The sequence below is a fragment of the Arachis stenosperma genome, chromosome 5 (assembly GCF_014773155.1).
Source record: "Arachis stenosperma cultivar V10309 chromosome 5, arast.V10309.gnm1.PFL2, whole genome shotgun sequence".
In the NCBI taxonomy this organism is placed as follows: domain Eukaryota; kingdom Viridiplantae; phylum Streptophyta; class Magnoliopsida; order Fabales; family Fabaceae; genus Arachis; species Arachis stenosperma.
In genome coordinates, this window is record NC_080381.1 from 128974732 (window position 1) to 129046820 (window position 72089).

The following is a 72089-nucleotide window of genomic DNA, read 5'->3' on the forward strand; positions in this document are numbered from 1 at the left end:
TTATTTTTTATTACAACTCTGCTAAGTAATTAACTAAAGGTGTAATTAACTACAGTCAATAATTAGGGAAAAAAATACTACTACAAGAAAATGGTGAATACTATTAGATTTATTGGAGAAATAACAAAAATAATCTGCCGATAAATATATTACTGTCAGATTTTATATCAAATTTTTGACAGTATAATTCTCGCAAATCCAACGATAATTATCAGCAGATTCTGCAATTTATTCTTTGCCCCAAAAACTATTTGGTTATTGTCGAAAAATTTTTGCCAGTAATTTTGGTGCCATACTATATTGTTTTGTATCTATTTACTGTCAGATTTTTTTTGATAAATTTGGCGATAAATTCAATTCTTTAAAAAAAACACAATTAGTAATCAAATTCAATTTAATTTTTTTAATTTTTTACATAATTAGTAATTAAATTCTAAATAATAGAAACAAAATAATAATTTTATTAAATATCAAGTGTACGTATAAAATAAAAAATCAAATAAATAAAATACAATCAAATAGTCTAAAGCAAAACTCTAATAACTATTATTGAGTTTAAGGAACTAACAAAAAATTAATTGATGATGATTTAATATTATTAGTGGGTTAAAAACTAAATTGTATGTGTGATTAGTTTACTTAATGGTATAGGAAATTAATGCAAAGCATTAGGCCCAATTGGATTCAAAACCGACTTCACTCATTCAAAGGAGTAATGGCTAATCTCCAAAGAAGAGGGAAAGAAAGAATCTTGGCTGGCCTAAGAACAAATATATAGCCAACCGGTGATCCAAGTTCATTCACTCACTAATACCCTAAATAATGGTTGGTAGTCACTAACCTAATTGAAGAAAAACAATTCACTTTAGTTTGAACTAAACACAAGCCACCAAACCAAATTCTCTCTTCTTTCTTTTTTTTATCATTCACGTGAAGAAGTTCAGAAGGAAAACATGAAAAAAGGGGAAGTTCTGACTAGGACTCAGATCAAAAAAAAAAAAAAAGAGAGTTACCAAAATTAAACAAATCAATTAAATAGGATTTCAAGTGAAGATCATATCTTAAGGATGCATCAGAGATAGATTTTTTTATTTGTGCTTTATTGAAGATTGTTGAAGACATCTCCTCTCTGCATTCATTGAACTGAAAAGATAAAAAAGTTGAAAATTATGGAGATCTACTACAAATTAACGGACAAAAAAAAAATTTGGAGGCAAAGCACAAATAAAGGGCTCATATTCTTAAAGGAACATGAAAAATGATGAAAGAGAAGATAGAAGGTATGGATGCATGTATGGTTTCATCATTGCTACTACTCTTCTACACCGCTGCTGCTGCTGATTTTTTTGGGAGAAGAAGTCAAATGTGTTGAAGCAAATTTTCAACCTGAAAGCTTTACTCCTCTATTAAAGGGGTAAACGGTCAAGGATTGGAACAAGGAGTGAGAGTACAAAGTTTGGGTTTCCATAGCTTACAGAGCTATACCTTCTTCTCCTTCATGGTTCTCAATTGAATATTCTATTTTCTCAGTTTAATATTTTTTATTTCAATGAAAAAAGTCATTACAGTGAGAAATGTAAGAAAAAGTCATTGAGTAGAAAATGACAGAGAGAGTTAGACTTAGAGAAAAACTAAATGTTTATTTCAGAAATCCATTGTATGTATTTCTGTTTTTTATCATGATCTTGAGGAGATTCCCTTGCTAAGTTGGGTGAGCACTTAGTGGTTGTAAATCAAGGATGAGGTCCTAGTCAAATCTGGCTTAAGTAGAAGCTGGATTTGTCCCAGATACGATTGGATTGAATCCTAGAAAAATTGGTGAATGTAATCTTGGTTAAAGATAGTGAAATTCCATCATAGTTATGATGGAGACTGGATGTAGGGTACATTACACAAGGTAGTTAAATCAGGATATGTCGTTGTATTACTTCTCTCTCTCTCTGTTCTGATTTTGGTTTCCTTCTCTAAGAGACAAAATAAAATTATCTCCTACTTTTTATAATCAGAAATACTTCACAGCATCTATCCCTTCTCATAATTCTGTTTTGCCTCCTCCATTGACAAGAGACAAATTAAAAGTATCTCTTGCCTTTTAACTCGAGGTGGCTCAACAGATACTACATGATCCATCTAGTTTTAAAAAAAAAAAGCAAGCAAAGTTAAAAGATGCTTAAATTCAACTCCCCTTCTCTAAGTCACTGATATCTATCAATTGGTATCAGAACTTGGTCTCAAAGAGATTAAGCTTCACAGCTTGGAGGAAAGATCCAGATGGCCAACAATATGGGTTCCAATACAGTGGCTTACACTCTGACAGAAGGGCAATCAAACAACAGACCTCCATTTTTCAATGAAAAATTACAACTACTGAAAAGAAACAATGAAGATCTTTTTACAGTCTATAGATTACAACCTCTGAAAGATGATCATAAATGGTCCTCAAATTTCAACCAAAACAAACATTGATGGAGTTGTAACTCCTAAAGAAGAAGCAGAATGGGATGAAGATGATAAGAAAAAGGTAGAATTTAATGCCAACGCTGTCAACATGCTAAATTGTGCCATTAGCTTTGAAAAATACCGTAAGGTATCTAGATACAAAACAGTAAAGAAAATCTGGGATAAGCTCCAAGTTACACATAAGGGCACTGAGCAAGTAAAAGAAAATTGATATGCTGAGCAAGGAATATAAAATATTTGCTATAAAGGAATGAGAATCAATGGATGAAATATTCGAGAGATTCTATATCATCATAAATAGCTTAGATACTATAAAAATTACTCATTTCGAACAAGTACTAGTGAAAAAAGTTCTAAGAAGCCTAACAAAAGAGTGAAAAATCAAGGTTACTGTTATCTCCGAACGTAATAAGCTGAACAAAATGCCCAATAATGAGCTTAGAAGAAAGTTACTTGCTTACGAAACCACTTATATGAAAAATGACAGAAAAAGAAAAAGAGTAGCTCTTAAGTCTTGTGCTGAATCATTTGAAGATGATTCCAGCGACTATTTATCAGATGACGAGATTGTATTTTTTGCTAGAAAACTTAGAAGGCTAATAAGACAAAAAGAAAGAAGCAAATGAAGCAGCTCGAGAGGGAAGACAAGACTAGAAAAGACAAGAAAAAGGTGCTCATAGCTTCATGGAAAGATCTCGAAAATGACTCTGAAGAGAATGAAGAATCTGATCATAACTCTCAAGCGTACTTAATAGCCGATCACCATTAAGATGATGAGGTAACATATTTTGTACCCACTAATGATGAACTCCATCAAATAATTGATGATCTCACTAAGAAAATTAGAAAATTTTTAAATCAATGCTATGAACTTGAATTCGAAATTGATATTTTGAAGGCTGAAAATGCTTACCTCAAATAACAATTAAAAGAAGATGAAAATATTGTTGATCTTGTTGAAAAAACTAAATGACTTAAATCTAAAATTAAAAATCTTAATGGAAAATATTCTATCACTGCCTTCTTGAACTGCATTGAAGAAAATGAAAGGTTGCATAATGGGATAAGTCTTTAAATCAAGACATAGCTAAGTTTGTCCAAAGTTTTGAAAACTTAGATAACTTATTAGCTAGTCAAAGACCTCTCTTTGAAAAAGCTGGCTTGGGTATTATGACAAATCTAAAATTGTTTTTGAAAAACCTTGTTTTGAAATGAAGTCTCAACGTTCAAAAACAAAAACTTTTAAACGTCAAATCATTTTGAAAAACCAGAAAGCAAATTTTTTTGTCATACATACAAGTGGTTTGGTCATTTACCTATTCAATGTTTCATCTTTAAAAAAAAAATTGGTAATAAAATCTACAAGGTGATTAAAAAATTCAATATTCTTGGACAACCAAAAAGGTTTAACATTAAAGGATCCAAAATGATTTAGATACATAAGGTCACTTAAAAGTATTATGCAGATTTGCTTAGCATCCAAGAAGAAAAAAGACATGTAGTACTTGGATAGTGGATACTCTAGACCCATAACCAGAAAGTCCATGTTCTTCATCAAGCTCAACAAGTACGATGGATGCTTTGTTACTTTTGATGATAATGGAAAGGGAAAGATAGTGGCCGTAGGTAAGGTTGGTAGGAGCTTTTCTACCTTCATTAATGATGTATTCTTGATTGATGGCTTGAAACATAAACTTCAAAACATTAATCAACTATGTGATTTAGGTTATTGGGTTATTTTCAAAAAGTTGAAATGCTTAGTTATTTGTGAAAATTTGAATGAAATTTTATTTGTAGTTAAAAGATGTAATAATATGTATGACCTCACTTTGGAGGAACTTAAAAAACAAAATATAACTTGTTTCATATCTTTTGAGTTCGAAAAATGATTATAGCATAAAAAATTGGAACATATTAGCATGTTTTATGTAAGACTTTAATGTTTTGAAAATTAAATAATTAGCTATGAGAACTATTTTTAAAAAAATAATTAAATAGAATTTTATTATTATTAAAGTTTAATTTAATTATTATTTATTTTATTAAATTTAAATTATTTATAAAAAATAATTTAATAAAACAAAAATTAAATTTATTCTTCTCCTTTGGTCGAAGGCCATTAAGAAAGTAGTAATGAAAGCAAGCCAACGTGGCTTGAATTTAGGTAAGTATATATATATATACATATATCACCAGTTCACTTCCTATATTAATCATCATTATCAACATCTTATCTTCCTTCATGAACCACTGAAACCATAAGCAAAATGAGAGAGAAATCCCATGAGTGAGAAAAGAAATGTCTTCATGGAACTGTGATCTTCAAACTTTGGTTTCTTGTGATCCATAACTTCAATAAAAAATTTAATTCGGTAAAAATATTTGTATCTTCCTTCTTTACACGTTGGTATTACTTTTGTCCGGTAGAAGTTCACGGTGACATAACTTTTCTTCCCCTTGAGTTCGACCCATTAGAATTCTAAGAGGCACATACAATTTTTGACGCTTTTCTCTTCAACAGTTCGATCAGAAAATTTTTCTGAAACTTTCGTTGATTTTGATTTCATACGGAGGTAAGAAATTTTATTTTAAAATTAACAGTTTTCCATTTAAAGATGTCCGAAAGTATAGTAAATAATTGCAAATATGTTAATAATTATAATATTATTGAATTTAGATTTTTGGTTGTGAATGATTGGTTGTGTTTGTGACTGAGTTTTTTGCTATGAGAGTGAATGAAAATTGATTTCTTAATTAGAAATAGTAATTTTGAGAGTTTATAAATAATTTTACAAGGATTGGAATCATATGTTGATTATTGAAAACCTTATGTTTGAAAAGTGCTGAAAGCTGGTAAACTGTCGAGAAATTATGATAGTGAGCGAGTCCGTAAGCGTGGTAAAGTCGAATTTTAAGGGGAGGTTCTATCTGAGTTCTTGTAAAAATAAACGTAGTATATAAATAAAGGAATAGAGGTAAGTAGCGCTCGGATTTTTAGTGCAATCACGAGGTTCTAAAAGTTAGGATGTTATATTTTAAATTTAAACTTGTGAAAAAGAATTTGCTTAAAGGTCTTCTTAAAATCAAATTTAACAAAGATATCACTTGTGATGCTTGTCAATTGGGCAAACAAATCAAAAGCTCTTTTAAAATCAAGGATGATATCTTAAACAAAAGACCGTTGAAAATGCTATATATTGATCTTTTTAATCCTACTAAGAAGGAATGCCTAGGTGGTAAACACTATGGCTTAGTAGTGGTAGATGACTATACAAGATTTGGATGGGTTCTTTTCTTAGCTCATAAAAATGATGTTTTTTCAGCTTTTTTTTATTATGCAAAAAGATTCAAAATAAAAAATAAAAAATATTTTCGTAAGAAGTGATTATGGAAAAGAATTTGAAAACCAAAATTTTGAATCATCTTGTGATGAATTTAGTATTTCTCACAATTTTTTATGTCCTAGAATACCTCAAGAAAATGGGGTTATTGAGAGAAAAAAATAGAAACCTTCAAAAAATAGTTAGGGTAATGCTTTGTGAAAATGAAGTTTCAAAAGTTCTATGGATTGAGGCTGTGAACACTAGTTATATTTTGAACCAAACCATCATTTGAAAATTTTTAAAGAAAATCCCATATGAGCTTTGGAAAGAAATTCAACTTTAAGTATTTTTATGTTTTTAGACGCAAATATTTTATTTTAAATGCTAAAAATAATCTTAAAAATTTTTATTCAAAATTTTATAAGAGTACTTTTGTTGGATATTCAACCACTGGTAAAGCCTATAGGATTTACCTCAAGGAACAAAGAATCATTGAAGAGTCCGTACATCATAGTTATTAGAATTGGACCAGATCGGCTGGTAAACCGATGGTCTGGCCGGTTCGATTTAAGAATCATAGCGCTTCTGCAATTAACCTAATCAACAGTGGTCAAACCCGTTAAAAACCGAATGGTTTAACGCAAACCAGTGCGTTTCGGACGCATGACCTGTAACACCCTAATATTCAAATCCTTATGCTCGAGTCATAAGTCAATGATATTACGGTGGTACGACTCTCAGGTGGATTTTTAATATATAAATGTAGTTAATTTCGAAAGGAGTATTAATCGAGAAGCCTGAAAAGAGTAGAAATAAAATCGCGAAGACGTATCACTCACGTTTCGACAATGAAAAGTTAAACTGTGAAGCCGTAAGCGATAAACGGACAAGGCATAAAGGAGATTAAGAGATAGATAACGGATAGATATATATAACATAAGTAATAGCCACTAGTCGCGACCCGCGAAGTTTAGGCCGGCTAGGGTACAGTATGAAAGTAGTTGACAACAGTACATCCTAATCTCTCCCAAAGGAAACATAAGAGCCTCTATAGGCAAGTTCCAAAAGAGTTCAACACATAATATAATCCTTTCAAAACAAAGGTGGAGAGATTCTAAGCAAAACACAAAGTAGAGAAAATAATATCTTCGCCGTCTCTCAGACGAACCGCAGCTCACTTCTGAGCACCTGAACCTGTATCTGAAAAACAAGAGATATATACGGAATGAGAACCCCGGGCCCATGGGTTCCCAGTACGGTAAAAGTGCCAAATAAATACTATGCACTGCAATAAAAACTCACTAAGCGTCCTAAACTCCTTTTCACCAAGTATCCAGCCTAGATTCTCACTAATCCATAAATAGGCATCTGTCGTAAGGGGATACTAAATCTAGTTCATGTTACACATGTTTCCCAATTCGCTGATTCTTTCACGAATCAGACTCAGAATCATAAGCAAAACCATCATCAGTTGTTCTGCCTCATCAACTCTATATCAATACATCATACCTTCGCCTGGAGCTAGTGAAATCACATCACTGCGTCTACCCAGGGAGCTCAAATGATCTCATTCGAAAATCATCATCATTATGCAATCGCATTATCAATTCATCTCCTCAAGAACAGCCCCCATCATCCACCAACACCATCATGAGGGATCTCTCAGTTGTACAAACACAAGCAATACAGACAAGTAATACACAAATAAGGTACAAGTAGAACAAGTAGCATGTAATCAGGTAACATAGCATATATGATATAGAAATCCAAAACAAATAGGCAAACCCAAACAATTCAAACATATGCAAATGATGAATGCCTGCCATATGGCTGATGATATCATCTGTCGGTTATCAAGCCAACCCGACGTGTCCGGTAGCTAACCCGGGCACAGTCTCTCTGTTGCGTATTAATATCATTAGAGGGAATATGTGCCCTGTCGCCATTAGAGGGTATCTGCGCCCTGTCGCCATTAGAGGGTATCTGCGCCCTGTCGCCATTAGAGGGTATCGGTGCCCTGTCACCCTTACAACCAGAGAGAAAACACAAGCATGCTTACATTCAACATTTTTCACCATTACCCGGAGCAAGTGGGACGAGCCACAACCCTTGCTACTGCCCAGGTATCTTAAACATTAACCCGGAGCAAGTGGGACGAGCCACAACCCTTGCTACTGCCCAGGTATCTCAAACATATATTCATTCAATCTCAATTCATATTATCAATCCTCATTGTTATCAAATCTCAAACATTAACCTGGAGCAAGTGGGACGAACCACCACCCTTACTACTACCCAGGTATCACAAATACATTCATTCATTAATCATATATGTAATTATTCTCAGCCATAATCAATAATGGCTTTGCCGTGACCCGGCAATAACTCAGCCATCCGGCTCATGGTCCAATCAAGAACCAGCCATTTATCAATAAATATAGCCCTTCGGCTCATGGCATACACGGTACTCCCACCGTCATCCTCCATATCTCATATACTCATCGTTGATCATCATTGATCATAACTTTTCCCCTTGCTTCACTCGCAAGTTACCACATCCCCTAACTCTTTTCTCATTGATAGGCATATCATAATGATTTAATACATAAGGGGTGAGATCGGAGGCTTAAAAGTATGAGATTTGGCTCTTAGAACTCAAAAATCAACTTTGGCATGAAAGCAGAGCCACGCGTACGCGCACTCCACGCGCACGCGCGGATGGCCTTAAAAACTCATCGACGCGCAAGCGTCATGCACGCTAACGCGTGGATTACAAACTTGCCAATCGACGCGCACGCGTCAACCACGCGTACGCGCTGGTGTTCTCGTGCCCCAGGCACAACACTGGCACAGTCCTGGCATAACTCTCTGGAAAATGGCTGGGCATTGGGTGCTGCACAATCGGCGCGCCCGCGCACATCACGCGCACGCGTGGATGGCACTTTTCGGAAGAACGGCGCGTACGCGCCAAGTGCGCCCACGCGCAAGGAGTCATTCTGCTAAAAATTTTCTAAGTTAAAAACTGCAGAATTCACAGATTTAAACCCCAATCTTCCAACGGACATAACTTCCTCATTTTAAATCGTTTTTCACCCGTTCTTCGAACGGCATGGACATCCCGGATCCAATTTCATTTCTAAACAGATTTGGTACAAAACAGAGATCCGTAGTCCAAGTTATGTCCCATCAAAGTATGCCCAAACACCATATTTTCATACAAAACTACAATATGCCATTTTCAAAACAAGCCATTTTCAACTCTTTTCAAAATCAACCAAAACATGCCAATTTCAACCCTTTTTGAAACCAATCAAAATATACCTAAAATCAACATCAAGCCTCCTCAACTCATACATTAACACTTTACCACGAATCGCAAAACCATCATATAACCATCTTTACCCATTTCAAGCAAATGGCTAAATTACAAACATAATAACATGTCATACATCCTTCCTCATCTCAATTTCCAACAATACTATTTCCAATCAACCATCATTATACATAATCAATATCATAATCACTATCACGTGGTTTCACCCACAAATCAACCTTAATCATCCCTCAAGCATATATCACAACATATATACCTCTCATGCATCACCATACCATCAAGACATCAATAATCATAATCACATATATGACCACATAATATTTCTCAACCCAAAACCAAACATACTTCATCTACATAATTTCACCCTTCAACTCCTCAAACCTCATTATTCAACAATCAACCCAATCATTCGCATATTCATTATATGAAATTCATCCAATCACTTGTGTCATCATACAATGCACACATCAACTTACCTCCCTTACCTCTTTCCGGCCTCCGGCCCAAAATTTACAGCCTCCGGCCCAATTTCACAATTTAAATGCATAAACCACAAATTAATACTCATTATCCAATACTTCAAATTTTCAATACACCAAGCATACAAGGCCACACAATTCTCAACCCAATCATCAATTCACATTACATACCAACTATGCATATTAGCATCAACCATTTACACAATCCAAACTTAATCCTAGGGGCATCTAGCCTAGGAATTCTCATCACACACACGGTACTTAAATGAAACTTAAACCGTACCTCTTGTAGCCAAATCAATTGAGCCTCTTCTATGGAAGTCTCCACCACCCTTAGCTCCAAGCCTCACCAAAGGTCCACAAGCAATACCAACCTCCCAATTGTGCATCAAAATCACCAAATACACTAACATAACCAATATCACATACATACATCAACCTAGGGCTCATAAAGATGATAAATCACAAGGGTTTGAGCACTTCTTACCTCAGCCCATATGAATTAGGGATAGAACCCACTTAGAATCTATGTTGGAGTATCCCTAAACACCCAAAATCACAAGATTTCAACACTAACTTCCCAAAAACGTGTAACAGTGGGGAATTTCGAAAACTGGGCAGAGATGAATGGAATACTCACCACAAAACTTAGATAGAATTGTAGAGGATGAGAAGAGCGACGCGTGGCCGCAAACGGCTCGTCAATCGGAGCTCCGTAGCTCAAGTTATGGTGATTTGAAGATCAAAGAGAGTTAGGTTTTCTCTCTTCTCTTCTCTCTTCTTAATTCAGCGCCCCAACCCTTCTCTTTAGGGTAAAATGAGCTGAAATGCTCATAACTAATGTTTATATATGTTGGGTCTTGGGCCCACTTAGGCCCAGTTCACTTATTTTTGTCCGTTGGTCCAATTTTGGGCTAAAATCTTTAAGATTAGCGCTCCAAATCGCACTTTAAATATTTCTACCTCCCCTAATAATAATTCCTCATTTCTTAATCTTATTTACTCATAATCAATTTTCTCAGCTGCAGTACCAGACAGGTCTCAGCCGGTACTGCCGATCAAAATTCCACTGCGCGCTTTTACGCAGAAAACTATGTCTTCCGACTCGGAAAAATTCACTGAATCCAAATATCATATTGAAATCATCAAATTCCAATTGCCAAATCTTCCAACCATATTCGCTCCTACTTAACTCATTATTTAATTAATTTCGGTTAGACCGGGTATTACATTCTACCCCCCTAACAGAAATTTTCGTCCTCGAAAATTCCATCCATCCCTACGAGTACGCGAGCATAGTATGCCTTTATATCAAACACATAACAGTTCCAAGGTCCCTTTACTCTACGCGCTTCCGTTGCCGCGCTCTGATTTCTCTATCTCCAAGGGTCTCGGTCATTTGTTCAACGCCGACCAACAGCCTCGTTCCTTACTTTTACCGTCTTATCAACTCACACCTTATTAAATCTCGAATCATGTCATCAATAATATTGCCATATTCGTTAATCATAGCCATCATCCCACATCACTATAATCAATCAAAGCTTTCTTCGTTTTTAGAATTCAACGAGTTTGTGCTAACAAGCTGACAAACTCTTAAGAATCCGCTTTCCTTTACTAATCTATAAAAGCTTTCGAGACACATCTCTTTTGTTGAAGTTACTCAGATCAAAAATCATTTTCAAAACATAACCAAATACTCCTTCAAATTCTTGGGAAAATTTTCAACAGCACCTCTCCAAAAATTGGAGTTTACCACCCGTCACGGGTTCCCTCAAACCAATCCCAATACCGCATCGGCATTTCGATTTAATGGTTTTCACATTCGTCTTTCAAAATCAATCATTATAAATCTCAAACTAAAACCAAGGTCACTATGACCAAACATCACAGTACTCATCTCTCAACACCACAACTTGCACTCTCTCATCATCTAAATCCAATTGTGCATTAATGATAATTTCCTCATCCGCTTTAGAACCATCAAAGCTCGCAGCCGCAATCATTTCAAACTACTTGGGGATCATTACTTGCAGTAACCCGCTTAACCCTTCTAGTATTCAAACATAAGATACTATAGTAAACTTTTACAGCTCTCATTCGTAGCTATCCTGTGTTACTGCTTCCACAAGTTTCCGTTGCTTTATTCTGATCTCTCGTCTAGTACGAGCTCTATCACTTACTTCCTCAAGTGCTCAACCACAACTTAGCTTGACTGGCATTCACTAAATTTCTACCTATGATAGCCAAAACCACATACCAACTTAATCGTACTTTTAGCACGTTGTTACCAATCTTTCGCTTACCAATTCCCAAACTGTCGGATCTAACGGTATCCCTGTTGTTGTAGTAAACACACGACCTTGTTGTTGGCTCTTGGTAGTATTCCGGTTGACCTTCTTAGGACGTTTCTAGGACACATGTCCAACTCCTCTACAACCATGGCAAAGTCCCAATCTACCTCGACACGGAGTTCTCGAATGATGGCTTTGACATCGCCCACCAGTCATTCCATTCTGAGGTTGCTTTCCGTTAAAGGCCTACCTAATCATTTATGCTCACCAAACCTTCTATTAAGATAACTTAGGGTTATCTAGAACAGATCATAATTTTTCATTCAACCATGTATTATGAGTGAATACCCGCCTTCAGCATTATCTAAAGTGGTAAAGAATTAAGTTATCAGTTTTCTTATTACCTCAGGTATGAAAATCGGACCTGGCAGTCTCCCGATCCTTCCGGTGTGGGCAATCTCTGACCCAATGTCCTAGCTTTCCGCAATTGTAACATAAACCCGAACCATAACGACACGGTCTATTTGGGTGATGACCTCCACATCTCTGACAGCTCAAAACATCTGAAGCAGCCACTATTTGTTTTTCCCTACCTTTTTCTTGGGAATTTTTATTCGTCGCAAGGTCATTTCGCCTTTGGGGAGAACGTTGTGGGTATCCTCTTCTCTTAAACTCCTGACCCCTTGTTGGGTACTCTTGATTGTGCTCCCTGCGGTGGGACTCTTGATGGTCATTCTTCGCCTCAACAGCCTTCCTCACACATTCTTCAGCAATACGGCTCTTGTTTACAAGTTCGGAGAAGACCCTAATCTCCATCGGTCCAACGGAGCTCAGGATTTCACTTCGAAGTCCCCCCTCATACTTAATACACTTCCATTCCTCGAAGCCTCCCGGGGTTCCTTGACACATACGAGAAAACCTGAATAACTCCTCAAATTTATCCGTATACTCAGATATGGACATTGTACCCTGCTTCAGTTGCAGTAATTCAAGTTCCTTGGCCGTTCTAGCAGAATTCGGGAAGTACTTCTTATAAAATTCCACTTGGAAGGCACCCCAGGTGATAGGATCATTCCCCTGCTGCAGGAGACGTCGAGCCCCTTGCCACCAATGCGATGCTTCCCCCGTGAGCAAATAGGTAGCAAATTCAACACACTGTCCTTCAGGCACCAACTGCGCTTGCAGTGCTCGCTCCATGGCCTGAAACCAGGTGTCAGCTTCAGTCGGATTAGTGGTTCCCTTGAACTTAGGTGGATTAACCTTTAAGAAAGTTGCCAGTGTCATCGGGCCCTGAGCTCCACTTCCACCTTTGCCATTATTGTTTATCTGTTGCCCAAGAGCCTTCGCAGTGGCCTGCATAGCAGCAGCCATATTCTCCAACGCCGCCATAAGGTTTACCGGGTTATTCGGGTTGATTTCCGGTTCCTGAGTACTAGTACGATCTCTCTCACGTCCCCGACCGGGTCCACGAGGCGCCATCTGGTTCCTATACACACCAAACAATCGATATCAAGTTGATCAGTCTCAATATCGGAAGTATAGTGCTTCAAAGTACCAAAGGTACACTCATGGACTTCATGCTAGATGTATCAGTTAGATACCCTAACTAGCACAGGCACAGACTCAGAGTATGCATTGAAGCATAAGCAGTTCCATCCCTCAGGCTCACGAGGACGAACCGCTCTGATACCATAATGTAACACCCTAATATTCAAATCCTTATGCTCGAGTCATAAGTCAATGATATTACGGTGGTACGACTCTCAGGTGGATTTTTAATATATAAATGTAGTTAATTTCGAAAGGAGTATTAATCGAGAAGCCTGAAAAGAGTAGAAATAAAATCGCGAAGACGTATCACTCACGTTTCGACAATGAAAAGTTAAACTGTGAAGCCGTAAGCGATAAACGGACAAGGCATAAAGGAGATTAAGAGATAGATAACGGATAGATATATATAACATAAGTAATAGCCACTAGTCGCGACCCGCGAAGTTTAGGCCGGCTAGGGTACAGTATGAAAGTAGTTGACAACAGTACATCCTAATCTCTCCCAAAGGAAACATAAGAGCCTCTATAGGCAAGTTCCAAAAGAGTTCAACACATAATATAATCCTTTCAAAACAAAGGTGGAGAGATTCTAAGCAAAACACAAAGTAGAGAAAATAAATATCTTCGCCGTCTCTCAGACGAACCGCAGCTCACTTCTGAGCACCTGAACCTGTATCTGAAAAACAAGAGATATATACGGAATGAGAACCCCGGGCCCATGGGTTCCCAGTACGGTAAAAGTGCCAAATAAATACTATGCACTGCAATAAAACTCACTAAGCGTCCTAAACTCCTTTTCACCAAGTATCCAGCCTAGATTCTCACTAATCCATAAATAGGCATCTGTCGTAAGGGGATACTAAATCTAGTTCATGTTACACATGTTTCCCAATTCGCTGATTCTTTCACGAATCAGACTCAGAATCATAAGCAAAACCATCATCAGTTGTTCTGCCTCATCAACTCTATATCAATACATCATACCTTCGCCTGGAGCTAGTGAAATCACATCACTGCGTCTACCCAGGGAGCTCAAATGATCTCATTCGAAAATCATCATCATTATGCAATCGCATTATCAATTCATCTCCTCAAGAACAGCCCCCATCATCCACCAACACCATCATGAGGGATCTCTCAGTTGTACAAACACAAGCAATACAGACAAGTAATACACAAATAAGGTACAAGTAGAACAAGTAGCATGTAATCAGGTAACATAGCATATATGATATAGAAATCCAAAACAAATAGGCAAACCCAAACAATTCAAACATATGCAAATGATGAATGCCTGCCATATGGCTGATGATATCATCTGTCGGTTATCAAGCCAACCCGACGTGTCCGGTAGCTAACCCGGGCACAGTCTCTCTGTTGCGTATTAATATCATTAGAGGGAATATGTGCCCTGTCGCCATTAGAGGGTATCTGCGCCCTGTCGCCATTAGAGGGTATCTGCGCCCTGTCGCCATTAGAGGGTATCGGTGCCCTGTCACCCTTACAACCAGAGAGAAAACACAAGCATGCTTACATTCAACATTTTTCACCATTACCCGGAGCAAGTGGGACGAGCCACAACCCTTGCTACTGCCCAGGTATCTTAAACATTAACCCGGAGCAAGTGGGACGAGCCACAACCCTTGCTACTGCCCAGGTATCTCAAACATATATTCATTCAATCTCAATTCATATTATCAATCCTCATTGTTATCAAATCTCAAACATTAACCTGGAGCAAGTGGGACGAACCACCACCCTTACTACTACCCAGGTATCACAAATACATTCATTCATTAATCATATATGTAATTATTCTCAGCCATAATCAATAATGGCTTTGCCGTGACCCGGCAATAACTCAGCCATCCGGCTCATGGTCCAATCAAGAACCAGCCATTTATCAATAAATATAGCCCTTCGGCTCATGGCATACACGGTACTCCCACCGTCATCCTCCATATCTCATATACTCATCGTTGATCATCATTGATCATAACTTTTCCCCTTGCTTCACTCGCAAGTTACCACATCCCCTAACTCTTTTCTCATTGATAGGCATATCATAATGATTTAATACATAAGGGGTGAGATCGGAGGCTTAAAAGTATGAGATTTGGCTCTTAGAACTCAAAAATCAACTTTGGCATGAAAGCAGGGCCACGCGTACGCGCACTCCACGCGCACGCGCGGATGGCCTTAAAAACTCATCGACGCGCAAGCGTCATGCACGCTAACGCGTGGATTACAAACTTGCCAATCGACGCGCACGCGTCAACCACGCGTACGCGCTGGTGTTCTCGTGCCCCAGGCACAACACTGGCACAGTCCTGGCATAACTCTCTGGAAAATGGCTGGGCATTGGGTGCTGCACAATCGGCGCGCCCGCGCACATCACGCGCCCGCGCACATCACGCGCACGCGTGGATGGCACTTTTCGGAAGAACGGCGCGTACGCGCCAAGTGCGCCCACGCGCAAGGGGTCATTCTGCTAAAAATTTTCTAAGTTAAAAACTGCAGAATTCACAGATTTAAACCCCAATCTTCCAACGGACATAACTTCCTCATTTTAAATCGTTTTTCACCCGTTCTTCGAACGGCATGGACATCCCGGATCCAATTTCATTTCTAAACAGATTTGGTACAAAACAGAGATCCGTAGTTCAAGTTATGTCCCATCAAAGTATGCCCAAACACCATATTTTCATACAAAACTACAATATGCCATTTTCAAAACAAGCCATTTTCAACTCTTTTCAAAATCAACCAAAACATGCCAATTTCAACCCTTTTTGAAACCAATCAAAATATACTCAAAATCAACATCAAGCCTCCTCAACTCATACATTAACACTTTACCACGAATCGCAAAACCATCATATAACCATCTTTACCCATTTCAAGCAAATGGCTAAATTACAAACATAATAACATGTCATACATCCTTCCTCATCTCAATTTCCAACAATACTATTTCCAATCAACCATCATTATACATAATCAATATCATAATCACTATCACGTGGTTTCACCCACAAATCAACCTTAATCATCCCTCAAGCATATATCACAACATATATACCTCTCATGCATCACCATACCATCAAGACATCAATAATCATAATCACATATATGACCACATAATATTTCTCAACCCAAAACCAAACATACTTCATCTACATAATTTCACCCTTCAACTCCTCAAACCTCATTATTCAACAATCAACCCAATCATTCGCATATTCATTATATGAAATTCATCCAATCACTTGTGTCATCATACAATGCACACATCAACTTACGTCCCTTACCTCTTTCCGGCCTCCGGCCCAATTTCACAATTTAAATGCATAAACCACAAATTAATACTCATTATCCAATACTTCAAATTTTCAATACACCAAGCATACAAGGCCACACAATTCTCAACCCAATCATCAATTCACATTACATACCAACTATGCATATTAGCATCAACCATTTACACAATCCAAACTTAATCCTAGGGGCATCTAGCCTAGGAATTCTCATCACACACACGGTACTTAAATGAAACTTAAACCGTACCTCTTGTAGCCAAATCAATTGAGCCTCTTCTATGGAAGTCTCCACCACCCTTAGCTCCAAGCCTCACCAAAGGTCCACAAGCAATACCAACCTCCCAATTGTGCATCAAAATCACCAAATACACTAACATAACCAATATCACATACATACATCAACCTAGGGCTCATAAAGATGATAAATCACAAGGGTTTGAGCACTTCTTACCTCAGCCCATATGAATTAGGGATAGAACCCACTTAGAATCCATGTTGGAGTATCCCTAAACACCCAAAATCACAAGATTTCAACACTAACTTCCCAAAAACGTGTAACAGTGGGGAATTTCGAAAACTAGGCAGAGATGAATAGAATACTCACCACAAAACTTAGATAGAATTGTAGAGGATGAGAAGAGCGACGCGTGGCCGCAAACGGCTCGTCAATCGGAGCTCCGTAGCTCAAGTTATGGTGATTTGAAGATCAAAGAGAGTTAGGTTTTCTCTCTTCTCTTCTCTCTTCTTAATTCAGCGCCCCAACCCTTCTCTTTAGGGTAAAATGAGCTGAAATGCTCATAACTAATGTTTATATATGTTGGGTCTTGGGCCCACTTAGACCCAGTTCACTTATTTTTGTCCGTTGGTCCAATTTTGGGCTAAAACCTTTAAGATTAGCGCTCCAAATCGCACTATAAATATTTCTACCTCCCCTAATCATAATTCCTCATTTCTTAATCTTATTTACTCATAATCAATTTTCTCAGCTGCAGTACCAGACAGGTCTCAGCCGGTACTGCCGATCAAAATTTCACTGCGCGCTTTTACGCAGAAAACTATGTCTTCCGACTCGGAAAAATTCACTGAATCCAAATATCATATTGAAATCATCAAATTCCAATTGCCAAATCTTCCAACCATATTCGCTCCTACTTAACTCATTATTTAATTAATTTCAGTTAGACCGGGTATTACATGACCCGCGCATCTCCACAGTGCACCAGCGAAAATGCTAAATCGCAATAGAAGACATCTTGTGACATAGGTGACTCACACCGGGAACCTTGTGTAAAGCTTCCACTCTCTTGCCACTAAGCTAGACATACTCCTTACTCTATTGTAGACTAATAATAAAATATATAATAAATAACTTCACATGAATAATGCTCCAAACCTCCAACCTTACACTAGTTCACATGTTTATTTATGTCATTCAACTTATATATATTTATTTCTCTTTTAAAATTTTGATTTTTTTATTTTTATCAACAAATTATTTTTATTTTTAATTTTATTTATATGTAAATTTCTTTTAATTTTTTTAGATTAGACCTATTAAATGAAAGGCTAATAATTTATATAAATTATATATATCACATTAAAGCAACGAGCTAATAAAATTTATATATAATTTATTTAAATTTAAATAATATAAAATATTAAACACTAATTTTTATTTTTCAATAAATATTGTATTATAGTTTTATATATTTATTTAATTATTACTGGGTCAAACGGTTCGATCACTGACCCATCGGTTGATCCACTAACCTAGTAACTCAGTAACTTCATCGGGTTAATTGCCGGTTCGATTTTGATAACTATATCATATATGTTACCTTTTGTGAATCTAACACAATTTCAAGTGTTATTGAGAAAAATGATGCAGAAAAAGAAACTAAACAAAACTCAAAAAAAAAATCCAAGAAGACAAATCAGAACCTACATTGGAATGGGTTGTTCCTGATTTTGCAGATCAAATTGCAGGAGACAAATCTATTTTGTCTCCTACCAAAGTAGAGAATTCTGGGGATCTCAATAGCACAGAACCCAATCATATCAAACCTGAGATTACCTCACCAAAACTCATAGAAAAGAAGTTCTTGAAGAACCATCTACAAGAATTTATTATTGGAGATCCATCTCAAGGAATTACCACAAAATCCTCTAATAAAAGGAGGATAGAACTAAATGATCATACTCTCATATCTCAAGTGAAACTTCAAAATGTGAAGGAAGTCCTTGATGAACCTTCATGGATCAAGGCAATGGAGGAGGAACTGGTTTAATTTGAGAAGAATGAGGTTTGGACATTGGTGCCAAATCTGAATATTAAGAAGGTACCAGGTACCAAATGAATCTTTTGAAATAAATTGGGTGAGGATGGTAATATTGTTAGAAACAAAGCTAGACTAGTAGCTCAAGGGTATGACCAAGAGGAAGGCATTGACTTTGATGAGTCATTTGCTCCAATTGCAAGGATGGAAGCAATAAGATTATTGCTTGCATATGCAACCCACAAAGGGTTCAAACTTTTTCAAATAGATGTTAAATGTGCCTTTTTAAATAAATTTATTGATAGAAAAGTATACGTAGCACAACCTCCCAGTTTTCAAAATAAAGATTTTTTAAACCATATTTTAAAACTCTCCAAGGCTCTTTATGGTTTGAGACAAACTCTAAGAGTTTAGTATGAAAAACTTAGCTCTTTGTTTTTGAAAAATAGTTTTCAAAGAGGTAATACAGAATAACTCTTTTTATTAAAGAATCTAATAATAATTTCATTCTTGTTCAAGTTTATGTGGATGACATTGTGTTTGGATTGAATAATGAAGCCTTGTGTGCTGATTTTGAAAACTTAGGAACTAGTGAGTTTGGTATGAGTATGATGGGAGAACTCACATTCTTCCTAGGACTCCAAATCAAACAAACTACTAGTAGAATTTTTGCATACCAAGATAAATATGTCGAAGAATTGGTAAAAAATTTTGGCTTAGAGAATTCAAAACCAAATGAGTACTCTAATGCATCCAAACTCTAAAGTTGAGAAGGATAAAAAAGGAAAAAATGTGGATGAAATAAGGTATAGAGGAATGATCGGATCTCTTATGTATCTAACCTCTACTAGACTGGATATTGTTCAAAGTGTCGGATTTTGTTCTAGATTCCAATCACAACCTAAAGAATTACATCTTTCAGTTGTAAAAAGAATCGTTAGATACATTAATGGCACTGCTGATTTTGGTCTTTGGTATCCCAAGTCTAATGAGTTTTGTTCAAAGTGTAGTAGGGTATTATGATGCAGATTTTGCCGGTGACCAAGTTGATAGAAGAAGCACGTCTGGGATCTGTTGCTTCCTTGGATAGTCCCTAAATATGTGGTCAAGCAAGAAATAAGCTACAGTTGCATTATCCACACTCAAAGCTGAATATGTAACACCCTACCATATAGATCTTTACGCCTAGGTCGTAAATCAAAGGTGGTGAGGCGCTACGACCTCTAGAAATAAAATATATAACATATAAATATAGCAAGGATAATATATCTAGGAGCCTTGAAGAAAAATGTTAAGCAAAAACCAAGACCAGATAATTGCGTCATACTCAAAAAGTGATCAGATCGAAAGCTTATACGGAAAAACCAAGAGATATGTTATATAAGTAGAGTTCTAAAAGATAGTTACATAATCAAGCTCTAGACTCGACCTACAAAACAAAGGCCGGCTAGAACTATATATATATCCAAAAGACAAAAAATCCTAATTCTCCAAAGTCAACCTTTAGGAGGGACAAAACATATTTTTATACAACAATATATCGTTGTTTTACTTCTCTCTCTGTTCTGATTCTGGTTTTTTCTTCTAAGAGACAAAATGAAATTGTCTCTAGCCTTTCATAATCAGAAATACTTCACAACATCTATTCTTTCTCATAATTATGTTTTGGCTCCTCCATCAACAAGAGACAAATTAAAAGTATCTCTTGCTTTTCAACTCGAGGTTACTTAACAAATACTACAAGATCCATCCAGTTTAAAGAAAAAGCAAGCAAAGTTAAAAGAGGCTGAAACTTAACCCCCTTCTTTAAGCCACTGATATCCATTAACTATGGATCCTGATAATTGTCGTTGTCGTAAAAAAGTCAAATAAATAAAATACTAATGATGCCAATGCCCCTCCAGTAGTACGCTGCCACCAGTAGCAACGCTACGACCAAGGCACATCTGCTCGTGGTACACCACTATCTGTTGCTGTATCTATTGAATCTGCTCCAGCTCCAATTTGAGGGAATTTGTGTCTAACATGTGTGTGAGGATCTCGTTATACCTTTTCTCAAACTGCTGTAGTTGCTGAGTGCTAAGCCTGTTGGTGAAGATTCTTGGTGAGATTTTGGACCTGCTCCTTCAAATTGATGTTGTCCATGGTTTCAACAAGACTGGTAGCAAAGACAGATGGAGCCCTCAATGTGGAGGTGCAAAGATTGTTGGCAAAGAATGATCCCAACCAATAGACATAATGTTCACTCACATAATTATTCACAGACCATTAATCAACATATCTCTCCTTGTTCTCCTTCAAGGTGTGAGTATACTTGAAGGTCTTCACCATCATCGCATCACGATCCAACTACTTAGACTACACATATTTAAACAATATGTTAAATCAAGTAATAATGGCATTAAATGTCAAAGACAAAATTAACCTATTAGGAAAATGAAACAAGTTACACACCAGCTTGGTCTTTGTCTTCATAAAATTCGCTAACCCGCTGTTATACTTCGACGACCTGGTTGAGCCATATTAGCTCTTTTTGCATTGTGAGATGGCGATGCCTGAATCCCTCATTAGTCTCCAAATGGATATACAATGCCTTCTTAATATCTGGGCAGAGCCAAATAAGGAGATAGGCATGCCTCTCGTGTGCGTCCTGCGTTATCTGCTAAAGCCTCCTAGCCATCTGATAGTCGAAGATCATCTTGCATTTCCTGCATAAAGAAACGTTTAGCATTAGTTAATTGAAATTAAATATATAATTAAACAAAATATAAGATATAAACTAGATAAGGTTTGAATATGTTGAGTTTTTACCATCCACTTTTGAAATCATCGCTCTCTGGTCTCAGTAGGGATCTTCTTGTAACTCGGCCGTGGTGGTCGTACATCAGCTTAACGACATTGGTACACTCCTGTGTACATGCATTTTTATTTGATGCAAACCTATCAATGAAAAACTTAAGATTAGCAAACACATACGTTGAATAAGAATTTCAAAATAGATTGCATTTAAAAGACATAAAAATAGTACTTATACCGTCAAATTATCAGGCCAAATCGTCATTCGTACGATGACGGTAGTGGAGGGACATCTGGCTAGGATCCGTGAGAGGATTCTGACACTGCAATGTCTATTGCTGGAGATAGCGTCATCGTCGAAGTAATGGGCTGCTAATCGGATGGAAGTGGTGAAGGAGTTCACTCTAGTAAAGCAGTTAAACGACTTCCTGGTGGTGGGGGTGGCACAACAGAAGGAGCCACATAGTTAGAGTTAAAGACCATGATGAACGGATGATCTTGGGCACCCATTGCATATGACATCCAAAGGGTAGTTGGAGTAGAGAACCATGACTGAGAAGTTCTACGGGTACCAGTAGACACCCTCCTTCTACCCCGATCACGAGGTCGATTCATGACACCTCTGCATGTCGTCATGTCTGCAAAGAGCATACCAATTAACACCAGTCACAAAAGAAATATAATAGCAAAAATACGTGCACAAAGTCATAAACACAAGAATTTGTACATAGAAAGTCTGTTAGGATTAGCTCCAAATAAACCGCCTCTAACAAAGTTAGTTGGAATTAGTTCAAATTCGAAAATTACTTAAGATTCAAGAAGTCAAGAAGAAAGAGCTACATTGTGGACCATATCAAAATTAAATTCAAATTTGATTTCATTAGACTTCTTATCTTTAGTAGTTGAAATCAAATTTGAATTAATCTATGAACTTCAAATTCGATTTAAATTTTATTGTGTCTTTTGTTTTTGCTGTTATATGTCTGCAAAGAGGGAGATTTTAACAATTTTTAGATAAAACAAATTATATTTAGATTTTTTTCATGTCTTTCATCTTTGCATTTTATGACTATTATTCATTCGATGCCAAAAAGACTTGTTTTTAATTTCATCATTTAATTATATTTAGATTGTTTAGAAATTTTGGTAGAATTTTATCTATAATTATAAGTATTCTATAAATTTAATTTTTATTTTTTTTACAAAATAAACAAGGATTAAAAAAAATTTCGACAAAATTTTTTCTTTATTCAGAGACCTCAATTAAAAAAATTTATCAAATTTTCACATAGAAAACAATTACAAGCATTAATTAAAACAAGCATGCATTCAAGCAAACATCAGTTCCTATGAATTTTAGTGTGCAATCCTTTATTATTCCACAATTTTTCAACAAACAAAGATTTCGAGAAGGCGCCAGGCCATTAGGCAACCTTCTCCTGCTTCCATCCTAAAACTCTATCCTAAGAGAAGTAAGTCCAGCATAAAACTTAAACAATTCATTATATTCAGAAATAGAGAACCAACCTAAGTATTGCACGAACAACAAAAAAAATATAACTACATAAATTACGAATGAAGCGAATTCCAATGGATCTCAAAAAAATAATAGTCTTAATAAAAAAATGACTTATTAACTTCACTAGATAAAACTAATTTAAAAAGTCATTTAACTTAAGTAATCTAACGAACCTAATTGATAAAAATATATTAATTTAAACTACAAAACCTAATTCACCTAAAATAATCTAATTGTTAAACAAAGTTAACCCTAACAATCTAAATTGATTGACTTAACCTTAATAAATATAAATAAAAACACAAATTTTAAACACAAATTCCCAAAAAATTACAAATTTTAAATTTTAAACTTCAATTCTAAAATTGAAATATTCTAACCAATAAATTAAAAAAATAAAATAGAATTTAAGCACAAAATTTAAAATAAAAATTTTCAAAAAAATTATAAGATTTCAAATAAATTTACATTTTGAAACAAAAAATCAAATACAAAATTAATAAAATACATATAAAATTCAAAAAAAAAACTAAACCTAAAAATTGACAAATTGAAAACTGGAAAAGATTCACACTAACCTGAAGGAGGAATCCAAGGCAACGATGATAACCCACGAGGTAGCAACAATGGCGACGTCTAGATCTCTGGTGAGAAAGCGAGAACTAAGGTGAGAGAGAAGGAAAGAAGAGAGAGTGACGTTGCAAAAATGAGGGGAAAAGGTTTTTGAATTCGAATTTTATTCAATGTTACTGTCAGATTTATCAGCGGATAAATCCGACAGTAATGTGTTGGTAGTTGTCCAAAACGCCGCATTTTCTTAATTCACGTTTGGTAAAAAAACCACAAAAAAAAAGAAACATTCAGAACGTAACAAAAAGAAACATCTAAAATCATTGTAAAAAATTACCCAAAATTATTTTGATTATGAAGAACACAACACTTTCGGATATAGAAATATCCAAAACCCAACAAAAGAGAGATATCTAAAATTATTTTAAAAAATTCAAAATTTAACAAAATGAAACACCCAAAATTATTAGAAAAAGAACATCCAAAAATTAAGAAAAGAAACATTTAAAACTATTAAAAAATTATTTAAAATCTAAAAAAAAATCCAAAACATAAGAAAAAGAAATGTCTAAAACATATAACAAAAATATATCCAAAACCTAGAAAAAAAACATCCAAAATTAATAAAAAAACATCTAAAAAAAAGAAGAGATTCAGACGAATAGGGTGTGGTGTCACTAGATGACGAGTTGCAGGAGGGAGACATTGCAACACGAGGAATTTCAAAGGAAGGAGCGCGCGTCGTGGCGGGAAAGTTTGGAAGGGGAAGGCGCGGCGTCACCGGACGACAAGTTGCAAATGGAAGGCACGACATCACGCTTTAGATGGGCAGGCACAATAGGAGTTCCAGATGACTCGCTTTTGAATTGTTTCAAATTTTATAATGAGAAATTCTCCACATACAAGCGTTTTTCCATACAAGTCATACAAGTCATTTATTTCTTTTTCTTTTTCTTTCTCCATGCCTCCTCTTTTTCTTCTCCTTCTTCTTTTTCCGTGCCTCTTCTTCTTCTTCTTCGTTTTTGAAGTGTTTCATCTTCATTGTCGTGTTTCTCCTCATTCTTCTTTTGATTTTGCAACATTATGTATTTTTTCTTCTTTGTTTGATTTTTTCCTCCCAAAAAGAATTATGAGAATATGAAATAAGAAATGAAGAAGAAGAAAAAGCAGCAGAAGATGAGGAGGAGAAAGAGAAAGAGTTCTGAATTATGCATAAGGTGTACTTCAACGAATTTTGGGTGTATTTTTTAAATCCTTTGGGTGTATTTTTGTAATCCTTTGGGTATATTTCTGTAATCGTTTGGGTGAATTCCTGTAACCGTTTGGGTGTAATTCTGTAACCGTTTGGGTGTATTTCTGTAATTGTTTGGGTGTATTTTTGAAGTTCCATTATCTTCAAAATGATTTCAAAGCTTGATTTCAGAAACTATGAAAATTGAAAAAAAAAAAAACAAAGCAAGAATACTAATGATAAACGCAGATAAAACAACGAATGAAAAGGCAAAGAGAGAACGCACGAATGAGATCGAACAAATTTGACAAGAAATTCGTTTTTATGGAGGAAGAAGAAGAAGAGTAGGAGAAGAAGAAGGAAGAAGAGGAGAAGGAGGAACGTGAAGCACGCCATGAAAATCGTATATGGGCTAGCGTGCTTTTTATTAAATTTCTCCCAACTTGTATGACTTGTAAACTAAATGACTTGTATGTGTAGTACTCTTCTTTTATAATTAGGTTCTCATTTTTTTGAAAAGTGAATTGTTAAGTAATTAAGTTGGTTGTATATTAAGTTGGTAAACATAATTATTTTTTATTTATTTTTTTATTTTTTCTCATAATACATCTTGGTGTTGCAAACATAATTGGTTTACAAGAGAAAAGGGGGAAGTGAAAAGTCTTATGAAGATATCAGAGCGAGTTTGACCACGTTCATGTTTTATTATTTGGAAGGGAAGAATTTTAGTATTTATAATAGTATAGACGTCAAATTCTGACTACACCATTTATTTTATTTATAATAAACAAAATGAATGATTAACATTTGGTATTATATAGTATTGATCTAAATTTATATATATGTTAGCCAAATACTTTTTTACATTTTTATTCATATATTAAAAAGTTTTTTTTTTCTTTTAATGGTATCTCTCAAATTAATATACGCAATGACTAATTCGTCGTAGATTTGAGTTTTATTTTATCTTAAAAAAAAGTATAAGTAGATAGTGAGAATATTAAACAATGCGAATAATAAATATATCAGATGTTCAATTTAATAAGTATACAGATGATTATGTTCATTATTTTTAATTAGATGATTATTTCTTTTTATTCGATTTACTCATGTACAATGTGTTCAATTCACTAAGTATGTAGATAGTTATTCTAATATTAAGATTTAAAAGATAATTTGGGAATGAAATATTTTTTATTTTATTGGATCAATTTTAAAATCCATTATTTATATTACTTACAAAAATCATTATCTACCTAATAAAATCCTATCTAAAAATCTATTACTAATCAACGAATTAATATATATATATATATATATATATATATATATATATATATATATATATATATATATGTTAAAATTTAAACTCTTAATAATTTTTTAAAGAATCCGTTTAGGTAATGGATGTCAAATAATGTATGATGACTCTTAGCTTGATTTTTTATTTCTACGAATTACCAATCTGTTTTTCAACTTTTCTATATTCCTTACCTTAAGGATTCATAGCTGATAAAGGGAGGGGATACAAACCACGTGAATCTTTTAGCCTAATCATTAAATAAAAAATATAAAATAGAGTTGTTTATTGGATTATGTTAATTATATCTACAGATAAATGATCATGCTCTGATTGCTCTCTCATTTATTAAAAGAATTTATTATGGTATCTCATTTTTGACGTGGCACGTCTCACTTTGCCAAGTAAATTTCGTCATAATAAATTAAACATTTGACTACTTTTTCTTTATCAACAAATAATATTTTAGTCGTACATTAAAATTAATTATTAAAATAAATTATTAAAAATAAATTAAATTATATATATTTATATATAAATATATAATAATTAATTTTAATGATTAATTTTAGTATATAAATAATATTTTTATTTTTTTAATATATCAAATTTGATTTCTTTTGTATTTCCAATTTGATTACTGTGTTATACAGAAGTCAGAGGTTTGATGGGTTCAATGGATGTTTCTGCTGATTTAGGAATGCAAACGAAATAATGCATCTAGTGGTTGTTAATTATGTGTGTTGCCACTATGGTCCCCCAGCATGTTTATGTGACTGCATCATATTTGGAGAACAACAGTAAAGAACTGTATCTGTTTATGGCAAATAGACAAATAATATTTACTATATATGGTTGGAAATATTTGAAAAAAAAAAGATAATAATAAATAGTGAAATAGAGGGAAGAAAAATAAAAAACACAATTAAATTTGAGTTAAGAAATGCAATATATGAAGCTGTGTTTTTTTACAAGTACCAAACAGTAAAATAAAATTACAGAAATATAGAATTATGTTTGATCGATAAAATATGAGTATAAATATTGTATTATGGGATAATGTGTCTTTCTTAACAAAAAAAAATATAAATATACTAGTAAAAAGCTAAAGTTTTTTTTTATCAATTTTTTATAATTATAATTTTTAAATTTTTTGTATGTAAAAAATAGAATAAATTAAATTTTTTATAATTTATCTTTTATATTTAATTTATCATCGAACAAAATACAAAAATACTAATTTTTTATGTTTTTGCCCTTTATATTATGCTTTTCAGTTTCCTATTTTATTTTATTTTCACAACTAATTAAACGTAGTCTAATAAATCGAAAGGGTTCTATAAAAAAAATAAGTAATCTTAAAAATTTATTAGAATAATGTTCAATACATATAAATTCACTTTCTCGATAAAACTCTTCCAGTTTTGTATTCTATCTTAACAATTGTTATTAATAATTCAATACCTTTAAAAAATAATTTTGTAAACCATCCTTTATTTATGATTTGTGATGTTAATTCATGTGAATATTTAAAGCTAAACAACTAGAAGATGAAGTTTTATGGCCCACAACATGTGGATTGGATGCAAGCCACTCGTCTTTTCATCCCTCAAACTTGGATCTTCCATGAACATACATAGTTTATTATGGACACTGTTTATCATGTGTTGGAGCTGTTGGCTCTGCTGAGAGCAGCAAAGAATTTTTTGAATTTTAATAACAAACACAGGCATGTGGCCACCTATTTTGATTCCATTTCTTATCTATATATCTGTATATTTATTTTAAATTACTATCAGGGACACCTATTGCAATTGGATTAGAAATTTATAATAATTAATATAGATAGAAGCTGCATGGGGTTTTATTTTAATTTTTTAATGTGATTGATACATTTTACGGTAATGAACAAAATTGAAACAAAAGAATAATAAGAGTTTTTTTAATGTTTTCTTTCTTTTGTCTCCATTGCAAGTTTAACAAATGAGAAGTAGAATAACAAAACAATAATATAGGACACAAGAGTTTTCAAGTTTAATAATGTGTGGGTAGCCTGACTAGCCTCACTTACCACAAATAAACTAAAAAGAGATAAGAAATTAAAAACAAAACTTTATTTAAACAAATAAAAGAAAAAAAAAGTTATTTAAGCATTTGAATCAAGACCGCGGATAGCATATCACATCACAATAAAAGGTCAAATAAAGACAATTTTTGAAGAGAAAGTTTTAGGAGAATATTTTTATTAAAATTTAGTCCGTATTTAATCATAAAAAATAGTGTATAATTTTATATTATTAAATATAATTTTATACTATTAAAAATATTAATAATAATTAAGAAATGATTATAAATCACAAAATATGCTGACTTCTTAGCATTACTGATTTTTTAATTATTTAAAACCACAACACATATGAACAATTCAATTGCTTCTTACAATGTAATACAGATTTTGAACCAACTTGCTTAGGTTTCAGTTTGCGTATATTTGATAGTTGCAAGTCAAAATTAAGTTTCACTGTATTTGATAATAAGATTATGCTAAGTTACATTTTCAGCATAATCATATTTTAAATTAAAATAAACCAGCCGTAAACCATTAAGTATAAATATCATGACATACACAACTTGATTATGTCACTAAGCTAAATCAACCAAACTATCAAAATTGTATCCTTTATAGTTTTGCTATTTTAATTTCCAGTTGACATTAATTTTTTTATGGACACAACTACTTTATTCATTAGGATTTTCGGGTAAGATGTATATAATATATACTCCAATATTTATTTCATGTCAATCTGTTTAAGTCTCAATATATATTATATTAAATCATTTCTAATCTCTCCCTATATAGTCTAGTATAAATTGGCTTGATATGTTATGGGAATAAAACTATTCTAATCCTATGATTATTTACACAAAGATTTGAACTTAATAATTTCTTTAAAAAAAAGGAAGAATTGGCAAACCTGATGATGTGCTAAGCGATCATTGGTCACTCATTAATATATAATGTTTTATACAGTATTTGTAGGAGATTAATTTTCATATTTAACAATGTAAAAAGTTTCTTCGGGTTCTAGATATGTTGATTTGTGATTTTGGATACGTAAGTTTAGATTTTGGATGTGCTAAAATTTGACCTTTTTTATTGTGCTAATTTGAACATTTGTTCACGTGTAGTTTTAGTATCTTCAATTTATATCTTTTAATTTTACATTAACGTGAAGTATTTGTACATCGGACTATTTTTTATTGATTAAGAATATATAGGTAGTGGTGTGAAAAAAAAAAGTGAAAAGAATAAATAAATACAGTAGATAAAGAAATAAAAATATCCAAGGATGCAGATCGGATTCATGAATTTGCTTTTCAAATTCATTATCTGATCCTATTTTTTACCCAATTTTTTAGATAATTTTTAATATCTAATTCACAAGATTCTGATAAATGAGAATCGAATTTGCAGATTTAATGAACCAAATTCATTTTGTATACTCCTAATTATAAGTAAAATATCTATTTAGAAAATAATGACACAAATCAATTTTTGGAATATTAATAACTCAAATTAGTTACTAAAACTTGTGTTACCAATTTAGCCTTGAAAACTAAAATAATCTATGACCAACATTAGTACTTCATCGAACTCCTGTGTTGACTTCATCAATCCTATGATGATGTGGAGTGCCAAGTGACACCCTAACACTTTCAAGTTTCAACAAATAAATAACTCGGTAATGAGTTTCTATTCACTCAAATAAGTACTTGAAGAAGTAAGTCCCATGATTTCTTCTACTAAAAACCTACTTCAACTCTCTACCATTAACAACACCTTCATCCTCCTTTTCTTTCTCACTCAATTCTCATAGTTTCCCTTTAACAACACCAACAAAGAATAGAGTCGATACCCAACAATGGTGCTGCAACACCACCAAAGATGGTCTAAAAGGGTATATTGTTTTAGATAGCCACCTTCAAAAACCAATTTGAATCAATATTACTTAGTTTCAAATAGAAAAATACTTTTAATTTAATAATACAACTAATCTATTAATTCATATATGTTTTAAACTTCAAATTTTCGAATAAACTTGTTTTTATTTTTAATATTACTCATTCAGTTCCAAGGAAATAAAGAACACAGCACTCTTTAAATAATGATTTGTTATTAGAGATAATAAAAAATTAGATTAAATTTTTCTAAAATAAAAAAAATAAAAAAATTAAGAATTTAATCTCTCTTGAATCAAGATAGTAATGCTTTCACATGATAAAAATTTAAAATTCAACAATAATTAACACATTATCTTATCATTTTACAATTCTCTTCACTTTAGAGATTTTTTTTTTCAAAAAATTTAGCAAGGTTTTAGACCTTTTTTTATTTTGTACAAAAAAAAAGGTTAATTTGACTAGTATTTTAAATCTAACCTATTGATGTAAATATAATGTCTTAATTATCAATGTGTTATAACTCAAATGATATAATCTTTTCATATTCACCTAAAAGATCGTGGGTTCGAGTCTTTTTATTTTTAATAAAAAAATATAATGTCTCTATTTAAGGATTAGCTATCAAATTGAACATTTTTAAAATTCCATGTAAATGGAAGTAATATTTTTTTATGTTCTATTTTATATACTTGTCTTCTATAATAATGTCCCTTTTTATATTTTTTTCTATTAAAATCATCTTTGACTTCATATTTAGAATTTTTCAGCGAACCATAAAAATTAAAAAAATATTAAATATATAATATTTCAACCCGTAAACTACTAAAAATAGTGTGACAAAAAAAATAATAAACAAAGAACGGTGTTAAAGTAATCGTTCTCAATTTTGGAAAATTTATGAATAAAGTGACAATTTATATATAGTTATTTTCATATAAATTAAAAAAATGATTTAATTAATAAACGAAAAGAATTGCATATTTTAAGCATATGAAGACGTTGAAAATGAAAGGAAATGTAGAGCGAAAGAGGGGCAATTGAGTAATTTGACATGTAGAATAAGCAGTATAAGAGGCGGGGTGGCTCAGTCGAACAACTTTAGCCGCAAAAGACAGTTTACTATAACACACAGAGTGACACACACAAACACTAACAGTCGCCGGAAAATTCCAACTCCGGCCACCCCAACAAGCCCATCATCTCGGAGCAAAAAGCCTCCTTCTTCCGCGGCTACGTTGCCGAGAGTGAAACTGAATAACAGAAAAGAGAGTGAGTTGGGTGGGTGGGAAAGATTGGGAGGAAGCAGTGCATGATGGGATTTTGCATATGCCCGTTAGAGACTCCTGCAAGGTTGCTTTGGACAACCAGCTTCTTCCGCCATAAGCTCATGATCTTTTAATCCCAACCCATAATCATAATATTCACAACCACCTTCTAATTCAAACTACTACTACTACTATTACTACCTTGAATTCTTAGTTACTTGCTACTACTAAGTTGCTAAGATAATAAGCAAACTCTTAAACACACACATCTTCTTTGTGATCTCTATTTGCTTCTCTTGTCTCTGTCTCTCTCTGAGTCATGGAATCTGGTGGGAGGCTTTTCTTTGATCCATCTGCTTGTAGGGGGAACAACAACATGCTCTTCCTTGGCACTACTGCTGATCTCGCTTTTCGAGGTGACTTTGACTTTCATCTCTCTCTTTCTGTTTTTTTGTAGATCAACTGTGTTGTTGGTTTTTGAATTTTGATGCTTATGATGGAAATTGGAAGTGTTCTCAACTTTGAAATGGAAAAAGTTTAAATTTTTGCTTTGGATTTAGGCGGTCAAAGGGCAGATTAACATGAAATTCTGTTTTGGGTTTCGTTAAAAGTAAGCAACTTGATTGTGCATCCAACATGGGTCATGAATTGAAATTTTTCATTATTTTTTCTTTTCTTTGCTATTATGTTACTGTGTTCTTTAGAGTTCAGAACTTTAGCTGGTGTTTGAAACTCATAGTAATGCACAAAAGTGAGTTAATTGTTTAGTTTGCGTGTGATTTTGAATTGAAATCATATCAGGAAGGTCGATCCTGAGCATGGATGAAAGCTCAAAGAGGCGACCTTTCTTCAGCTCACCGGATGATCTGTTTGATGATGATTACTATGAGGAGCAGCTGCCAGAGAAGAAGCGCCGCCTCACTTCCGAACAGGTTCGTTGTTTGATGATTGATTGAACTATGTTTTGGCTGTTTCAGTATGTTGATGCTCTTAGTATAATATGCATCTGATCTTATGTTTCTTTATGATAAGCAGCATATTTTTGTCAACACCATAACCATATATATAGAGTCTTGGTTTGACATTTGCTTTGAGTTTGGTTTTAAAGAGAAATTCGAAACCATTTCCTTCTTATTGCTACTTAAACCACAACGAAAGAATGAGTTGAATTGCTTGTTCCTGTTATCAATTTACTGATTAACAAGATTGATGGGAAGGATTTTCAGCAAAGCTATTTTGACTTATTCCCTTCAGTTTCATTGATTTATATTGCTGTGAAAAAAATTATGATATAAGGCAGTGTCATATCATAGCTTGGAAATATTCCTATTGTGACACCACTCTGTGGTTGATTTTTCAGGTCAATCTGTTGGAGAAAAGCTTCGAGGAAGAGAACAAGCTGGAGCCAGAGAGGAAAACCCAGCTGGCAAAGAAGCTGGGGTTGCAGCCGAGGCAGGTGGCAGTGTGGTTCCAGAACCGCAGGGCTCGGTGGAAGACCAAGCAACTTGAAAGGGATTATGATGTTCTCAAGGCTTCCTATGATTCCCTACTTTCAACATATGATTCCATTGTGAAGGAGAATGAAAAGCTCAAATCTGAGGTAACATCTATCATCTATGTTGTTTAAAATTTCATTTAGACCATGTTTGATTAGTGTTTTAGAATAATTAAAATACAAAAAACCTAAAATAATAATAATAAAAAAGAGACATTTCACATTTCTATTGAGACAGATACTACACAAGGCCTTAATCTAAAAAGAAGATAGATTTTGCTATTGAGATTTGATGGGGATTTATGCAATTGGGGGAATGGGTGAAGTGAACACTATAAAGATAACACCTTGCATAAGGGCAATGGAATTTTGGGTGAATAGAAGAATATAGACTATCTGTCAACAGTGAGGTTCCTGTATAGGATAGAATTTAGTGCATTTCCAATCAGAAGTCCATCATCACAGGGAAGCAAATCGACACTTCCACCAATAAGATGATTGGGAGCTTTCTAGAGAGGGCCCTACACATGAGATTCGACACTTACAATAATCACATACTAGCAAAGAAGTAGCATCTGTTCTGAACCCCACCTCATTTGAAAAAGAAGGCCCTTTCAAAGTAGCTATGGCGAATATACCTTTGTAGCCTTCTCACACTATGCTTAAGACTTCCTTTAGTGAAAAGGACCAATGAATTTTGTAAAAGGATTATGTGAGCCAGCCAGATAAACTAGTTAACAAGTGGACACTAAACTATGATTCTTAACTGACATATTGACTCTCCTACAGGTGGTATCCTTGAATGAAAAGCTTCAATTGCAAGCTAAAGATATGCCAGGGGAGCCGATATCGGACAACAAAGCCGAACCGCTTCCAGTTGAGATAGCTCAAATCATCAGCATGAAGGTTGAGGATCGGCTGAGCACTGGGAGTGTTGGAAGCGCCGTGGTTGATGAGGGTAGTAGTCCACAGCTTGTTGTTGAGAGTGTTGATTCATACTTTCCTGCTGAGAACTATGGCGGCAATAGCGGCAATAGCATGGCCCCAATTGAGAGGGTTCAGTCAGAGGAGGAGGATGGGAGTGATGATGGGAGGAGTATCTTCTCAGATGTTTTTGTTGCTGCTGAAGCTGAGCAACAGAACCAAGAAGAAGGGGAGGTATTGCGTTGGTGGGGTAATATTATGTTGAATAATGCAGCAGTGCTTTTCTAAGTAGTTGCTTAATGGAAAAGTTTTAAAAAGTATTGTATAATTAAAGTAGATGATGATGGATCATGTGGTCGACAAAGAAAAAGTAAACGTTTGGGTTGGGTGGCTTATATATATTACCCTTTGAAGGTGCGTTTATAATAAATAAATAAATAGAGTCCAGGTAATATGGTCAGTGGAGTCTTATGTTGTAATTCCATGCTCAAGTATGTTTTGAAGTGAAAACGTATAGCTAATAAACCATAGTTATATGTATTTCCCGTGTAGTATTAATTGTTTACCATTACATTGCTTCGTATTTGTAGTAATTAAAGAGGCGTTTTACTAGGATGTCATGTCAGATGCTCAAATGAACAAATCCAAGCAAATTCGCATACTGTCCAAGGATACGATTACTTTTGCCTGGTTTTGATTTGAGAAATATGGATAATTATGTCATTAACAATAGTGAGAAAGGATACCACTAAATAACAATTAAATACTGTACTTACATAAATCCTTAGTGGATGCATTAACCAACTGTAAGCATTGGATGATAGGCACTTCATGATTCCATGTAAACTTGCGACAGCAAATCAGCACATCACAGTGCTAGAGAACTTGAATAATTTAGTAGCCCTCATACAGATCCTAACATGTCAGAGATTCATGCTACATAACAGATCTATTTTTGTCCCAAAGCTTAGAGATTCGCATCCATGGAAGACACCCAAACCAGGACAATCTGCGCATGGCAGATAACAGATCCAAATGATTGGCAGAGAAGACGCAGAAGCAGCCACTGCTTCGGACCTGCCAGCTGCACATCTACATGTGCAATGCATCTGAATTATTAGCACAGATTAATGCATACAAAGAGACAAATAAGTTGGATCTCATGGCAACATGCATGAATGAATGGGGTTTCACTTTCATACCATTAAGAATTGAGAGCTCAAACCGACTTAGGGCCAGGGGTGTTGGACACTGACATCTCTACATGATGTGCCCCATAACGATGAAGATAGAACTACAGCAAGTAAAACAAAACAAAAGAACTCGCACTAGGCATGCACAATAAGCAGACGGAAAAATGCATTGATTCCAATAATTACCCTGCATTCTAACACATCTGCAGATGCCCAGGAACAAAATCACGGGCATGCGTGTGCAGGACTTTAGTGAGGGGTGAGAGAAAAATATGAAAGAATGAATATTTGCCTACAACTGCTCAAATTAACATATTCTGACTTCTTTCCCATCCTTTTTTTTGTCAACTTCTCATCTATTCCTTCTTTACAATAATTCCATGTATACATATATGGATCAGACTCTGCTAGAAAAATGAAAAAGGTAAATGCCACTTCTCGCTATGAAGCAACAAATTGGGCCAGCAGCAGCAGCAGCAGAAAACATTTCAAAATTGGACGCGTCCTCAATTACCTCCTGCTGGTGCCCTCACCACAAGCAGGTAGATCTACAAATTCTGCTTGGCCAAAAACCGGCATCTGGGTTAGCAGGTCAGCTTTACCTATATGTACAAGGATACAAGTGACACCAGCAGCTGTGGCTGCCGTTTCAATAACCTGAAGTCAGCCCCATGCCATGAGCTCTCTCATCCAAACTCGATATCAGTGGATGATCAATAACACGGCATATAAAAATGACCAGCTTTCTGCTTTTCTCAGCCAAGAAATACAGTAATGATCAACCATCCGGTTCCTTCCTTTTCCGACTTGACTTCCGGCTTGCTTTCAGTTTATCTGCATCAGCATTGGCCGGTGGCTTCTGTTCTGCCGTCGCAGAAGGTTCCGAGCTGTCACCACTTGAATTGGGCATTTTCTCATATATAATAGCTGAATCAAGAGAATATATCCGAAGGGCAAGGGAAGGCAAAGTAGACGATTTGACAGCAGCAGAGAATGATGACCAATACCACCAGTCATTTCTTAAGTACTCTGTCTTAATCATATCCTCCAGTGAAATTGTCGCCTGAACCATCTGGAAAAATGAAAGGAACATCACTTACAAAACAAATAAGTAGTTTGTCTCTAATATACTTGAACTAGAAATTTAGCACTACGTTTCCTAAGGCTAAAACTGTATCTCTGTAAACTAAGCTGCAAAGCTGAAAATGAGAAATGAGATGTGTTTCGACAATGACTGTTGATATATATATTCTAGAGCCAGAGAAGAAAGACAAACCTGATATATTGTCTCTGCAGATTTAACAAATGCCCGCCATGCCTGCCTTCTGTCTGACTGTGCCTTTGATGGTCTCAAAGCAACCTTTGGGAGAGCAGCATCCATATCCAGTAAACTGATCTTCAGTTGCCTCAAAATATGTGAAGATCTGCCAACTAATGGTCTCAAAGAAGACAATGGGACCACACAGCAGCTATCTACCCCTATATCCGAAGCAGGATTTCGTTCAGAGAGATTTCCATCTCTTTGTTCCAAAGATATTTTATTGGAAATCCCGGCTTTACTAATTTCATTTGAAGCTAAAGACATTCCAGACTTTTTATCACGGCATTTGCCAGCTCCATCAGTGCTTCCCTGAGAAACCTGACATTCTGATTTTAGTGATTCTCCACCACCAGTACGATCATTGTTTTGAGCTGAGAATAGCATGAGTGTAGAATCACTAACAAAGGGAGATATGGAAGGAAGAAAGGATGGAATCCCATTTGAACCAATAAGACCTATTTCTCTGACAACTTCCTTGCATGAATCATTTGTCACAAACTTAGAACATATATCTTCGAAGTTAAATGGGCAAGAGGATTCTTCATTTGAAAATTTAATCAATCTTGAGCTAAGCTTAGAAGAAACATTGGTTGCAGCCGCAGTTCCAGCTGTATCTGCATCACCTCTGAATATTTCCCGAGAGGAATCACATTTTGTGTTCCCTCTTCCTTTAGAAGATAAATTATCATCCCTATTCTTCTCCAAGGCTGGAAGACCTGCATTGCATTTCCCATCAATGTGTTCAACCAGCTCACCATCACTTGAAACAGTTTTGTGGCAAGACATGCAGTGCTTCCTAGATGGCCATATTGGTTCTAGGCATTCACACCTATACAACTTTTCATCATTATTTACTCTGGCATTTTTACTTCGCTTCTTCAACACTTCAGTGCCATCCCACTCAAAGAATGGACCATAATTCTTTTCCAGCAAAGATGTCGCCTTTGTAACCAGAGAATTGGATGCTGTTTTCTCCTTATTTCTTAGTATAGGAAAATTTCCTTGTTCCTCAGCCTGACCTTCATTCGGTGAATTATGAAACTCTTGAGCTCTTGATTTTGGCCACATCATAATAGAATCTTTCAGTTCTTTTTCTTTAGGGTCATTGTCCTTCAGCCAACTTAAAAGCTCTTCTATTTCTGCATCAGTTTCATAAGCAACCCATGAAGAACTAATGCCTGAACCATCACTTGGTGGAGACATTAAACCAGAGGAGTCCTTCTGCAACCCTATGATCTTATAGTTATCCTTGTCGGATAATACATTATGCTGCAGGGAAGAAAACTTGTCAACAGAATCTCTGCCAACTGCCATTTGTCTTCCATACAGAACTGCAGCACTTGCATCAACGACTAAACGACCTCTGCCTACAGCTGACGCATAATACAGGCGACCAATGGAGTCAATTCCCAAAAATTCCCGACGAATGGAAAGTTTCAGAAGCTTTGATCCGACATCAGCTATGGAGTCTTCTAATCGTGAAATATCACTCTTGATGGCATTGATCTCAAGGCGATACGGTTCTGACTCATCAACAGTAGATATGTCATTCACGTCACATTTCTGGTGATTACCCTGGATATGAGCTGCTCCACTAGTACCATTTTGTTCATGAGGCATATGACTTGGTGATGGAAAAGATTTTGTGGATTTATCCATACACTGGGATGCCACAGCCGCAGAGACATTCCTAAGTTGTCCTTCTACATCTATGGAGTTCAAGTGTTTGTTTTCGGAATCTGAATTTATCACAGATACACTTTTATCAACACCATTGAGCCTATGCTTCTCGTTAGTAACCTCTTCTGACTGCAAACTATCAACAGATACCCCAAAATTATTAGGATTGTCAATTACATTATGTGGCTGCACCAGACATTTACCCGTACTTGAGAGTGCAGCTGTGACCCCTTCCTTGAAACCAACTTCTCCAGTGGTATTTGGCATGCATGTAACAACTTTTGCAGCCTTTGAGGATAAGATATCTTCTTTAGTTTTCAGGTTTTTCCATTCTGTGGAGAGAGAACGCAATTTCTGATGTAACTCAGCAGATAAATCTGCACATTGCTCGAGGTGCTGCCGTATCAGGGAAGAGTTAAGCAACTCATCGCACAAAAACTTAAGAAGGGAAGTTCTCTGCAAACATTAAAATATAAGTTAAGGGAAACAATAGCATAGTCATAGAAATATGCCATCACAAAACAGCTTGCAAAGAACATCAGTTTAAACCAAGAAATAACAGTAGTCAACTTTAACAAGCATAAAACGTAATATTTCAAAATCAGAATGCATCTTTAAAAGGCAGAAATCATTTTCTGATACAAGAGAATGAGCTCTATCAAGGAAATCAAGCAAGAAATGTAAATCAGCAATCACAAGAATCAAGGCAGCATATCATCAATGCAAAAAGAATCAAATTAATATCATTCCTTTGATAAATGGGCAATGGCAGCATATACCACAACTCTTCAATAACTATGAAAGAAATCCTTTTCACCGCAAAGGATGACATATCAAATATCAAGTAATATAATCCAGGAAAAAAATTAAAAATAAAAGAAAAGTAGAAACATGAAACAAAAGGCAAAATAAATGTACAAATCAACAAACCTCGCCCACACTGTACTCCCAGTATTCTTTTTCTTCCATTACAGCAGATAAATGAGTTAGCACATCCAAGTAAAGAGAATGAACTTCTCCCTGGAACTTCTTACTTTGACGCTTGCCAATAATCTGCGCATGATTTGTAACATCTTGAGTGGCATGCTTACCATTGACACAAGAAGGGCAGTACCAGTTTCCTTCAGGGATCCTTGCAAGTGGAGGATTCAGACAATATGTATGATACTCAGCATCACAAGTATCACATAGTAAGACACTATCATCATCCCTATCAATCCCACATACTTTACAGACTCCCTCATCCCAAGGAGCTTTAGGAATCTCACTTGTTGATGCAATAAAATCTTCAACTTCTTTTCTCATTTCTGCATTCAAGCATCCCACCTTCGAATACTCCACAAATTTTTCAAAATAGGTGACAACCTGTACCCAGAAATGATTCAAATGCTTTAGTAGAGAAAGCACAATTACATATATATTAATGTATCCACATACACAAAGGCTACCAACCTCCTCATCATACAATGATTTGAAATTCTGGGATAATTTTTCAGCCAGTTCAACTAAATCAGGTTGATCCCCAAAAGCAACACGAACATTGTTCCAAAGCTGCACAGCAAATCCAGAACTTACAGTTTAATGCCCACAAAAAAACAGCCTTCTCTCATTAAGTGAGGTCGGCTACGTCAATCACAAGGTCATACTATCTATTCTAATGTAATTCATAATCACTTCAGAATCATTAATTCTTAAATCTTCTAATGTAATTCATAATCACTTCAGAATCATTAATTCTTAAATCCTTTTTAATAGTTTCACCTATTGATCTACTCTCCTTACTAAGGTCTCCAGTATGGAGAGTACATCCAGATTTCTATAGCTAGAAGCACAGGAAAACCTGAGAAAACCATAGGTAAAAATGTATGTAAGAAAGTTGTCAACATCTTGAGTGACTTGAGAATCTTTTAGACAGCACATGAAGATAATAGTTGGAAGATTTGAGGAAATATATGATGATCCCTGATGAGCCATGGAATCAAACAGTGAAAAAGTTCCCAAAAATAGGTAGAACAAGAATAATTTGCAGGGCATGCTATTTAATAGTATTCAGATTAACAAAAATGCATGTCAGTGAAGTGTGAAAATGCAGATGCCAAACCATTTTAAGAAGAAAAATCTTACTCAATCTGCTATCAACAGAATCTTTTCATTTGTATTATGAGCTGCAAATTATCACTTCCCCTAAAAATCCTATGTCATATAATGGCCAGAGTTTTGGTGTACTAAGGACATTAAATGCTTCTGTAATATTATATTATAATAAGAAACAGGGAGGAAATAGTATGACAAATAACAAAACTAAAATACATATCAAAGAACATTGGAAAGCCTATGAGAATGAAAGACATTCGGAAGACAGTTGGTTAAAGCAATCTAGGTTTGACACAACACAGACCTCATGAACATCCTCAAGAAAAGCTTCATGAGATCCCCCATAGGCTCCAGCAGCCAACCTTAGGTCGATAGTGCGGAAGTCAAGAGGACGGGCCACCATAGCTGGAGATCCAAGAAGCCCCTCATCATCATTATCAGAAGAATTGATTAACTTTCTACCCAGCAAATTGCAGAAAACCTTTGAATCATCAGCAGCCGCAGCACGGCGTAATACAATGCGGCATTGTTTCATGATAATGTCAGAAATCGACAAAACAATCTTTTTCTTCCTTCCTTTATTAGGGTTCTGCTGCACTCCTCCACGAAACAGATCACTTAACAGTTGAAGAACTGCTTTCTGTTTTTGAACAGTAAGAATACTCAATTCAGGATTAAGCTCCATAAATCACACCGAAATAAAAACAAAATGAAAATAACAGAGCTATCAGTGTCATCTATAAAGATTAGAGAACAAGAAGCCATTTATTTTTGCCATATACAGCCATATAAGAAATGTGAGAATACGGTTGCTCTAAGCAGAATTTCAGAGAACATAATTTTCAAAAACATGTATTGTATATTGGCATAGGTGACAATAAAAGAGTCAAGGTACATAACATCGTTTTTCATGTACATCTGGAATAAAAGCTACAGAAATGATAAATGATCATATCCGAAGTTGCCACCTGCAGTGGAAAAAGCCAAATGTATATACTACTCTCTACCTTGTTGCCACTATGGACACTATAGGTGGATTTGTTTGATATGTTCAAATAACATCTCTCTAAAAAACATAAACTTTAGATGGATTGGATATTGCTATAGATATCAATGAACTGAATGTTAGAACATTGAATACAGGAAAATCTGTGGTCCAACCATCGCACGAGTGCTACTAGTAGTTGACAGTTTTCTGGACCATTGGAATATTGGATTCAATTTAAAAAATTTTGGGAAGATATCTGATCCATAGTGGAAAGGAAAACACAAAAGAAGGGAAGAAAAAAAAAAAGACATTGCAAAGCTACCAGTTATATTGTGAAACAAAACAAGTGGTTGTACCATGAGTATTGCCATTTCCACTGTGTCAAGAAATTAAATATAGCAAAGGATAAAACAGAATAATACCTTCGTTGGTCCAGATGCATTGCCCTTGTATACTTCCTTGCTAATGGAACGCTCAAGTATTTCTCTCGCCCACTCCGGAGGATTCATTTCCAGAGCATCATAGACGCACTTTCTGATTCGGGTTCCGACATTTGTTGGCAACTTTCTGACAGGTTCTAGCTTCTGTGCCCATTCGGGAAGAATACCATCACTCCCCAATTTTTTTTCAGAAGGATCATTTGCATCGGACTCATCATCTTCCATGGTTAGCACATCATTCTCTTTGCTCAAAGAACCAAATATTTTCTTTGTAGCCTCAGCAAGCAACTGCAACCCCCCAAAACAAAAACAAATAAACAAAAAAAAACTTTTAAGAACTCCTTTCAGTTTGACTATGTATTTTAAAACCAGAAACATTTGATCTTCTATTTGATAAAGGCTAACCATATTGTAGACAGGTTTAACACTTTAACTAGCAGCAAATCTTGCATGACAAAAAGACCATAATCCTAAAAGTAACTCAGCTCTGAGATGGAAAGAGCTCTCAAGCCACAATAAAGCTAAAACAAAGGAATAAAGCTATCAAAATGACCATCCTAAATGCTTCCAGATCAACAATGCAATATGCATTTTCTAGCTTAGTTTAACTGCAAACTAAAAAGGCCTCTCCATGGCCCCTAAAATAAATAATCTTTGACTTCCTTTTGTGTTCTAAGCCATGTCCTTCTGCCAACACCAAAATAAATGAAAGTACTTGTGTACAGTGTACACAACTCAGAAGTGACAAGATAAATCCATATAGAAACCCCCCATAAAGAAAATGAATATCTTATCACAAAAGCCAAAATGAAATGCAAATCATCAAGCATTGCCTAAGACACAAGCCATGCTCACCAGTGCATCTGCTTCCATCCCAGCCACACCAGAAAGGGAACCACAAAGCAAGCCACCATCACCTCGTAAACAACGAAACACTTTACCACTTTCACGAGCAGTAATTTCTGCTGAGTCAAGGTTCCCATCCATTGATAAGACAGCCAAGATATATCGACGAGCTAATTCTGGCCATGTTAATTCATTAATAGGAAGCATATTGAGCTTTGTACGTTTGGCAGGAATAGCACTGTCTATATCTTTCCTTCTTCCACGTCTTGTTTTAGGCTCTCCAGGTTCGAAATTTGGATCCACCAGGGCAGCCACCTTTGATTGCAGTTCACCAACTAGCACTCTTAGCAATGAATTATGGGCCTTTGTCAAGGCTACACCAAAGCATCGAGTGTAAGTTAAAGATGCAAGCTTAACTTGGGCTGCCTCTTTCATTGCTTCTGTTTCCATTTGAATAAAGGCATGAGAACTTTCTTTGTATCTTGATGGGCCAGCGTCACAACTTGGGGACAGAGTTGGTCTACAATCATCATCAGTGCCTTGCGAACTCAAAACCTGACCGGCATCAATGTCCCTCTCAGATTTCTCATTCAAATCCAATTCATCAAACCATGGGTTGATAAGTTCCTTCTCTAGCTCATCTAGCAACAACGGCTCTTTCAAGTCCAGAATTTCATCAAATCGGTCTAAAAGCTCCCAAACCTGAAAGTCAAAAGAAAAAAGTTGAGCCCGTGTCAAAACATGTATCTTATAGACAAATAATAAAAATGGTAGTAAAATAAAGATATATTCAGTTGCACTATGAATACCTGAAGAATGTCACCAATAAGTTCACTAGGAACTCTAGAACATAACGACTTCCCAGGAGGTGGATAACGATCTTCCCTGACACTTCTTTCAGTCAGTCCCACTTTTCTGGGCTTCTTGTACGAACCTTGAACTGCTTCATTTTCATCCTGATATTGTGATCCACCTCTCCATTCAACCACTAGGAAACCATTCTCAACTGTTGGCAATGATGAGCTATTACTCCGACTGCTTAGAAGTTCATACTTCAGAGACTCTTTAACACCCGGAAGCTGTTCCAATACTTCTTGCACAAATTCTACATCTAATCCAAATCTATCTTGCTCCAGCCATTTTCCTAAAACCTCAGAGAAACCTTTTAGATCATTGTCTGCATAAGTTACATCCGGAACGCTAACTGAACATAGTGAACCACAAAATTTATCCAACAAAGAAAAGTGTGCATCACTTTTTTTACTAGTTGTGTCCCATTTGTGTAAGCACGGTTCATCTTCAATATGTTTACAATAGAACTTAAGGCTTCCTTTCTGCTTGCAGATATCATTGCAAGCATTTACTACCTTCTGAGAAATAACTCTCCAAGCCGCAGATGATGACCTCTCTTCCACCAAAATTTCACCAATTCCATCAATCAATCCTGAGTCTTGGGATATTGAATCTCCAGCACATGTTTCATTTGAGAAACTTGCAATACAATTAATGACATCATTTTCCGTTGGCACACAAGGATCTGAAAGAATCATCTGGATACTTTCATGAACATCGTAATCCATGCTATCATCAGTCTTTCTCTCACCATTATTTTTATTCAAAAATTGACAGAGATTTGACATTGATAGGACAGTTGACCCAACTGGAACAGGAAACTCAGAACAAGAGCACCTTTTTATCCTAAATATAGGTCCAGAATCACCACCCTCTAAAACTTCACATGTAAAAAGCGAACCAGTAATCTTATCATGCCAACAAGATTTATAACCTATGGGACAGATAAGGTGAACATCATAATATGTAGGTCTATCATCAACTTTTCCCAAAGAAAGAACAAAAAAATCGCCGAACCGTAGAGGAAGTCTATCCTGAAATATAAAACACCATATAGTCAGGCTTGAAAACTTACTTTCAACTTCACTATAACAATTCCCAAAATTATGTACTAGCATGGGGAAATATAAGAAACCAGATCTACTAAGAAATAAGAGGAGATTACTTACGGCAGATTGCAGACAACCTGAATGACAATCCTCTTTTCTTGCAATTTCTGAGGCTTTGTGGACATGCCCATGATCACCAGTACATTCCACAGTTAAAGCATCAGATGGAGAATCCCTACAGTAACTATTGATCAAGGTTCCTAATTTTTCTGCAAAACCATTGGATAGATTCTTTGTTGACTTTCTTTTTCTGGATAGATGAGTTCCACCTGATGAAGCAAGAGACCTATCATTTCTAACTTCGGATTCCATAGAGTTGTAGCCAGATGTTAGCCCCAAATAACAAGCTACTTCATACACAGAATCAAAAATTTTCCCATCAGGAGCACAGTAAACTGCATACAGTTCAGAACTGTTCATGGATTGCCTAAATTCCACTCGCCAACCTTCCTCTAGCACACCACGCCTTTCAGATATGAAGTCTCTAAGAGCCTGCAAAAATATCTCATTTGGACTCCGAGATGGGATTCTAATAGCTATATTACTATTACAATTACTATGAATTCCAATAGGAAAATCTGTATATACCTCCTCAAAGCATCTAGTCATTGATTGGGTATGATTCAGTATATCCTCAAAACCCACTCTAACAGCATGTGTTACAACTCCCGATGCCTTTTGGAAGCCAAAAGTGTTCCCATTGTAGTAGTTTGAACATGTCACTGGGGCACCAAATGGATTGGCACCAAAAGAATTATCACCCAGAGTGTGCTTTCTAAAATCAAAAATAAATGTAAACAGTAACCAATTGCAACTGGGATTCCGGAAAATTCATTTTGCTAAATTAAAATACACAAATTCAATAAGTAAGAAGGTTCAGCAATAAAAAGAGATGTACCATACAAATTCAACACCTACCAACCAAGTTTGAACAAAAGCTTTCAGTGTTCAAACTTCAAATAAACATTATGACATTAACATGTCAATTGATGAATCTCAAAACTCAAATAATATGCTGCTTAGGCTAAATTTTAATTCATCAGAATATGCTGAAATTAATTGAGATTTGACATTTATAATCTACTATTCGGAAACCAGAAACTTGAAGAACAGTGATACATAGCTCATATTTAATGCCTACCTTACGCAATTTTAACAGGCGAATGCGCTAAGCGTGCTCATAATCAAAAAATCTTTTGTTAGTTTGACAAAGAAAGACGGATTGGATATGCTGATGCTGTGATGCATGCATCATCAAGTGCCAGGGAATTACATGAAATTCCATGCATAATGATTATGGTTCACATGGATAGATTCCTACAGAGCTTAAATCTCTTTTCATTAACACATGAACAAAAATACTTTGTAAAACTCATTGTACCGACAAACAATACACCAAAGAGTGGAGAAGAGAAACATAAGAGCATTTCATTTGTGCATTTCCTAACCTAATTTACAATAAAATGATACTAGTAATAATAGCAAGCTTCAAATCTTGTTTTTCTAATATCATGTCCTTATACTAAGGTTGCAAAAAATGCCACCAAATGATTCTTGGTAAACAAATGCTGAAAAAGCTATGGCAGCAATATAATTGTAACAGGAATCATATTAGCAAACTGTGTCCCAGTTTCAACACTATATGCATTTAAAATCTAAGTTCAATTATCCGGTGAGCCACCTAACTCCCCCCCCCCCCCAAAAAAACGGAAAAAAAACAGTTGCCAATAAAAAACTAAGGTATCCTATACGCATACAACGAACTTACTAAATTTGAAGATCAAAACGACTTTCCTCAGTGCAACAACGCGCCATTAAAGCACCTAACTACATTAGCTCTAACACCCTAAAATTTCTTAATCTCAGAATAAACGATAAACTATCCTACTTGTTTCCAAGCGTACTGAAATTAAGTAAAAGGATTAAAACTTGCCGCATAAACTGCATTGGAAGAACAACGCCTAACTAAAACTAGGGTTATAACAGCTCACGCATATATAACAAGAAAAAAGCTAGAGTTTTTTTTTTTAACACATACCTCGAATCCTGTAACTCCTCGCCAGCACCTTCTCCGTCAGCATCACTGGGCGGCGAGGCATTGATATCCAGGAGCTGCTTGGACTTGACGCCGAGCGGCCACCTCTTGCTCCTCACTCCGCCGACGACACACTCGCTGCAGAGCCACTCATCAAGGATCGCCGCCTGGCGGGTCCCGCGAAACCCAGCACATGCGATGTGGAACACGCGCTCACAGCCGTCGCAGACGACAACACCGGCGGCACCAGGCGGCTTAGAGCATGTGGCACAGGGAGCAGAGCCGCGGGGTAGCGAGGCGGGAGCTCCTGGTAGCGGCGCGGGGTTCTCGTGATAGGCGCGGACGATGTCGACGGCGGAGTCCGGTGGCGGCGGTAGGGTTTCGGCGTGGTTGGAAGAAGGTGAAGCTGCGGCGTAAGGGATCTCGTTGAGGTCGATTTCAAGGCCGGAGGAGCGGGAGTCTTGAGGCTGCGGGGCGGTGGTGCGGTCGCCGGCGGAACCGGAATCTGTGAGTTCCATGATCATCGGAGAGCGGGTAGCAGTGAGTCAGAAGGCGGCGAGTTAGGGTTTTTCAGTTGTACCATTGTGCGATTCGACAGGTTGAAAAGATTGTGAAGCGAAGCTAAGCGAGTTCGCGGATCGAAGAGGAACTGAAAGAGATTGAAGAGAGAGAGAAAGAGAGAGAGAGAGAGAGAGAGAGAGAGAGAATGAGGAAAAGAGAAAGACAGGGATGGGACCGTATCCGTATCAGAGCGTAAACTCGTAAATCTCTTTCTCTGTTTCCTTCTTCTCTTTTGCTTTTTTTTTTCTTTTTTTAATTTTTTCCTTCTTTTTAAATTTTAGCAACTCTTTTTCCTTATTTCTTTTGTTTTGTTTGTTGAAGTGCCAAGTCGCGAAGTGAAGTGAGCAAATATTAGTTAGTAGTACTCGAACTCAGTAGTCAGTAGGAGGGATGGCAATTGGTTGCGCGCCGATTAGTATATTATATTTATATTTAATATTTTTATTATTTATTTTACCAGCTGATTCAAGTTTCTGTCCTTATCAATTATTTTAAAAAAATTTATCTAAATAATTCTAAGTTTGGCATTAATAACAATAAAATTAATTTAATCTCAATTTATAATTAATTCATCGAAATTATAGAATATGTCTATTTATTAGATGTGTCATATTTATATAGATTATTAGATTTTATTAGATAAAAAATAAAGACTAATATAAAAAAATATTGAGTAATTCTAATAAATACAGAATATTTTAATATATAAATAAATATTTTAAATGATAATACTTTAATACAGAATAATTTAAATAACAACATAAATTTTATTCGTAAATAATTAAATATAAAATATATAAATATAAAAAATATGAGTATTTTTTATTTACTAAAATTAATCATTATGCAAGAAATTTTTATAATATTAAAAAATTATATTAAAATAATATTTTAAACTGTAACATAAAAATATGAAATAATTAAAATTTTATTTTATATTACTTGATAAATAATTAAATTATTGTATTCAAAATTTTAATTACATAAATTTGATTATTTTAAGTCTTACTAATATAAATAAATATATAATGTGATAGGCATATATTTAGTATTATACTATTTATTCTATTTTTAAAAAAATTAAAAAAATGAAAACGTTAATGTTTTTATGTATTATATATAATATTTTAAATAAATTATATTTTTAAAATATTTTGAATGAAAAAATATATTATATAATAATATTTATAACAACAGTTAGTTAATAAATTTTGAATATAATAATTTAATTATTTATTAAATAATATAAAATAAAATTTTAATTATATTATATTTTTATGTTATAGTTTAAAATATTATTTTAATATAATTTTTAATATTATAAAAATTTCTTGTATAATAATTAACTTAATGAATAAAAAATATTCATAAATTTTGTATTTATATATTTTATATTTAATTATTTAAGAATAAAAGATTTTATTGCCATTTAAAGTATTATGTATTAAAGTATTGTCATTTAAAATATTTATTTATGTATTAAAATATTCTGTATTTATTAGAGTCTATCGATACTCTTCTTTTATAGTAGCCTTTAATTTTCATATAATAAAATCTAATACTCTATATAAATGTGACACATCCAATAAACACATAATTATTATACTTATTTTAGACATATCCGAAATTATACCCCTAATTAAATTCTCATAATTAGATTTACTTTAGTTTTATCTCCATAACTATTTTTTTTATTCTTTTCAGTTAAGTAAAGAAAAAATAAATTCTCCAAAATCAAATGTTATATACAAAATAAACAAAACAAAACAAAATCCTTATATTGAATATGTATACACCTAGAAAAAAAATTTTCAAATTAAACATTATATTACAAAATGAAAAAGAAACAAATTTTTTAGTACTATCATTAATGTCATAACTTAAAAAAAATACAAAATGAAAACAAAAATCAAAATTTTTAATACTATCATTAATGTCATAACTTAAGATGGCAAATGGATTAACTATGGAGGTAGATGACGGAATAAGAACTCGATTTTAGAAGGATGTTTGGCTACAGGATGGTTTATTGAAAGATTTTTTTTTAAGATTTTCTCCGTTTCAAACCAAAGAGGATCTATCATAAAAAATTTGTGGGTTTTGCAGGAGCGCAGGTACGTATAAGAAAAGGGGGGCAATGGCCCCCCCAAAATTTTAATTTTTATTTAAAAAAAAAAATAGAAGTCTATTCCCTTTTTTTTTATTTCTCAGCCCCCTCTTTTTTTATTCTATAACTTTTTCAACTCCTTCTAGTTTTTAAAAAATCCAGCCCAATAACCCATTCCCTATCCCTTTATTTTTATTTCCCAATTCCCAGCGCTACAAGCCTCCAACCAGTTTCCCATCCCTTTTTTTATTTATCAGCGTCTCCTCCTCTCTCCATTCCCATCTTCACTTTCTAAAATTTCAGGTAACAACTTTTTCTATTCTTCTTTTTCTTTATTTTTTTAATCTTTTTATCTTTTACCTCTTTGACTCTTTTTTTTTTTTTGCAGATTAAAAATAAAAGATAATAGTTCAACAAGTGATTTTTAACTTCTTTTTCTCAAAAAAGGTTCTATTTTTATTCTTTTTTATATATTTAATTATTTACTTAATTAGTTAATTTATTATTATTTGTTAATTAATTTTATGTTATTATATGTTAGCTTGTATATTTAGTTTTTTTTATTAGTTAACTATTTAATTACAATTTTATATTATTTATACTAGGATGTTAGTATTATTGTTCTGAATTTTAATATTTTATTTTAAATTAAAATATAATTTTTATATTTTATAAAGATTTAGACTGTAATTTACACTTTTTGCTAAATATATTTTTAATTATAGGAACTTATTTGGCTATTTGAATCATGAGTAAGTTCAAAACCATTGATACATTTTTTAAAAGAAAAGATCAAGAGAATGAAGATGCTTCTACTATTACTACTCCAATACTTGAGGGGTCATCAAATTTCATTACTTCAAGTTCTCCATTGAATAGCTCAAAGCGTCCACGACTTCTTCCAAATCAACTAGATGTTTTTCGTTTGGAAAGAGATCCTGGAATGCGACCAATGATTTGGAAGTTTCCTCCAAATAAAAGAGATGAAATCCGTCGGGCTTATATTAAAGTTGGGCCAAATCAACCAATTCTTGATAATTATCCATTTTCTGGTGATAAAAGTCATCGTCGCTTTCAAGCTTCATGGTTTAAATTGTTCCCATCTTGGTTAGAATATTCTATAGAAGATGATGCTATATTGTTTTCCGTGCTTTCTTTTTGCTAAGGAACCTTCAATCAATACGGGTTCAAATGCTTTTATTGAGAATGGTTTCAGGAATTGGAAGAAAGTAAATAGTGGAAAAGAATGTGCTCTTTTGAATCACATTAGCAAAGGTCCTAACTCATTCCATCATAAGGCGCTGAAATCATGTGATGATTTGATGAAACAATCACAACATATCGACAGACTTCTTCATAAGCAAACATCAGAAGAGATTGAAAAGAATCGAATTCGACTAGGAGCATCTATAGATTGCATTAGATGGTTGATATTTCAAGGTTGTGCATACAGAGGACATGATGAAAGCCAAAGTTCAAGCAACAGAGGTAACTTTTTGGAAATGTTGAAATTTTTGGGATCTTACAATGAAAGAGTGAAAAAGAATGTTTTGGAAAATGCTCCAAAAAATGCTAAATATACTTCAAATGATGTTCAAAAAGAAATTCTACATATTCTTGCTACTAAGGTGAGAAATTCAATTAGAGAAGAGATTGGAGATGCCAAATTTTGTATTATTGTTGATGAAGCTATATATGAATCTAAAAAGGAGCAAATGGCCATTGTTTTGAGATTTGTTGCTCTAGATGGTTTTGTTAAAGAGAAATTCTTTGATCTTGTGCATGTCACTGATACTTGTGCAACAACTTTAAAGAAAGAATTGATTTCTGTCATTTCTCATTATAATCTCCAAGTTGAAAATATTAGGGGTCAAGGGTATGATGGTGCTAGCAACATGCGGGGTGAGTGGAATGGTTTGCAAGCTTTGTTTCTTAAAGATTCTCCACAAGCATACTATGTACATTGTTTTGCTCATAGGTTACAATTAGCATTGGTGGCAGCTTCAAGAGAGGTACTTCAAATTCATGAATTTTTTACTCAATTAAACTCTATTGTCACTATTGTTAGTGCTTCTTCAAAAAGACATGATAAATTACAAGAAGCTCAAGCAATTGAAAATGCAAACTTGGTTGCTCAAAATGAATTAGAAACAGGCAAAGGTGCGAATCAAATAAGCACTTTACAAAGAACTGGGGATACTCGATGGAGCTCTCACTTTAATTCTATTTGCAGTTTGGTAAAAATGTTTACTGCTACCAACATTGTTCTCAATAATATCATTGAAGACGGGACAACTTATGCACAAAGAGGTGAGGCTTATGGTGTTAGTAAAATATTATTGTCATTTGAATTTGTTTTCACTTTGCACTTGATGAAAGAGATTATGGGAATCACTAATGTTCTTTGCCAAGCACTGCAACAACAATCTCAAGATATTCTTAATGCAATGCATATTGTTTCTACATCAAAGTTACTTCTTCAACAATTAAGGGATGGTGGATGGTGCAATTTTCTTGCAAATGTTAAAGATTTTTGTGAAAAGCATGAAATTGAAGTCCCTAATATGAGTGCACAATATGTTTTTGGAAGAGGTCGATCTCGTCAACCAAGTGTGACAGTTGAGCATCATTATCGAATAGATATATTCTTGGCAACAATTGACTCTCAAATACAAGAGTTGAATAGTAGATTTAATGAGCAAACAATAGAGCTTTTGACTTTGAGTTGTGCTTTGGATCCTAAGGACAATTTCAAATCATTTAATATTAAAGAAATTAGCAAGTCAGCAGAGAAGTTTATCCCCTTGACTTTCCTTCTAATGAGCTAAATATTTTGAAATCTCAGTTGCAACATTATCAGCATGATATACCAAATCATTTGAAAGGCATTGGTACACTTTCTGAATTGTGCAACAAGTTGCAAGAAACGGGAAAATCAAGAATTTATCACATGATTGATAGATTAATACGTCTTATTTTGACTCTACCAGTGTCTACAGCAACAACAGAAAGAACTTTTTCAGCAATGAAAATTGTTAAGACAAGACTCCGAAGTAAGATGGCTGATGAATTTCTTGCAGATAATTTGGTCATCTATATAGAGAAAGAATTAGCAGCTATTTTCGACACAAATTCAATTATAGATGATTTTGAAAATAGAAAAAAACGTCGAATAGCCTTTTCATGATATAAAACTGTAAGTGGTAATTTTTATATATTATTGTCTTACTTTGATTGAGATTATATATTTATTTTTTTTAATTTTATCAATAGAAATAGTAATATAAAATATTTCTAATAAATTATTAAATACCGCCCCCCTAAATAGTTAGCCTAGCTTCGCCCCTGTGGTTTTGGGATGAATTAGAGTGTATATGAAACTTTCAATGGATGCAAAAATTATACCAGTGAGAGTTAAAATTATTAAATCAGCTATATGATACACTAAGACCTGTTCAGATATCTAATGACAGAGAGGATAAGGTCGTCTGGAAATTTGATAGACAAGGAATATTTTCTACTAACTCATTTGTGTAGGTATTGCAGATAGAAACGCTTTTGGAGAACGTAACAAGTTATAGCTTCACCAAAATAATTTGGAGAGGATTAGTTCTGCCAAAAGTAGAGTTGTTTGCTTGGTTTGTTTTTATTGGCAGAGTGAATATAAAGGAAAGACTGAGTAGACTTGAAATTGTTACTCAAGGTTATAATGTCTGTGTTTTATGTAAAAAGGATGTTGAATATATTCATCATTTATTTTTTGATTGTGAGTTTACTTGACAGATGTGGTGCACATGGCTATCTGAATTTGGACGGTTGTGGTCCTTTCCAAGAACATTAAAGGATCATTTTAAAAATTGGAAATGAGTTTCTACTAAAAAAGAGGAGCGTAAGAAGTGGTTGATGAGAATCTTTGCAATTATTTAGAATGTGTGGGTAGAAAGAAATGAGAGGATATTTCGGAATAAGGAGACATGTGTGGGAGTAATTATCAACAAATCATTTTTGAGCTACAAGGATTGGAGCGGTGCTGATTCCTTTTGTTATTGATGACAATGTCAAATATGACAAAGGAATTAGTTATTATAGTTTATGTTTAGTTATTTGCTTTGTTGTTTTTCTACTTCACTCTACTGTATTAAGCGCTCTTGTTTCAAAAAAAAAAAAAAGAAAATACAAATAAAAAGTCAACTCAAACAAATCAATACCATCAGAGTATGTTTTATAAATCTGTTCCATACTTCCCGACGTGCCCTTGAGTTTGCATCATTGGTGGTAATGCTTTCCTTGTCTACCGGGTGATGCAGTTTTTGTAGCAGTCAATTCGACATCGTTGTGTTATGAACTTATGATTCAATTATGTTTTAGTAAGTGATATCAGGGGTACTTTTTCTATCTATATCAACATTAATGATCTAAAAATAATACATGAATGTTATCATAGGCTTAGAATTTTGCAAACTGATTTTTTTTTTTTTAAAGAAGATCCTTGGAGTATTATCGATGTCTTCCTCAATTTCTTTGATTTTAAGACTAATAAAAAACTTCAACTCTCTCGTCACCCTCATCTCAAATTCACTTTTCATTAAATCAGCGAAGTGTTTGCATAATAAATTTTGAGTTGTTCCGAAAATGATGTTATCTGCATATATCTAAACAACTAAAAGGTCTTAATCTTGATGAAGAATGAACAAAGTCGAATTATAAATGCCTTTCTTGAAGCCGTTCTGAGTTAAAAAAGAACCCGAACGATTATACAAAGCTTTTGGAGCTTACTTGAGACCTTATAATGCTTTAAATCCAACAGCCTATCTCATATATACTTTCTCATATATAAATTCATTTACAACTTATTTTAAAATTTTTATTGATATAGAATTAAATTAAATTGAATTCTATTAGGAATTGAATTCATCAGAATTGAATTGAATTTAAGCATTTGGGATGAATTAATAAAATTACAGAATTGAATTGAATTTCAATATTTGAAATATTTATCAAATGAATTAAAATTTTATAGTGGACATATTTATCTTTTATTAATATAATATTATATTTAAATAATAAATATATTTATTTATTAAATTATATAAAATAATTAAAAATATTTTTCAATTAAATTTTTTTCAATTAAAATTTGTTTACCTCTTTTAAAAGAATAAAAAAAAATTTGTCATCCTTATAAAATACGTAGAAGATCGAAACCATAGTCTGCAATTAATAAAGTCATCGACACAAATAAATTAAGTTATCTACTAACAACTCATAAATATTTTAATTCAAAATTTAACAAAAGTAAATTCATGCAACATTATTTACTTGTCAAAATAAAGAACACAAAGTATCACCCAAAATCTACTTTAAAAAAACACATGAACTTTGTGAAATTATTAGACATGAAACCAACTTAACTTGTTGCACAATCATCTTAAGAGCAACTTTTTTGGACATCCAAAGAAGACATCAATAAAAGTACGATGCTCAACAAGTCACTCAACAGTTTCAAAAAGTTTATGATCTTGTACACTCAAGTTACGAATTGCTTCAAATAGCTTAGAAGTCTTCCAAATGTGAGGCTTTGTAGTGATAACAGCTTGTGCAATTTCTTTCATTGATGCAAAAACTTCTTTAAATTCTAATAAATTTTCATCACTTACTTTTCTTTTTTCACCTTTGGAAGATAAAGTATCAATAACAGATGGAGTGGCACATGGAGCTTGTGTAGTTGAAATTGTTGGAACACTCTCATTTTCATATTTAAAAGTATTGAAATTTTTTAAATGAATCTCATTATTCACTTGCATCTTATCAATATCATTAATATTGATGTCCTTCTCATTTGCCCATCTTCATAATCTTTCTTTAACATTTTCACTTTGTTGTCTAATTGCTATATCTTTTTTATATATCTCTCTAAAAATGTCTAAGTAATAAAGAAGTTTTTCTTTAATCTGTCTTAACTCCGCCTATGTTACACTTGCGGTACATAGCCGGTCCCAAGCCCGGATAAAGGAGGAAGGTTGTGTTAGGTCTTCGGCAACCAACATAAAAATATAGCCGAACCCCCATGACATGAATCAAAGACATTATTGCGTTAAAGCTAGGTCGTTGCCCGGAAGCAACGCGTCGTATGGCTCGAGTACGGTATCAAAGCAAGAGCCGCTGCATCGGTGCCCGGATGTAGTGTTAAATGAGCAAGGATTCTCGCGTTTTCGTGAACGGACGAGGGTAAATAAGCTAGTTCACAAAGTAAAAGGTAAAGGTCGAAGCGACAGAAGGTTGAGATTTGGGACATGGAACATAGGCACTCTAACAGGAAAGTCCATAGAGGTGGTGGACACCATGACAAGGAGGAAGATTAACATTATGTGCCTACAAAAAACGAAATGGGTTGGTGCAAAGGCTAGGGAGTTGGATACTTCTGGCTTCAAACTTTGGTATACAGGAAAGGTGAAGAATAGGAATGAGGTTGGAATAATTGTGGATAAGCAGTGGAAGAGGGACGTAGTGGATGTCAAGAGGGTGGGAGATCGGATCATTTCTATCAAACTTGTGGTGGAGGGAGGTACTTTCCATGTGATTAGCGCCTATGCACCACAAGTGGGTTCGGACGAACAACACAAGATAAGGTTTTGGGAGGATCTAGAGAGTTTGGTTCAAGACATACCTTTGGGAGATAAGATTTTCTTAGGAGGAGATTTAAATGGCCATGTTGGGAGAGAAGTGACTGGATATGGGAGTATTCACGGAGGCCATGGTTTCGGGGTGATCAATGCCGAGGGTAAAACTATTTTGGACTTTTCTTCAACCTTTGATCTTCTTATCGCAAATAAATGTTTTAAAAAGAGAGACGAACATCTTATAACCTATAAGAGTGGCATGACAAGCTCTCAAATCGACTTCTTCTTGTTAAGGAGAGTCGACCGAAAATTTTGCATTAACTGTAAAATTATTCCGGGAGAGAGTTTGATAACACAACATAGGATGCTCGTCATGGATTTTTGCGTTGAGCAAAAGTTGAGGAAAAGACATTATACGAAGAACCCAAGGACGAGGTGGTGGCGGATGAAAGGTGATGAATAAAGAAACTTCCTAAGACGGATAGGAGAAGAGGCAAAGTGGGATGGAAACGGAAGCGCGGAAGAGATGTGGAGGGAGATGGTAGAAGTTATTAGAAGAACAGCAAAAGAAAGTTTTGGTGAATCTAAAGGAATAGGACCAAGAGACAAGGAGTCCTGGTGGTGGAATGCGAGTATACAAGAAAAGATAAAGATAAAAAGGGAATGTTTTAAAGAGTGGTCTTTATGCCGCAATGCAGATAATTGGGAAAAATATAAAGTGGCTAAGAAAGAGACAAAAGTGGCTGTAAGTGAAGCAAAAACAAGAGCATATGAGGGTCTCTACCAGTCTTTGGGCACAAAAGAAGGAGAAAAGGGTATATATAGAATCACAAAGAGTCGGGAAAGAAGAACGAGAGATTTGGATCAGGTTAAGTGCATAAAGGATAAGGATGGAGAGGTGTTGGCCCAAGAGGAGAAGATTAATGAAAAGTGGAAGAGTTACTTCTACGAGTTATTTAATGAGGGACAGAAGACTCTTCCGAGTCTTGGTCGATTATGCACAAGGGAAGAAGATCAAAACTTTGACTACTATCGAAGGATTCGAGACTTCAAGGTAAAAGAGGCTTTAAAGCAGATGAAATATGGCAGGACAGTAGGACCTGATAATATCCCGATTGAGGTTTGGAAAGGTCTTGGAGAAAAAGGCATCAACTGGTTAACCAAGCTTTTTAATGAGATTTTAAGGTCAAAGAAGATGCCTGATGAGTGGAGAAAGAGCACCTTGGTACCTATCTACAAGAATAAAGGGGATATACAAAGTTGCGGAAACTATAGAGGGATTAAGCTTATGAGTCATACTATGAAGTTATGGGAAAGGGTGATAGAACGGAGGTTGAGAAAAGAGACACAAGTAACAGAGAATCAATTTGGATTTATGCCAGGAAGATCTACCACTGAAGCGATATACCTATTAAGAAGGATGATGGAGAGGTATCGTAGTAGTAAAAGGGACCTACATATGGTGTTTATTGATTTGGAAAAAGCGTATGATAGGGTACCAAGGGAGGTCTTATGGAAGATTTTAGAAAAGATGAGAGTAAGGATCGCATATATTCGGACAATTAAAGACATGTATGATGGGGCCACAACTAGTGTGAAGACTCAAGGTGGTGTGACGGAAGAATTCCCTATTGGTATAGGATTACACCAGGGATCATCCTTAAGCCCATACATTTTCACATTAGTCCTGGAAGTACTCACAGAGCACATCCAAGAGCCTGTGCCATGGTGCATGCTTTTTGCCGATGATATCGTCCTTATGGGAGAGTCAAGGGAAGACCTAAATAAGAAGTTGGAGTTATGGAGAGAAGCTTTAGAAGTGTATGGTCTGCGCATAAGCGGTAGCAAGACGAAATATATGGAATGTAAGTTCAGTCTGAGAAGGGAAAACCCCAATGTAGAGGTGAAGATTGGAGAAAACATCCTAGAAAAAGTTAAAAGTTTTAAGTATCTTGGGTGCATCATACAGGATAATGGAGAGATTGAACAGGATGTAAATCATAGGATCCAAGCAGGTTGGTCAAAATAGCGGAGTGCATCTGGTTTTATATGCGACAAAAAAGTGCCTTTAAAACTTAAAGGTAAATTCTATCGCACCGCTATAAGACCGGCTATGCTGTATGGTACGGAGTGTTGGGCGGCTAAAGGGGAGCACGAACATAAGCTGAGTGTGGCAGAGATGAAGATGTTGAGATGGATGAGTGGTCATACGCGATTGAATAAAATAAGGAATGAAGATATAAGGGAGAGAGTTGGAGTAGCACCAATTGTGGAAAAGATGGTTGAATCGCGTCTCAGGTGGTTTGGACATGTGAGAAGAAGACCGATAGAACATCCAGTCAGGAGGGTGGATAAGATGGAAGATGGACAAAGGGCGAAAGGTAGAGGAAGACCTAAGAAGACTATCCATGAGGTGGTCAAACGAGATCTACATGTAAACGGTCTCTCTGTAGACATGATACATGACAGAGCACAATGGCGTCGTTTGATTCATGTAGCCGACCCCACTTAGTGGGACAAGGCTTTGTTGTTGTAGTTTAGGATTAGACTGAAAATAGAAAAGAAAATAATTATAATCTAATATACATTTAGAACATGTACATACAAATGCTATCAAAAACTAATACTAAATAGAAGTGTCATACATACTTTTATTAAAGTCTTTCATACTTCTGAAATAGCCTCAAATGTCTTAGTAATTTTATTCCATTCTATTCCACTTTTGGATTCTAGTTCTTTTGTTAGTACCATTTGTTCCATGAAAGTCTTTAAACGATTTTGTACTTTGGTCTTATTGATACTTAAAAAAACTTTTCATTAATTTCTTATACTGCTCTTCTATAAGCTTTTGCTGAAAATATTTTGTCTTCCTTTTGTCCCTTATTCTTTTGTTCTCTGAGAACTTCAAGTAACAAACCATCTATGTCTATGGTCCATTTAAAATATGCATCTGGTTCATTTCCTCCTTCAATATTAACAACTTTCTGAGTATCCATATTACTACCTATTTTTATATCCATAACAAATTTATATCATAAAATACACCAATAATTAAAAGTATGACATGTTAAAAGTAAACATCAAACAATACATAAACTAAAGGTCTTTGCATAAACAAGTAATAATTCAAATGATACATAAAAATCAAGCTCAATACAAAAAGACTTAATAATAGAGTCTCTAAAAAAGACTTAAAAGTTAAAACTCATTCAATAATGTAATCGTGCGGCTACATAGTCTCTCAAAATTTTTTCATTCGCCTATCTTCACCTCTAACAATTTCAACATTATTAGAATTTTGTTCAGGCACACTATTATTGAGATCCCTTTTAACTTGTATAATAAGTTCTTCGTCTGGATCAAAATTCATTAAGTTATGCAGAATGCAACAAGTTATAACAATTTCGCTCACAATATCTACATCATATCTAGCCATCTCTACTATGATTGGAAATCTATTCTTCACAATTTTAAAATCTCTTTCAATTACATTGCGCAATGATAAATGTCTTAAATTGAATAACTTTTAAATTTTCACGAGAGTGTCATGAATATTTTTTTAAATGATATCGAATACTTTGATATGGAATGATAAAACCAGACCTCAGCATATATCCAGCATATGCTAAGTAGAATTTACCTAAAAATATAATTTAAACTATTTCCTTAACTAATACTAGAAGAATGTTTGTTAAAAATAAAAAAAATTACTAGAAAATTAATACATTGAGAAACAATTAGATTATCTTTCCTACATAGTGCATTATCTAAAATTCATGAATCCGAAGCCAAGCCCTCCCACCTAGGCATCACATAGGAGAATTTTAAGTTAAATATATAAGCTGCCAAATACATTCATTGTCGGATAACTTTTTCTTCCTCTGTATTTTAATACATCTTCTTTTAAAACTTTCACACAAATATGTGTTCCATCTATAACACCAGCATTATTCTAAAATTTTTAACGAAAATTAGTGATATGACCATTTGAAAATACAAAAAATATACATACAAATAATAAATGAATTTTATTTTAAAAAATTACTTTAAAATATGAATAGAACCTTTCTTGACAAAGAATTTCTTATGAAACAATTATACCATTTGGTTGAACTAAAAATTGATCTTCAAGTGTTATGATAGCTTTAAGAATTTGGTGAAAATGACGACTAACTGTTTCAGTAGATCGACGAAAGAAAAAATTTCTTGCTCAAACACTTGTTTGACCACTTAAAATATGTAAAAACTTTACAATTTATTCTTCACCACAGCTATATTAGGTATCCCTAAGAAGTTCTCTTCCAGGAAGTATATCAACTAATCTCTTAAAAGCATCATAACTCATACGTATTATAGAACGTGAGTTATAACGTGCTTTTAATTGATCTATCAACTCCTCTCGCACATGATCTCTATTATATCACACATTATCTATATTATATAATTGATTATATATATATATATATATATATATATATATATATATATATATATATATATATATATACACAAAGCAATACATACACAGACGTTGAAAGTCCAAACGTATAGAATTTAGGTGCAATCCGAATTTCAAATTTAGACCGTGGATAAAGCAATACACATACGTTAAAATAAAGCAATACACGTATCTTATCGATAAAGCACAGAAGGGAAGGAGAATGGAAATGGCGTTGGGACTTGGGAGGTGGAAAACTTTAAAAGTGAATGAGTAAAAAGAAAAGTAATTAGGTCACATAGATATTTTGGACATTTTACATTTTAAGTGAAATTCTAATGGAATAAAATTGTAAATCAGACCTAATTAGGTAAGAATTGATTTTGAGAGAAAACAATAAAATTGAATTGAATTCTATTTAAACTAATTTATTTTCTTTTTTATTTGTTGTAAGTCAATTCAATTCTTGTGGGAATTGAATTCTAGGGGATTTTCAAATAGGATATTAAGAAGACTGATTGCACATCTATGTAGTGCAAAATGATTATCTAAGAAGCAATAAAGGCAAGTAAGATTGTGGTCGCTTCCAACCTTGCAATTGGTACAAAAGTTTCTTCATAAGCGATTGCTTCCTCTTAATCATAGCCTTGGGCAACTAATCTTGTCTTGTTTCCAATGACCTTTCTAACCTCGTCAAGCTTGTTTATAAACATCCACTTTGTTTCAATGATAGTCTTTATGTGAAACTAATTAAGTGTCAAACTTGATTTTTTCTTAAATTACTCAAATTCTTTTTCCATAGCTTTAATCTAGGATGGTTTTTTGAGAGCTTTGAAATATGATCTAACTCAATCTTAGAGATAATAGCACAGTTGTTTAAAAAAATATCATATTCTAAAGAAGGATCAGATTCTAAATCCTTCTAATGTCTCTCCAATAACTCACTATAAGAAAAACACCCATTCAGGTACACTTGAAAAGTGTAGCTAAAAGTGAAAAAAAGTGATGCTTTAGGCAAAGGCTATGCTTTTCGGGCTACGGAGACGCTTTAGTAGGGAATGCCTATTCGACCGTTGTCTATTCTCAAAGGCTACGCTTTTCTGTATCAAAGGCTACGCTTTTGGCATTTGGGAATAGGGTGCGCTTTTCAAGTGATGCTGTTCAGGACCAAAGATTACCCTTTCTAGCTTCCATGCTTACCAGAATAGGCTACACTTATGTTATTGGGCTTAGGCCCACTTGGGCCCAATCCAACCGGTTCGGCCCATTGGCCCGTTTTTGAACCAAACTCTTTTAAATTAGTGTCAACATTTGTATTTTAATTATTTCTACTTTATTAAACTATAAAATTTAATTTTATAATTTCTTTAATTAATAATTAATTTATTGGTTAATTATTTACTAATTACTTGGGGTTTACATCCTGCCCCCCTAACAAATTTACTCTCGAATCTTCGCATATGCTTCCTCGAATTCAACTGACTTCATGTCATTTATTCTGCCATTCTCCAACATCAATTCGAACACTAATTCACATTCTCCATTCTCATGTACAAGATCATAAACTTAACCAAATTCAAGCCTAAGTCATGCCCATTTGTTTCACTTTTAGCTTCGTCTAGCTCTTTCTCAGTAACCACACTCTCTCTTACCCTTTAAGGTTTCTATCTAAATTAAAACAATTTCAAATGCTTCTCACTATCTCAAACACTAAATAATTCCTCAATCTCTTAGTCTAATTCAACCCGCTATAACCTAAATCACACACTTACACTTTCTATTCCTTGATCCTACGTCAATCCTCAAAACAATCTCCTATCCCAAGACTTCTTTCTCACGTCACTACAACTCTAGAGCCACCAAATCACCGCGCTTTCTCAACGCCACTCAAATTATAAATCACTAAGAGCTTAACATTTACTCTCTTACACCGAACATCTCCTTGAATTTTTTACCTCTCTAACTAAAAGCCATTGCCCTTTACTCCAGGTGCACGAGTTCTAATCCCTTGGTTTTCTTCACCACCAGGTCCATTACCGCCTCTATCACCATTATCACCATTTATAGCTTGTTGTCTCAACCCGTCAGAAATAGCCTGTAAAGTAGCAGCCCTATCATCAACCGTATCACCTCACTCGCATCTACGAGATGCCTTTTGGGTCTTATCCACACCGAACAATTGATATTAAGGTGATCAGTCTTAATATCTCAAGTCTAGTGCTTCGAATTTCCAAAAGTATGCTCATGAACATTTATGCTATATATGTCTAGCAAACATCCTAAATAGCATATACACACCCAGAGTATGCCTGGAAGCATAGTTAGTCCGTCCCTTAGGCTCTACAAGAATGAATTACTGTGATACCATAATGTAACACTCTACCACACAGAGCTTTACGCTTAAGTCTTAAAACAGAGGTAGTGAGGTATTACGACTTCTAAAAATAAAATATGTATATATATAGTAATAGTTGGAAGAAAATTTTATATTTGAAGAGCTTTGAAAGAAAACTTAAGCAACAAGTCGCAAAAAGAAAAGCGCATCGTTCGCGTAAATGTAAACTTGCATACGAAGAAAAGCAACGACACAAGAATATAATGAGAGCAGGGGGTCAAAAGATACATAATGTCAAACACTTGGCTCGAATTGCGAAGCCAAGGCTAGCCGGAGAATATTTACATAAATATATATACACACATATAACCCATTAAATCCAAAATACATTAGCAGACACTTAGTTCTCCACCCAAAAGCCTCTAGGATGATCAGATTCAAAATATATAGAAATACAAATGGAGAATTTGTCTAGACTTATATACACATAGCAAAATATCAAAACCAGCACCCCAACTTCGCTTGCTAAGTAAATCCAGATGCCTAGCGAGGTGCCTCTCGACCTACATCTGAAAACCACAAATATATGTATGGAATGAGAACCAAAGGTTCCCATCATGGTAACGGTGCCCACATAACTAACATATAATGTCCCAAGAAAGCCAGAGAAGATCTTAGAACTCCTGACATTAGATTCAAACTTAAAACTAAAATTGAAAATCATAAACAGGGTAGGCTATCTAAGGTTCTTATTTCTAATTCCTTACTAACTTAAGCCCTAAATTCCGCCATGCTCCAATCCTCCAAAGCTCCAGTGCACACACAAGCAATACAAACAAAGCAAGCACAAGTAGGATACAGATACAACAAACAGGACATATAGTAGTTAAGCATGAATATCAATTACGCAAACCCAAGAATGCAAAACCAAACAAGACACATAAATGCAAATGATGCATGCCTTTTCCACTGGCCGTGAGCTTACGTGTTGATTATTTTGCCAAAACCTGACACATCTGGTAGCTAACACAGATATCGTCCTCTTGAAATCTGGTGAGCGATACAGTACCACAATCTTCACCTGGCGAGCGGTACACCACCAATAACCCCACCATTGCGAGCGGTACACCACCACGAACCTCGTATGATCTTCAATTGGAAACCAACACACGTGGGCGGTAAATAACCACGATCCCCACCTTTTGTGAGCGGTAAACCACCATGATTCTCACAGACATTTCGACACTGGACAAATGGTAAACCACTATGATCCTTGCCAGGTCAAAGCCCAAAACAAATTCATTTTCAAATTCCTTATAAATCATTCATATTCATTCATAATCATTCATTACGGTCATATTCATCATATACATATCACATTTCTTTACTTCTCATTCATAATTCATTATATCTCAAGCTTTCTTCACTTTAAAACCAATATTTCACTCTTTAAACCAACTCAAAGGTATTCCAAACAATTCCATAACTATTCTATATCTCCCCACAACATTCCAAGACTCAATTTTTCTCAATTCCACACAATTCAAAAACAAAACAACATAATTCATATATATATATATATATATATATATATATATATATATATATATATATATATATATATACATACATACATATTCATTAATGTCACAACTCACAATCATCATCATCCTCTCTACTCATTATCACAAGCTCATAACAAATTCAATATTCCACCAAACTACTCACATTAACAAGTTCACAACATTCAACATAATCATCATTAATCGTGGCATAATCTTATCATCATTTACCTATCTCATATACCATATTAAACATCAAAATCATAATGGCATCAACCACAACCTCAAATTTACTAACCCTCATACATATCGACCAATCTCAATCATCAACATCATTAATAATTCAATCTTATCTTACAGTTAACTAACCTAAGTTTTTACGACACGTTATATTTTAGTTATGAGAGACCGAAACCATACCTTGGTCGATTCCTCTCTAAGCCCGGAACACCTCAATTATCCACCGTTCCTCAAACTCCAAAGCTCCAACTCCTCACCAATTGAATTTTCAGCTCCTAGGATTCAATTCCAAGCTTCAGATATCAACCAATTTAACTCTAGTTCAATAAGATACACGATCTAATTCATACAATATCACAATAATCAATATTGAGCTCACTAAATTACGAATTCACAAGGGTTATGGTTTCCTTACCGTTACCCACAAGTCAAATGGATAAAATCCGATGATTATCCACCACTAGAGTACCGCTAAACCATCAAAATCACAAAATCTCTCAATACTAAAATTCAAAATCACAATTTGAAGAGAGAAAAACTGGGTGTGAAAATGTGATTTTCTTACCAAATTGTTTGGTGAGTTTTGTAGAAAATTCCAAGACGAACGCGTGGCCGCTGAAGGCTCATCAATCAGAACTTTGAATTGAAAGTTATGGACAAATGAAATTTGGAGACTTTGGGAATTTAGGTTTGCTTCTTCCCTTCCTTTCTTGCTGCGTGAAATGGTAATGAGAAAGGGAAGAGAGCTGATTTCAACTTATATATGGGGAGTTATGTGAGTGGGCTTTGGCCCACTTGAGGCCGATCCAACTAGTCTGGCCCGTTGGCCTGTTTTCGAGCCAAAATCTTTTAAATTAGTGTCAAAATTCGTATTTTAATTATTTCTACTCTATTAAACTATAAAATTAAATTTTATAATTTCTTTAATTAATAATTAATTTATTAATTAATTATTTACTAATTACTCGGGGTTTATATCCTACCCCACTAACAAAAATTTTTGCCCTCGAAAATTTACTCTCAAATCTTCGTATATGCTTCCTCAAATTCAACTGACTTTATGTCATTCATTCTGCCATTCTCCAACATCAATTTGAACACTAATTCACATTCTCCATTCTCATGTACAAGATCATAAACTTAACCAAATTCAAGCCTAAGTCATGCCCATTTGTTTCACTCTTAACTTTGTCTAGTTCTTTCTCACTAATCACACTCTCTCTTACTCTTTAAGGTTTCATCTAAAGTAAAACAATCTCAAATGCTTCTCACTATCTCAAACACTAAATAATTCGTTAATCTCTTAGTCTGATTCAACTCGCTATAACCTAAATCACACACTTACACTTTTCATTCCTTGATCCTACGTCAATCCTCGAAACAATCTCCTATCCCAAGACTCCTTTCTCACGTCAGTAGAACTCTAGAGCCACTAAATCACCGCGCTTCCTCGGTGCCCCTCAAATTATAAATCACTAAGAGCTTAATCCTTCACTCTCTTCCACCGATAGGGGTGGAAACAGGTCAGGCCTGTCATGTAGTCAATTGGCCTGAGTCTGGCCTGCAGCCTGCTATAGGCTTTTTTTAAAGTACTAAGTCTGACCTATTATTTAGCCTGGCCTGGCCTGAAGTCTGTTAAAAGGCTTGATAATTTTTTTTTACAAAAATAAAAATATTATTTAATTTTTTTTTAATAAACATATTTATATGTAATATATTATATTTAATATTTATAAAAAAATTTAAATTTTAAAGTATTTAAAATATACAAAACTATTTATAATTAAATATAATAAATTTAAAATATCTCATAATTTTGTTAATAATAAAAAATTATTTATATATGTAGTTATGTATTAACAGGCCCAGGCAGGCCAATAAGGCTAATTAGTGAGCTTGGATCTGGCCTATTAACATAATAAAGCTTTTATAAGAGGTTGAGCCTGTGCCTATTTTATAACAGGCCAGGCTACAGGCCCCTGGCAGGCCGCCTGACCTTTTTCCACCCCTATTCACCGAACATCTCCTTGAATCTTTTTACCTATCTAACTAAAAGCCATTGTCCTTTACTCCAGTTGCACGAATTCTAATCCCTTGGTTTTCTTCACCACTAGGTTTATTACCGCATTTAATAATTTCTAGCTTGTTGTCTCACTCGTCAATAATAGTCTGTAAAGCAGCAGCCCTATCATCAACCGTATCACCTCACTCGCATCCACGAGATGCCCTTTGGATCTTGTTCACACCGAACAATTGATATTAAGGTAACCAGTCTTAATATTTCAAGTCTAGTGCTTTGAATATCCAAAACTATGCTCATGAACATTTATGTTATATATGTCTAGCAAACATCCTAAATAGCATGTACACACACCCAGAGTATGCCTGAAAGTATAGTCAGTCCGTCCCTCAGACTCTACAGAAACAAACTACTCTGATACCATAATGTAACACCCTACCACACAGAGCTTTACGCTTAAGTTGTAAAACAGAGGTGATGAGGTATTACGGCTTCTGAAAATAAAAAATACATATATAGTAATAGTTGGAAGGAAAATTTATATTTGAAAAGCTTTCAAAGAAAGCTTAAGCAATAAGTCGCAAAAAGAAAAGTGCATCGCTCGTGTGAACGTAAACTTGCATACAAAGAAAAGTAACGATACAAGAATATAATGAGAGCAAAAGGTCAAAAGATACATAATGTTAAACACCTGGCTCGACCTGAGAAGCCAAGGTCGGCCGGAGAATATTTACGTAAATATATATACATATGTATAACCCCAGTAAACCCAAAATACATAAGCATACACTTAGTTCTCCACCCAAAAATCCTTTAGGAAGACAAGATTCAAAATATATAGAAATATACATGGAGAATTTGTCTAGACTTATATACACATAGCAAAATATCAAAACCAGCACCCCAACTTTGTTTGCTGTGTAAATCCAGACGCCTAGCGACGTACCTTTCGACCTGCATATGAAAACCACAAATATATGTATGGAATGAGAACCGAAGGTTCTCAGCATGGTAACGGTGCCCACATAACTATATATAATGTCTTGGGAAAGGCAGAGGCGATCCTAGAACTTCCGACAATAGATTCAAACTTCAAACTAAAATTGAAAAGCATAAACATGGTAGGCTATCTAAGGTTCTTATTTCTAATTCCTTTCTAACTAAAGCCCTAAATTCCACCTTCCTCCAATCCCCGAAATCTCCAGTGCACAGACAAGCAATACAGACAAAGCAAACACAAGTAGGATACAGATACAACAAACAGGACATATAGCAGTTAAGCATGAATATCAATTACGCAAACCCAAGAATGTAAAACCAAACAAAACACATAAATGCATATGATGCATGCCTTTTCTACTGGCCGTGAGCTCACGTGTCGGTTACTTTGCCAGAATCCGACACATCCGGTAGCTAACCCGAATATCGTCCTCTTGAAAATCGGTGAGCGACACAATACCACGATCCTCACCTGGCGGACGGTACACCACCACGAACCTCGCAAGATCTTCAATTGAAAAAACAACACACACGTTGGTGGTAAATAACCACGATCCCCACCTTCTGTGAGCGGTAAACCACCACGATTGTCACAGACATTTCGACACAAGCGGTAAACTACCATGATCCTTATCAGGTCAAAGGTTAAAACAATTTCATTTTCAAATTCATCATAAATCATTCATAATCATTCATTATGGCCATATTCATCATATACATATCACATTTCTTCACTTCTCATTCATAATTTATTATGTCTCAAGCTTTCTTTGCTTCCAAACCAATATTTCACTCTTTAAAATAACTCAAAGGTATTCCAAACAATTCCATAACTATTCTATCTCCCCCACAACATTTCAGACTCAATTTTTCTCAATTCCAACCCACACAATTAAAAAACAAAACAACATAACTCATATATATACATACATATTCATTAACGTCACAACTCACAATCATCATTGTCCTCTCCACTCATTATCACAAGCTCATAATATTCAAACTTTTTGAATCAAGTCATTATTCAATAACTAATTAATTAATTAAAATGGTAAGGATTTAAAATTTAAATTTAAAATAAAAAATTAGAAAATAATGTATTTGAAAAACTAACATATCTAATTTAAAATTTAAATATATGAGAACACTAGTGGTAGTGAATCTCTAACCGACAATAAACAACCTTTTAAGATATAGTCATAGTTGATTCTATATTTATTGGATTTAAATGATCCTTAATTACATGAAAAAATAAGAAAACTAGATTTATTTTTTAAGTTCAATACAAAATCAATTAAAAAAATTAGGTAGATAAATCTGTTACAAGTCCATAGTAGAAAATCGCGCTCTTGATATACTAACAGTATTTCAGAAATATCTCAAGTTGTAGTTATCCGATTGACTTCATTTAAGATTCATTTTAAATCTAACTCAATTCTCTATAAATTTGTGCCTAATAGCTATTTCTAAATTCCAAACGTAGAAAATATTATAGGGCTTGCAAAGTGACAATTCAGATTGGAGATTTCACATAAACACGAATTAGATCCTTCCTTTCTCATTCTACTCCCTTTTTTTATACAAAACATTCTAGTATTCACAAAGTCCACTCATATATTGTTCAAGAAGATATTCTTTTCGAATTATACGAACTACAGAATATTGAAATTCTTTCTATCTAGTCAAGAATTTATACCTACATCAAAACATACACAAAGTCTAGTCATGGAATAAGTTTCTATTTGCTAATAAATCGCGTCTATTTGCATCGGAATACATATAGGAACTTCACTCGAGGTAGGGGGTTTTATGCTAATTTTTATGTCATATCTTAAATGTTTTTGAATATAGACGTTAGCATTGCATGCCATGATATAATGTCTCTTTCCTTCATACGCATTATGCATTATAATAACAATCTTATGTGCATTAAAAAATTGAGGAAATGATCATTCGGTAAGGGAAGGTGACCCCCAAAGACAAGATAATCGAGATGATTTTTCGGTAAGGGAAGGTGATCGAATAGAGATGATCCTTCGGTAAAGGAAGGTGATTGGTAAACTTTTGGGAACCTTCGGTAAGGGAAGGTGACTTCCATCAATTTTATAATAATATATCTTTGTTGCCATAACTTTCTTCTTGTGTATGTCTAAATAAACTTGATTGTAAATTGAACTGAGGGAATGATCTTTCAGTAAGAAAAGGTGACCCCAAAAGACAAGATAATCGAGATGATCCTTCGGTAAGGGAAGGTGATCAAATCGAGATGATCCTTCCGTAAGGGAAGGTGATTAGCAAACTTTTGGAAACCTTCGGTAAGGGAAGGGGATTCCCATTAATTTTATAATAATATATCTTTGTTGCCATAACTTCCTTCTCGTGTATGTCTAAATAACCTTGATTGTAAATTGAACTGAGAGAATGATCTTTCGGTAAGGGAAGGTGACCCCCAAAGACAAGATATCGATATGATCCTTCGGTAAGGGAAGGTGATCACCAAAACGTTTGGGATAAGAACCTTCGGTAAAGAAAGGGACTCCCACCTTTTATACCGATTTGAGCTCAATACCTTCCATAAAAGTTACAAGAAAATGTAATAAAAAGTACAATAAAAAGTGTGATCGTGATTGTTCTTCTTTTAATCCTTTTTTTATTTATAATTATGTTTATTATTGCATTCAAAGATCCTTCTTTCATCCAAAGTCCCTTTTTATTTGATGGATGATATTGTTTAAGATTTTTATTTTATTCAGATCTATCCTATTTGACTTATTTATGCCAATGTTACTATTCTTCTCTTATTTATTATTTATTTTGCCTTGCTTTATGGCCTATGAGAACATTAAACCAAGGTTTATGAGTTTACATTTATATGTTTTAACGCTATAGACATTTTGTATGCATTACACATGTCATAACATAAGTAAATGAGAAGTATCTAAAAGTCACATCACTCCGACTAACAAAGACTTTTGAAAATAATAATTGAACAACATTGCATCATCATTGTTTTGATTTTAAAATCCGGAGTGGCTGGAGATGGATACGATGACACCATATAGATAAACTATTGAGAAACTTTTGTTTCTTACCCCTCTCTCCGTACCATCTTCAGGAACGATGCAACACAAAGCAATACACTGCTCAGTTGAGGTGAAAAGACAAGTGTACTATTAGGAGCGAGCTATCAAGGACGTAGATACGAAACATTAAGCGTTTACTTTAAGAAGGAAGAATAGACGATTGTTTCAGTCATATTTAAACAAATTAAGAGAATTAGAATTTCTTATATGTCTTGTTTTATCCTTATTGAGTGATTATAATTGTGATTATGATGTTTCTTTTTTCATGATTATTTGACATGAGTAAAGTTTGTCATTGTTTGTATCTTTATAGTTTAGCACGCCCGGTTTTCATGTTAGTATATCTAGATCCACTTTATTTTTTAACTAGTAATAATTCTAATAAAAACTAGTTATTCAATATTTTTACACATGTAAATTATTTTATAAAAAGATTTCATATTATTTTAAAAATTGATGGGAGTCCTCTTTCCTTACCGAAGGTTCCCAAAAGTTTGCCGATCACCTTCCCTTACTAAAGGATCATCTCGATTATCTTGTCTTTGGAGGTCACCTTCCCTTATCAAAGGATCATTCCCTCAGTTCTTTAATGTACATAAGATTGTTATTATAATGCATAATGCATATGAAGGAAAGAGACATTATATCATGACATGCAATGCTAACATCTATATTAAAAAACATTCAAGATATGACATATACAAATTAGCATAAAATCCCCTATCTCAAGTGAAGTTCCAATATGTATTCCGATGCAAATAGACGTAATTTATTAGCGAAGAGAAACTTGTTCCATGACTAGACTTTGTATATGTTTTGATGTAGGTAAGAATCCTTGACTGGATAGAAAGAATTTTCATATTATGTAGTTTGTATAATTCAAAAAGAATATCTTCTTGAACAATATATGAGTGGACTTTGTGAATACTAGAATGTTTTGTATAAAAAAAAGGGAGTAGAATGAGAAAGGAATGATCTAATTCGTGTTTATATGAAATCTCCAATATGAATCGTCACTTTGCAAGCCCTATAACATTTTCTATGTTTGAAAATTGAAAATAGCTATTAGACACAAATATATAGAGAATTCAGTTAACTTTAAAATGAATCTCAAGCAAAGTCAATCGAATAATCACAGCTTGAGATATTCTTGAAATACTGTTAGTATATCAAGCTGGCTGATAAGAGCACAATTTTCTACTATGAACTTGTTACAACTCACATTACCAAGTTCACAACATTCAACATAATCATCATTAATCGTGGCACAATCTTATCATAATTCACCCATCTCATATACAAGATTAAACATCACAATCATAATGGCATCAACCACAACCTCAAAGTTACTAACTTTCATACATATAAACCAATCTCAATCATCAACATCATTAATAATTCAATCTTATGTTACGGTTAACAAACTTAAGTTTTCACAACACGTTATATTTTATTTACGAGAAACC

The 72089-nt window shown here is 34.4% G+C and overlaps 3 protein-coding genes across 4 annotated transcripts; 2 read left to right on the top strand and 1 right to left on the bottom strand.

Moving 5' to 3' along the window:
- The first annotated feature begins 31528 nt into the window (after positions 1-31528).
- LOC130980091 (homeobox-leucine zipper protein HAT5) lies at positions 31529-34640 on the top strand. Its single transcript, XM_057903724.1, has 4 exons — positions 31529-32097; positions 32483-32613; positions 33042-33281; positions 33966-34640. Exons 1-4 carry the CDS (start codon positions 32001-32003, stop codon positions 34386-34388), a joined length of 891 nt encoding a protein of 296 aa, XP_057759707.1. The 5' UTR covers positions 31529-32000; the 3' UTR covers positions 34389-34640.
- Positions 34641-34725: 85 nt separating this feature from the next.
- On the bottom strand, positions 34726-47387 carry LOC130980090 (methyl-CpG-binding domain-containing protein 9). Of its 2 annotated transcripts, XR_009086878.1 has the most exons (12): positions 46662-47387; positions 45212-45398; positions 44684-45115; positions 43472-44548; positions 42672-43364; positions 41799-42104; positions 40693-41028; positions 39747-39845; positions 39225-39659; positions 36570-38750; positions 35303-36365; positions 34726-35192 (listed from the first exon to the last, which is right to left on the bottom strand). XR_009086878.1 is itself a non-coding variant. In XM_057903722.1 (11 exons), exons 1-11 carry the CDS (start codon positions 47180-47182, stop codon positions 36072-36074), a joined length of 6561 nt encoding a protein of 2186 aa, XP_057759705.1. In that variant the 5' UTR covers positions 47183-47387; the 3' UTR covers positions 34726-36071. The 2 variants fall into 2 exon arrangements, 1 of the variants encoding a protein (XP_057759705.1); XM_057903722.1 differs by having other exon boundaries at positions 34726-36365.
- A 3066-nt stretch (positions 47388-50453) lies between these two features.
- On the top strand, positions 50454-52154 carry LOC130981381 (uncharacterized). Its single transcript, XM_057904971.1, has one exon. The coding sequence runs from the start codon at positions 50454-50456 to the stop codon at positions 52152-52154; it is 1701 nt and encodes a 566-aa protein (XP_057760954.1).
- Positions 52155-72089: the final 19935 nt, after the last annotated feature.

Excerpts from the sequence above, each read along its gene's own strand:
- LOC130980091 (XM_057903724.1), top strand. The coding sequence starts at position 32,001 with ATGGAATCTGGTGGGAGGCTTTTCTTTGATCCATCTGCTTGTAGGGGG. Across the intron at positions 32,098-32,482 it reads TGCTGATCTCGCTTTTCGAG|GAAGGTCGATCCTGAGCATG; the intron begins GTGACTTTGACT and ends AAATCATATCAG. Across the intron at positions 32,614-33,041 it reads GCCGCCTCACTTCCGAACAG|GTCAATCTGTTGGAGAAAAG; the intron begins GTTCGTTGTTTG and ends TTGATTTTTCAG.
- LOC130980090 (XM_057903722.1), bottom strand. The coding sequence starts at position 47,182 with ATGATCATGGAACTCACAGATTCCGGTTCCGCCGGCGACCGCACCACC. Across the intron at positions 44,549-44,683 it reads CAGGTTGTCTGCAATCTGCC|GATAGACTTCCTCTACGGTT; the intron begins GTAAGTAATCTC and ends TTTATATTTCAG. Across the intron at positions 36,366-36,569 it reads CTGCAGAGACAATATATCAG|ATGGTTCAGGCGACAATTTC; the intron begins GTTTGTCTTTCT and ends TCATTTTTCCAG.
- LOC130981381 (XM_057904971.1), top strand. The coding sequence starts at position 50,454 with ATGATGCTATATTGTTTTCCGTGCTTTCTTTTTGCTAAGGAACCTTCA.